We start from the raw sequence: 72,089 nt of genomic DNA, 5'->3' as shown, positions 1-72,089 counted from the left end.
AAATCGCTTTTTTTGACAGCTTTTGGTGCCTTCCCGCTCAACTAATATGAATATAATAGCAAAGGTAAGTCGCTTTTAAATATAATGAAGCTGGAATTTGTTGTGAGAGATGATGTTACCATTGTCATCCTTATTAAAAGACTTTATGCTTGCCAGGAAATTATTTCAAGCTATGTGACTAACACAACTTACATTTTATAGCCTTTGGTTTGTTGAAATGAGTAAGTTACAAAAAGCTCTAGTTGTGTTTGTTTGTTAGGCTTTTATTAACACTGTATTAAAGCTTTATCAACTGTAAGGAAACAATGCATTTTACAGAAAGCTTTTTCCTTTTACATTGTGTACAACAGGGTACATCTGAGAGTTCATGTATCTCTGCTTTGAGAGATGAGGTTTCTGAAAAGTGTATGCTTTTTAATTCTGCTGTCAATGTTGTCAGAAACCGATCTACTTCTAGAAAGGTTTATATGGAGAAAACAGCATCATGCAGCCCTGTGGAAGTAATTTATACCAACTTATATGGGTTATACGTAGCATGAATCATTTTCTACAGTGTTGACTCATTTTATGTCTAATATTTACGTATCTTGATTTTATGTGAGTTGGAACTAGTTATAAACACATTTTATAGAGCGAAAAATATCTAAGGCTTATGAGAGTGACAAGAGTTCACAGCAATGCATGTCAGCAATGACTTTCAATATAGATAAATCAGTGTAACATTGCATTGCTTGTGTAAATGAGTGACTTTCCTGGAATAACGTGATAATGGTTCTCAAACAAATGCCTAGTGGCCACAATCGTTAGGACTGACATAATCAGGTCTTCACCGATAGATGAATCGTTGGGAATAAACGGTTTTTCTTCTTTGAAACATTTTCATATCTTGCAAGAAATTTAAGCTCTACTAAAAATGCAGTTAGAATTACGCCAAACTGCCACAGAAGCACATTTTTGTAATAGTTCATCATTCTGAAATATTAAACATATGTGACAGTGGCCGTGATTTTCGGACTTCGCGGTAGATCTGTATATGTTCAGTATAGAGCCGTGAAGTTGAATCTTCGGTCGTATGCTGCGCTAATGGATATTTGATTATGTCATTCCATTGATCAATTGCGACCTGCTCTTTCACATCGTGACCTCTGTTTTATTATCAGTCCACCGCATCAATTGGAAAATTCTGTTTTTTCCGTAGTCAAGCGATCCATATCCGGTTCAAAATGGCGGACCGTGTAGGAAAGTATGTAAACGCAGATGATCCAGAAGAGTACTTTTACACCAAACAAGGCGCAGTAAGTGATGATTCAAGCATTGAAATACTTCTATTTTTATTGTAACATACCTGGACACGTGTAAGTTCCAAACCCATTGAATGTGTGCATGTTATATTTGACAGAAAGACATAGCAATCAAAGGCGAATGATTATCGTAACAGCTAGGTCGCAACCTGTTTTTAAATTTAATTAAAACTATTTAATCATTTTCATCAATATTGACTGATTTTGTTTTATTGAGATAGCAATGATGGTCATTTATATCAATTTTGGGGTGTTTGTATGAGTAATACTCATACAATCTTTATTTTCAAGTATCATACTGTAAATTTTATACCATTATAACACTGTAAAAATCTGTACAGGAACAATTACACTGTAGATTGTATTTATACACTTTCAAATATTAACCTTTCATTTTGGCCCGCAAAAAGGAATATATATTTTTGTTTTTGTATTATTTTTAATCAATAAAGAGTTCACCATCATCATGGTGTATTTGCTATTGTGCAAGTAACACAGGCTATACATAGAGAATAGAGTTTGACTTAGCCGCACTAAAGGTCAAGGTCAATACTAAGGTCATGACCTTAGAGAATCCATCGATCAGGTTCGCAGCGTCAAGTTTAGTCTGCGCTCAAATTTTCATTCCGAATGATGCGGTTGATGATGCCGTTGCTAGGGACCAAACAAAAAAGTCAGCGCTTTGTTGACTCTCCAGATTTAAACTCTTTTATTCTCAGAACAATGGATTATGTATTCCACTGACATTTGCTGTCAGGAAACACAGCTGACAAGGGTAGGATGGCCGGATTTTAAAAATTTAAATTGATTCTGAATCTTCACAGAATTCTACATCTGATTACTTATTATACTCAAAAACTCCTTATTCACCTCAAAGTCTGAAAATGACAGACCCTGTCACATATAAACTTTAACTAGTGACTGAAAGCATTGTTTCCAGTTATGCCCATGTAGTATACACAAAAAATTATGTGCAGTACAATATAAAGGTAAATATTTGATATAACATACATCACTTATGGATGGTGTCACACAAAGCATTGAACAAAATGAGAAACAACAAAAATAGCAACTGTGCCAACATAAATAAGCATTATATATAATCAACCCATCACAATAGTTAACAGACTGTGACCAACTTTTTTATGGATCGTTGTCCCAAAGGTAAAACTTTCAAATGTGTGTGCTTATAAATTTTTCAAGCATGAGTGGGCAACTCCAGCAAACAATTATATTCAAGATTATACAAAGAGACAATGCAAGAATTCCCACTGGGACTACCATATACATGTCATTAACTATAGTGATAAATGGACTAACATATTAATTGAGATGATGTGAGCACTTGTTGGTACTCTTCACTTTTTCAGCTTACGATGTGTTGTGCTCTTAATTCATCAGAAATTTGGAAATGCTCTGTATTGTTGCAAATTTTATGTTTACTACATTTGCTCATGAAAATTTATACAAAAGACTATTTCATTTAACAGGAAAACTGACCTGTACATAACTTTGGCTTCCAATGATTTCTGAATGGAATGCTACATATTAATTCACTAACATTGTGCGTTGCTGTCTGGATGAAAGTGCTGCATTTAAAAGGCAGCAAAACAAAAGTTTCGATCACGAAAAAATCTTTTTTTCTCAAACTTAACGCAATGTTAGTTGTGAAAAACAGCACTCTGATGAGATTCTGAAAGTATGCAAGAAGCAATTAATATACCCATCCACTTTTTCAATACCTCATGCCAATTCATTGGCTGGAGGTATTAAAAGAAACATTTAATATACCAATTAAACCATACACTCACTGAAAGTTAGCACAAAATTAGGTTTTACCAGTAAGTAAACAAATAAGATTACAGACTTATATGTTTCAGTGAAAGTTCACTTGCCTAAAAGCTCTTATTTTTATCTATCATGACAAACAGTCTATATATTAATCATGCATTACATATGAACATTGCATATCAGAATAATTTAAAGATTTTGTATAATAGTCAGTAGATAGGAAATTTCAATTTTTTTGTTAATAACTCATCTATGCGTAAAAGCATTGTTCGCTGATTTAAATATGGTTATTTAATTTATGTTCATCAGCAACCTGGTATTCTAGGTTGTGTAAAGGATTGTCAACATCAGCGACTAGATATCTACAATCATTTGATGTAACCAGTGAGCAGTGGAGTAGTACAGTTGTTTGAGTGTCTGTCTTCTTTGTGATTGTAAGTAGTGAGCTGCTAGCCATATTATTTTTGTTTCATCAATCGAGATTTTGGACGTAAGTAGGCCAGTACTATACAAATAGTAAATAATGAGAAGACTTTCATAAGCGTGTTTCTTGTGTTAGTTTTTAGCAAAACTAATTAAACTTCACAGCATGAAGTTGCGTTACTTGCCAAGTTTTCTATAATGTCTTGATTGCTACTTATCAATATAGTGAGAGCGAACAAAGAGTAAAGCTGTATGTATCATCTAGTACAGTGAAAGCTACAACATTATATTTAGGGGTATTATTTAATATAATACTATATTATAATATTATTACCTTTTAATGAGAATGTAATGTAATATATTATATAAAAAACATATTCATATTATTATATAACATAAATAATCATATCCATATTATATAAAATATATTCATATGTTATACAATATGAATGTATAGTATAATATGCATGTATAACCATATTATATGCATCCATCTATTTGTAGGTATGGAAATATGTTAAGCGTGAAAGATAAAGCAAATATGAAGTGCAAACAGAAAAAACAAGTTATCAATAGTGAATGTTACTAAACAAACTACTTAGAAAAAGACATGGAACAAAAGATAGGTTATTCAACTCCTAATGTTCGCACGTCGAATATTTACTAAATCAAAATGGAAAAAAGAGTTGTAAGAATGTATATGTGTATATGTGAACACATCCATTGGTTAGAATATTGAGTTTAAACATTGAGTGCCAATTATTATAATAATAATCATTAGTTGGACTTCATTCTATTACAGAAAGTAAAGACGTCAATCATTTGCTAATGGAACTGAATCACTAAAAACAAGCAAGGAATCATTATAGATCTTGTTTTATCATTATATTAAAATTTACATGAAATTACTTAACGTATTTTTATTTATTTATTTATTTAAACAAGAGTATTTTACCAAACTTTACACAACCCGTGCTATAAATAATAGAGTGAGTCAGTTCAGACTTAAGCAAAAATAAGTTTTTGTCTAGGTTATTACTAACCTAAAAGCTTGCTTCTCAAATTATGAGGTTGAAAAATGGTAGCTGACACTAGAGATCAAAAACATATAAAACTCTTGTGTAAAACTTCCCCTTTTTGAATTTACTGTTAATAGGTATAACTTGACAGCTTGTTTAAAGTAATATAATTGTTGAAGAAAAAAAACTGATCAATGAATGGAATAAATGGTAAATTATTAAGCAATTGTTAATTTATAACACAAATTTAAAAAATCTGGCGCAGTAAAACAATTATTTGATTTTATGATGTAAAAATATTATTGCATATACTTTTACCGTTCAAAAGCAGATAGGAGTGAAAACACTCTCTGAAGTTTTATGTTTGTAAATTCGTACAACTTGCAAAACTTGAAGACTCGGGGCATGCTGTTCAAACTAAATGAACTTTTAAATATTTCTCCATTTCAGTATTCAAATGAGTGAAAATTACATTCTTTTACAAACAGACTGCCAAAATGCATTTGAAATAGGAGAGAGAAATTCTGACACAATGCATTTCTCTTATTCTGATTCTGCATGAAGAGTGGTGAAGGCTATCTGTGAGTTTGACAATGCGTCTGGTTAGACAATCAAACAGAGAAGTATAGGAAGTAGCATAGACTTCTTTAGAGTCATGAGTAACTAGCATTACCTACTAGCTTACACAAAAATCTTTTTAAATCTTTAGCACTATTTGGTACATCAACTAATCTAAATTATAGAGGTAGTGAAATGTTTTTCAAGCAAGGTCTATTAAATATTTAATTCAATTATTCCAAATTGTATCTTGTACATACATGTAGGATTGAACATTAAAAATATATATCACAAATTTGATGAACTTTTACACCTTTTGGCATTAAATTTAACAACAATTATTTTGGTAGATGCAGATATCATTCATCTAAATGTTTACTATATTAAGACTCATGTACATCCGTCTGAAGTGATATTTGGAGGTTGGAAAAAGATGACACCAAACAGGATTTGACTTTGTGACAATAGGCTTTACCGCCCACAACAAACAGACGCCTACAGTAGGCGTCTGTTTGTTACTATGCTATAGTAACTATGGTTTAGCATTGTTGTGTGGAGACGCAATATTGGTGTTTTACTGGCATATCTGAAAAACTCTCACAGTGCACTAAATTTCTAAGAGAGTAGTACTTATAAAACTCTTTTTTGAATTTTGCTTGATGGGGGAAAAACTGGTGAAATAACATAGGAGGTGAAAGTGTGCGATAAAATCTTTTTATATAGGCCTATAGCAATATTTTCAAGCTTGCTGTGTATGTAGCAATATTATAAAGCTGGCTATATATAGTATCATTATAAAGCTTGTTAAATATACATTTATAGTAATACTATAAAGCTTGCTATCTATAGCAAGATTATAAAGCTTACAATATATAACAAAGTTATAAAGTTTACTACATTTATACCATTATTATGAAGCTTGCTATGTATAGCAAGATTATAAAGCTTGCTATACATATGGCAAAATTTGAAGTTTGCTTTAATTCTATATTTGGTTTTGAATAGTGAAACTCTACCAACTGTCACTCTAAGCAAGACTGGATTCTAATGACAATCTTAGAACTTTTTTTTTCCTAAAAATTTGCCACATCTGATTAGAAAATCAAAAAGAAACATTCTCATGTATTCAAGACAATTTCTCTCCACAATTGTGTTTATTGAGCAGTGTTGTAATTTGTGTTTAAATGCAAGAACTCTCAAGCAATGCTGAACTTATTGATAGTAGTTATTAAATGTGACCAGGTCGAGTGTCTCTTTTGTGTAATATGTTAATACGGAATATTCAATACTGGTATATATTACTACTAGCTAGTGTAATGGATTTCTTTAGAATCTGTCTGATATGTTTATGAATATTCATGTCAGAGGCAGATGGGAATTAGTTAATGGGCTGCTTTATTGGCCTTTAGAAATGGCTGACCGATTTTAGTCCAACTGATTTATTATTAATATTGCATTTTCCGATATAAAACTAACCTTTCAATTACCCTAATTGTCATATCACAATACAAAAATCTATAACACGCTATCAAATAAATATAGATATTTTATCAACACTTTCAGTAGCACAGTCAGCATCCATCATGAAAAGAAGTTGTATATTTTTTAAGGTAATCCTTACTGTCACACTGTATTTTACTGCAAATGCAGGAAATACACAGAAATACGCGGTAACAAGAAATGTGGTCGATGTTGATGGAAAGAATAATGTATCTGCATTTGATAACAAAGGTAAATATAACTTTACATTACAAGTAAAGCTGGATTACGTTGTGAGAGATGATATTAGAATTTTCTTCTGTATTGAAAGACTTGAAAGGAATTTATTTCAAACTATGTGACTAACACAGCTTACAAGTAATTTATAGTCTCTGCTCTATTGAAATGAATAAAAGTTACGAAAAACTTTAGCTGTGTTGATTGCTTAAGAATTTATCTTTATTAAATTGAGGAAAAACATGTTATTATTAAATAAGACTGTATAAGTTAGTTCAATTTACTTTCAACGAACTGTTGATAAATCTCACTACCAGAAACACAATAGCTAACCAATATTAGTTTTACATTTTTTTGATAGAAGCTACTAACTTTACATTTTGCAGTCATAACTATAGGGCCTTTATTTATTTTACAGAAAGCTTTTCTCTTTCACACTGTGTACAACAGTGTACATCTGAAGGTTCATGTTTCTCTGCATTGAGAGATGAGGTCTCTAAAGAGTGTATGCTTTTCAATTCTGCTTTGGATGTAGTCACAGATGGATCCACTTCTAAAAAGGTTTATATGGAAAAAACTGGATTATACAAACCTGTGGAAGTAAGTTATACAAACTTATAATGGTTATATATAGCACAACTCATTATCTACAGTGTTGACTCATTTTCTGTTTAATCTTTTATTATATTGATTTTATTGGAATTTGAACTAATTATCCATACATTTTACAAAGTGAAAAATATTTAATACTTATGGGAATGATAATAGTCATCAAAATAACTAATCAAACATTTGACAAAAGTATATTAGCACTAATAACAAGCATGTATTTTTCAATAACATATTAATTTTAATAACAATTATATTTAGAAATAAATTACAAATATTATTAATAAATATAGCTCAAAATAATATACTGCATTTTATTATTGTATGGTAGATGTGATACATTATAACTATATCTAAATTTATATCAATTTATCAAATTATGTTCTATTAATAATATTACACAACTAAAATAAGCACTAGGTAAAACTCTGCAAGTACAAGCATTCATACAACATTTGTGATACAACATTTTTTAGATTTTTTACTTTTATGAAAAGCCAGATGTCAGTTTCTGTACATAGGTTTATTAATGCTTTGATCAGAAGTTATTGGTACTAAGATGGATAGACACTAGATTATCGGTCACTTTATAAATAACAAAATATGAAAATAATAAAATGACAAAAGAACCTTTATTTACAGGCAGTTTTCTCAGTAAGAACAGTAAGTACAATTACTATATTTTATGATTAGAATTTGAGTCATGCTATTGATACATGTGTAAGCAGTATTAAACTAGGGAAAAACAACCCTACATTGTTTTCTTGGTGTTTCCATCAAACTGCTTTTAGACAACCATATATCAGTGTTGTATTAATTTTGGTATGGCATCAGATATATTCTATTTGAGTAACTAGGTAAAGTAAACTACATTATGACACATGTAGTTGTTTGAAATACCAACTGACTTGAAGGTCTAAACTTGTAGGCTTGCTGTATTGTACCTGGAAACTACAGCTGTACCAACTTTACACTCCCAGTGTATCAAGGTATGACATACACTGTGAACATGGTTAAACTGTTTAACTGAGGGTCTAACAGCATAGTTTTTTTTTCTGATTTTTCTCGTCCAAGGGTATGAGCACAAATTTCACTGTATTTTATTGTATTACAGTGATTATAATGTCTAGATAAAATATCTATATAAGCACCTATATAAAATTTATAAAAACTAGGTTCAAACAGAACCCTAAATTCTTTGAATTGAGTATTAATGAGTAGGGGTCACAATGTAGCTTGGTTGCAGTCATACCCCTGCTGTGATGTCATGATGTAGTTTTGTTGCACTAAATGCTCTGTTGTTTTTGCCTGCTATTTTTGTATCTTGCATTTTACCTGCCCATTAGGCTTGCTGAATGCAGCAAGGGCAGTTTATCTTTAGCAATCAAAGCGTTCTGTTGAATAAAGATATGAATACTGCCAAAGACACAAATCTTTGACTTCATAAAAGTAGGAACGTTACTCGCAAAACATCAGTGGGATACAAACGTTTAGAAACTCTAAACATTCTGGAAATGTTTCACAGAATGTTACTTTAACAAATTGTGTTCAACCATAACAGGATATATCAAATATAATCTTCTCACATTTCTTCCTAAAGTCATACTGTTTATAAATGCACAGAAGCTAACATGATCCAATAGCAGAGATTTATATGAAACACAATCAAATTATAGCTATAAAATCACTCGTGAAGTGTTTAGTACAGTCATGCGCTATAACAAATGCTATAACCAAACTGGAAAGTCATAAAAAAAGGCAAGGCAACACTCTGCAACTAGCAAGCAATGCAACTTTTGCCTTGCTGAGAAACATGTTATAATTTGCAACAACTATCTTGGCATTCTAATACCACAAATGCGCTGATCAGTGTTTGCAGACACAAAGGAAAACATTTATTGTGTATCAACACATACATCATTTCATTAAACATTAGGCTTGACTTTTGGCAGCTGATATGTACAGCTGCATTAACTTAGCATGGTTTTAGCACCTGACAAGCGTGGTTTTTTCACATTTAAAGCTGTGCTTTTGATTTTACTGTAAACCAAATGAAAAAATATTGTAGTGCAATAACTTTTAGTCACTCTATAACTTGTTTTAGTTTTGCTCTTTTTTATGTGGAGCACTTTATACACGAAATCACCACAAATAAACTAAATTTGTATATATATATATATATATATATATATATATATATATATATATATATATACATATATATATATATATATATATATATATATATATATATATATATGTAAGAACAACTGTAAGAACAACTGTAATCCCAGTAGTTATTGGGGCACTGGGCGCAATAACACCGGCGCATAAAATGTGGCTTGCCCAAATACCAATAGCAATCAACTCAGGTGAGTTGAAGAAAAGTGCGCTATTGGGAACAGCTAAGATCTTGAGGCGAGTGCTCAAACTCCCAGGTCTCTGGTAGGAGACCCGAGTTAGAGCAGAATTTACCACCCATACGGGGTATCCAGGGTGAGGAAACCGTTTATATATATATATATATTTATATATATATATATATATATACATATATATGCAGATTTGCTCATTGTGGTTCTGAGGCTGGTTCATAAAATAGCCTGGGTACCAGAATTTGTAGAGCTTTTTGTAACTGAATATTTTAAAGAGTAAAAATATAATTTATTTACCAACAGATTGCCAAGATGCATTTGACAAGGGAGAGAGGAATTCTGGAGCAATATATTTTCTTTGTCCTAATTCCGCTTGGAGAGTGATAAAGGCTATCTGTGAGTTTGACAATGTTTCTGGTTGTACTATCATACAGAGGAGAATAGATGGTAGCATAGACTTCTATAAAGGATGGGAGGAGTATGTTCATGGATTTGGACATCTCAAATCAGAATACTGGATAGGTACCAACTGTTAAATCATTCAAAAACGTTCGATCTTTGCTCCATTTTATTTTTATTAAACTGCAATTGAACCGATGTTGCTTTTTATCTAAATGGTGGTGGATTCCCATTTGAATTTCAATGATAATATTTTACAAATCTGTCAAATATTATCTTTGCTTCCAATCAGTTTTATATACAGTTTTTTGTTATGATGGTTCGGCTTGGTAACATTAACTGAATAAAAACACTGAATGACTTGTATGACACTAATGTGTAAAAATCGACTAAAAATTACCTTGAGTTACTACTTAGTTTCTGCACATCCAACAATGTTAAAATGTTAAACTTTTTAGATTTGCTTTACTATACGACAACAAATAAATGTAACTTACAGCATACTAAAATAATACCAACAAGCTTTTTGATTAAACTAAATAGGAAACAATAAAAAATGTGTCCCCTATTTTCCGTGTACAAACATTTTGAGATGAACTGATTTTCTAAGCTGGCTAAAAACCCATACTAACAAATATGTTTTGAAAATTTGTTTAGGTTTATTTTGTTATTAAAAGTTTTCTAAAAGGTGTACTACTTAGTGTACAAAACATATTTTAAAAAAGGAGCTGCCTGAATAAAGGATCTTGACTATTTTATACTATTTGTTTATGTTTAATATAGAGAGGTGTTTATTTGTTTCTGATAGGTTTAGACTCAATTTATCATCTGACTCAAAAAAACCAGAAGCTGAGTGTTTATATACAAGCACATGATGGTGAATCAAGGACTGCCAATTACTCAGAGTTTTACATTGATGATGCGGAAGAGGATTACAAACTTCATGTAAGCGTCTTTGACAAAATACAGCATCTTCTTCATCATTACCAGTTTCTTGGCCGTTATTGTATAAAATATAATAAGCAATACGCTCATATGCTACTAAATCTTATTATAAACAAATAATATTCTGCGAGTTACTATAGTATAAGATAAGGTAAAAATATGTCATGTTCTGCCATATTTCTTGATAAAACAAACAACATGTTATGCGCCGCTATATTTTATGTTAAACAAACAATATGCCTTGTGTCGCTATAGTGTGTCATGAACAAACAATATGTTTTGTTTGGCTATAGTTTATCATAAACAATTAATATCTTGTGTGTAGACAAAAATAGTATGTTCTGTATAAATATATAGACTATTTGTAAGTTCATATCAAATCAAATTGCAAATACCTTACCTTATTTTGCCATGTTTTAGTTGGCTTCAATGAGTAGTATAATGGGTGAACTTACTTTGCATATGAAATGTGTACTTTACTAATGACTTTTGTATGTGTTTTAAAATGTGAATATTTTTTTAACACGTAAATGTTAGTTTGCATAAAAATGGCTAGCTTTTTTATAGTAAATCGTGGTCAAATATAGTTTACAAAGAAAGTTATTTAAACTAAGTCGAGATTACTATAAATATAATTATTAATTTCAGTAAATGAACGATGTATCCGTTTCATCCCTACTGACGTAAACTAAGACTCAGATTTCAAAACAATGCATTATGAATGCATGAACAGCACATTGACACTGCATTGGCCATGACAAAAGGGCAATCAATGCGGACAGTTATGCCATTATGGTAATGATAGTTCTAAGAGATACGCATTCATTGATCTTCCTATTCTTTTTTCTCTAAAACCTCTGAAAACTGTTGAGTTCTAAAAAAGCCGTGAGTGGTTTTCTTATGAAATTTTTTGTTGTTTTGTATAATCAGAAAAAGTCTTAGGTGAAGGGTTTGTATGCATCAAAGTTTATATCTTTTGATTATAAATTAAAGAAATACAACTTCGCTTATTTTAGATATAGTCTAATGACCTATAAATTTTGTATGCGACTGATTTTCTGTCAACCACATTACTTTCTGCCTAATGTAGCCTATAATCTTTTAATTTTACCTAATTAAATATATTATTTGACTGAGTTGTATTTTAAAAAAGAATGAAAATAGTGTTTTAATCTGTGAAGCCTTAGTAATTTGCTTGCTGTGTTTTAATCAAGTCTCATTTCATGAAAACTAGGGAACCATTGTAGTTAGTATTCAAAGCTTTTACGGCATTCGTATAATTAGAGCGTTTGTTATGTGATAAACCAACAGCTGGTATTTTGCTCAAACTGTTCAAACAAATCTGTATTTGTCTTGCAGGTAAATGGTTATACCGGAAATGCTGGTGACTCGCTGATTGAACCGCATGATGGGGAGAAATTTTCCACATTTGATAATGACAATGACTCTAGAGATATCAACTGCGCCTCTAAATGTTATGGTGAGAATAGTTTGTACATCTAATATCTTGTACTCACATTAGGATTTAAGAATTTATTAGTCAACCAAAACTTGGCCCTAGGTTTACATAGCTATCAAAGGAATAAAGTTTACATAAAGCGTATATTACTTAAGCAGTCTTTTTAACTCAGTTAGATTAACAAGCTACAGAGAGCGCCGCAAAACTACTATGTTTAACCTAACTATTACTCTATTTAATGCTAAGACGTAAATATAATTAACATTGTTCTACTTAGTGTAGCAAAGCTTTTTGAACTTACAAAGTTTGAGGGCGCAATACAAAACATAAAGTGAAACAAACGAAAAATTTTTTACAATGATTAAATCTTACACTCTAATTTAGATATTTTGTTCAAACATTTTTATAACATCTGCAATATATATTGCCAATCCTGAATATCTATAAGTCATTAGAATTTAGATTCAGCCATGAGAAATCGTCCAAAGAATTTTATATAAAGACGATACGATATGATCTACCAAACCTACTGGTAGTAGAAGTTAGGTTTTAAAGTTTGTAATTACTTCATAGTTACGCTTGAAACTTACACTCTCTAACCAAATACCATTTTTGCAGGAGCTTGGTGGTACGAGAAATGCCTTAATTCAAACCCTAATGGAAAATGGGTAGATGGAGGCAATGCAGCGTCTTGTAAAGGCATTGTTTGGGGAACATGGAAAGGTTCTGAATATTCCTTCAAAGCAATTTCTCTAAAATTAGGGCATTAGTGTACAAAAAAGTTGCCAACACGGTCGATATTGCACAGTGACAACCAGGTCAAGATTTTTTTGTAATATGTTTAATGATATTTCGCAAAGTAGAACTGTTACCTGATTGTGTGTTAAATTTGTACTGCAATTTAGTGTTGTTATTTATTTTCTCTATTTAACGCTATTTTGTAATAATAACATTAGATAAACATTTTCCTTTTATGTATTTTGACTAATTCAGGGTTATCTGAGATAGCCACTTACTTCACCACATGATGAACTTATTTAATCGTACATGTTTATTATATTAACATAAGTAATAATAAACTTGCTTGATAATAATCTTTAGCAACTACAATTATTGTAAATTGTTGACTAGCTGGCTATTCCAATTGTGTTAAGCTATTAAAAGCAAAATTTCAAATATGGCTCTTTTTTGCATATTTTGACTTTTTCACTGTTACCTGACATGGATAATTGTTTTATATCGCTATGACTCTTTTTATAGTAGGTGTTTATTATGATAATATAAGTGATAGTGAATATGGTGATGATGTTTTTCAGTCATTAGTATTTTTGCATCTCTTTTATATAGCTTAGTTTTGCTCAATTCCCTGTTGTGATGTCATGATGTGGCCTAGTTGCACTAAATGCCCTGCTTTTTTGCCTGCTATTTTTGTATTTTGCATCTTACATGTTCAGTAGCCTTGCTGAATCCAATTTTGGGCAGTTTATCGTTAGCAATCATAGAGGTCAGTTTAATAAACAGATGAAAAATTCCAAAGACACAAACCTAGAGTTTATAACAATAGTACCGTTACGCGCACAACATCAGTGGGATGTAATTGATTAGACAATTTCCATCATTCTGATAATGCATGTCACAGAATGTTTTTTTAACGAATTATGCTCAACTATACTATAATGTATCAAGCATAACCTACCCACATTATTTCTTCTTCAAGTTATGTCGTCTATAAATGCAGAGAAACTAACATGATGCGATAGCAAACATAATATGGAATGCAATTAAATTGTTGTTATAAAAATCATATGTGGAGTGCTTATCACTATCAGAAATTATAACAAAAGATTTCTAATTGCAAACAAGTTCTAATAGAACTTTTTGCGCTATTTCTAATCAACCACAAAATTTGGAATTCGAAATGATTTTAATTTTTCTTGGCATAAACTGTTTAAAGTTTGAAGAAATGTGTCAACATTACTTTGCGTGCTTCTAGATTTGTAATAGTTATAATTAAAACTTTTATTTTGCTTCATTCCTTCTATTTTATCCAAATTTTATTATCAAAGGGTGACAACTTCAACCAAATATATCATGCATTTTTGGTAAAAGTAGTAGGCCTAAAGCGAAAGTTAACTTTTTTCTTAAAGACTTGGTGTCAGTGTATTTATTAAGCTATTGAGAAAAGTTGTTAAATAGCCAGCTAACTGGCAAGAGTAAAATTTTGCAATAAAGATATTTTCAACCAACATTAAAAAAAACATTGTCAGAACATTGTTGTGATATTCATTTGAGAGTAGAAATGATGTTACACCATAATTTTTTCTTGAAATTGCTGGTCAATGTTACATTAATGTTTAAATTCACATAACTTTGACTTTGTTCTTTCTCCTAAACTGCAGTTAAACTGATGTTGCTTTTTATCTAACTGGTGGTATATTCTCAAATGCATTTAATGAAGATGTTTTCCAAATATTTAAATTAACTCTGCTTCAAATCAGCTTCACGTAAAGGTTTTTTATAGGGTTTTGTATAGTGCGTTATTGCAACGGTGCTATTCTAAGGGGGGCTTTTCTTAGTAGCCCAATATTGTATTGATTTGCCGATTTAGTAATGTGAGACGAGGTTAAAATTCACAAGTTCTATTTGCTATAAAATCACACGCAGATGAAGCAAGTAGAGAAACTGACTATTCAACAAAGGATGAAATTTGTTTTTATATAATCGCGCAACGCAAAGCTATTTTTACATGAGCCAAACACAAGATACAAAAAGAAACACAAGAATATTACAACACTAGTTTTGTTTCAGACACACAGAGACAGAGGCAACAAGCAAGCAAAGATAAATGTCCTTTTGAATAAACAGGTTTCGCTATTACAGCTAACATGGTATGATTTCAAATCTCATATTGGCATTAAATGTATATTTAGTGTACGTCAATGTTCTTCTTTGAATTCTAAGATGATATTGTTTGTTTCACCATCGAATGTTATTTGTATATTAGATAAAATGAAATTCGTTAGAATTAATGTAAGTTGAAGCGACTGTCATTTAGCTTTGACGTGAGAACGGAAGAATGCTGGTGTGTAAAGGAACTAGTTAGGTAAAGAAGTTTAGAGCCATGAACCCATGATTGTCGTCGAGATATACTTATCTCACAGGTTTGACTTGGTAACATTAACTAAATAAAATCACTGAATGATTTGTATGTCACTACTGTGTAAAAATCCATTCAGAATTACTTAGATTTACCGGTTAGTTTCTTCACTTCAAACATTGTTGGTTTTTTTAATTTTTAAATTTATTGAATTATACAAACGTAAAAAAACTTACGGTGTACTAAAGTAATTTTAATAAGCTTGTTAATTCAACAATATAAGAAAGTATTAAGAATCTGTCTCCTCTTTTTCAATTAGAAAAGTAATAAGAACTGATTAGCTAAGCTGGTTATGAGCCCATACCAACTAATAAATTCCAAAAACTCATTTAAATTTATTTTATTAACAAAAACCTTTTTACAAAGTGTAGCCCTCATTTTACAATATTTAGGAGAAAAGTTAACGACTGAATCAAATGTGACCTCTGATGTGAAAATCAACAAAAATGAAGGATTTGCATATTTTGAGTTAATAACACAGCCAGATGAAATATTTTGTGGAGAATTTAAAACATTTTGAATTTTTGAGATAGCTCAAGTAGTTCATGAGATATTGCAAATGTTTAGAAGGCACGTCAGCCAAAACTCTCAAAATTTGAAACGGAGAAAATCGTGAATAAAGACGCGACGCACAGAAATAGGTTGTTTACGTTAGGTTCTCTTTGGAGATGGCCATTTGTATTTCACTGACTGAGGTGAAAGGGTCTCTAAGGTAAGTAAGCATGCTGAAATGCTGGTGTACACCATTTTAAGGTCAGGACAACAGAAGACTGGTAAACCCTGCTCTCAAATTAAAAAAAAAATTGGACATTTTTATGCATCCGTACTTTACACTAATCGCACATTAGGAATATGATGAGAAGCTCCTAGGTATATCACCACTAACTGATAGGCTTCTGGATTTAACATCACGTCTAAAATCCATACTAAGGTTTATTTTTCAAAAAAGTGAGGGTAAAATACACAAGGGGCATCAGACCCAAAACCACAATTACATTCCTACTCACACCTGACTCAGAAAAAAGCTAAAATTCATGCTATGGTCACATTTTACGTCTTTTACCATGAGGCTTAGGGCAAACTAAATCCTCAGTGCCAAGACGGCAAAATTCTCAAATGTTAGTATGCAAGTATTCTTGTCGGTCATAGTCTAAACCTTCAGGTTATATCACATTAGGCAGTTCATTGATACCTTCGAGTCTTACATCATACATCATGGCAGGGGAGTCTGGGTACGTCTGAACTTTTACTTTTCCTAAACAAAAACTTGGCTGTGCATTAAATAGATCCTGGTAGCATGGTTAGCAAACAGTACACACAACAATCTATGAGAATAACCTGTCATTGTACTGGGGTAAGCTTGGATGAATGAAAACTTGTGAAAGCTCTTAATTCCTTGAATGTAGAACTGAATCCTTAAATTCCTTTAAATTAAAAATAAACCCACAAGCATTGGCACATTGAATAAGTCATGTGGCAACTGGCAATCAAATATGAGTGAAAACACACCCAACTCAGGCCAGTGAGTACGACTGATCACTGAGTCATGTATTGTACGATGTAACTTTATGTGACTCAGGGAGGCATACACTGGGCCAGCAACTAGTAGGCTACTACACCCATACTATTACTACCAAAAATAAACAGTGTAGATCAGAAAACATTCAATAAGACTCATCATGATATTTAAAGTTGCATCTTGACCTTTTTCTGATCTTTTCCTTATGCTTGAAGGGTTTTGTGGTGTTCCCATCATCCACACAAATAGAAATTCGGCCCATGATAACCAAATCTAACTCTGTCTTTGAAATTCCTTTATTGTAAGTCAGCTGACTGAAAATCAGAGTTCTATCAAATTTGTTGATGCAGTCACACTTGCAACTGAAGCTAATAGGTTCATCAGACACCATAGGATGAGCTGGTAAGCTGGCAGCAGGTGATTCTGAGTCATTAACCGGAGTACTATACGAGTGAATAACGGTTAATCCTTCGGTAGGTTCAACATCGTCTTCTTCATAGCCAATAATTTTGGGCGTCCGAGCTTGCAGGTCATCAGTAACATGAAATTCTGGATCTCTAGACAAAGTTTTCTTATAATCAGCATCAATTTCATTGAGCAACATGACAAGTTCCTCAGTTCATCAGATTTAAAAAGTTTTTCGAAGTTTTAGAACCTTCACGAGTCGCCATTTTGATGACGTCACAATTGCATAGCAATGACTTTGATTGCAAAATTTTGGCATAAGGCACCAATGAAATTACTTTTTGATTTCAGAAATGAATTCCTCACACTCTGATTGGTCTAGGGTGAAATAATAAACAAAATAGCCTTGTGCTCCCCAATAAAACTAATACAAACTTCGAAGCTCCATTACTAACGATAGCGAATGCCAACTTTTGGTCAAATTTTACGCGAGAGGTCACAAATGTATAGACTATTTTATACCATATGTTTGTTTTTAGTAAAGAGATTTCTGGTAGGTTTAGCCTCAATTTATTATCTGATTCAAAGAAACCAAAAGTTGAGTGTTTATATTGAAGCCCGTTATGGCGAATCAAGGACTGCCAATTACTCAGAGTTTATAAATAGAAAATGATAACAAATATCATGTGATTGTCTTTAACATAATACTGCTTAATTTCCTTCATCAATACCAGTTTGTCGGCTGTCATTGTATAAAATATCATAAACAATACACATGTATGCTATCAGAATTTATTATAAGCAAACAATATGGTGTGATTTATCGTAATTTATGATGAGCAAAAATCATGTTGAGTCCTACCATAGTTTATGATAAAACAAACAATATGTTATGCGCTGCTATATTTTATGATGAACAAACAGTATTTTATGTGGCACTATAGTGTGCCATAAACAAACAGCATGTTTGGTTTTGCTGTAGTTTATCATAAACAATGGATATTTTGCAATTAGATAAGAACGGTAGGTGTTGTTTAAATATACTTACTATTTGTAAGTTTATATCAAACGAAGTTGCGTATACCTGACCTAACTTTGCAATGCTTTAATTGGCTGTGATGAGTAATATCTTGGGTGAACTTACTTTGCACATGACCGACCTGTGCACTTTTACTAATGATGTTCGCATGTGTTTTGAAATGGAAATATTTGGTTTTCACCTGAACGTTAGTGTGCATAAAAAATAGTTGCTTTTGCGTTTTATAGTAAATCACAGTCAAAATCTTTTTACCAAAAAAATTAATTAAACTACATGTAATTCAAGATCATTATAAATATAATTATTAATTTCAGTGAATGAACGATGCATTTGTTTATCCCTAACGATTTTGACTAGCATTTAGATTTCAAAGCAAAGCATCTGCAATGCATCAACAGCATGTTCACCACACATTATTCATGACAAAAGGGCAGTCAATCAATTCAAAGAGGCATGCCATTTTGTTTATGGTATTCCTACAGTAAGACATACACAATTATTAATCCTCCTAATCTTTGCTGTCTCAAACTTCTAGAAATTGTTCAATTCTGAAGAATTCATGAGGCTGTATTTTATGACTAAATTCTGTTTTGTCAAGGCACATCAATTACATAAGTACTTTTATTATATATTTCAGTACATCAAAGTTTTAACTTTTGAATGAGCCTATATTCAATACACAAAGAATAATAGAACTATAAAAAACAGGGTGTCAAAGGTATGTCCCGCAATAAAAAAACACTTGGTTGTGGTTTCTAATGTGATGTCATAATTGTCATTTAGCCTTAGGTCGTCGATTCCTTTCTCTGCCATTGAGGCTGCGTTTTTTGTGACAATTTGTGCTTTCAAACCCAAAGGGCACTAATAATAAACTAACATTCTACATTGTCAACAATGCCCGGGGATCGTGCTAACCTCTGACCAATACTAACAAACCCAAGTTCTGAGTTAATAGATTACAGGTAATTGTTAGTTTACTTTTTTCATCCTTTCATTTGTTTCAAACATTTATAGTAATTATTATTGCATTGTTTTATATGATGGCACTGTTTGTCCCATACAGAAATGATTAATAACTTGATTAATAACTAATTAGTAGTTAAATGTCAGAAAGAAAAAAATTTAAATGTTTATACCATATTAAGTTTGAAAAAATTACAGTACACGTATATGGAAAATAGAAAACAGGTGTATTGGGAAATTGAATTAATCACTCTGTGTATAATACTAGCTTATAGATCGATTAAGTTATTTACAATAGGATTCTCTACTTTGAACATTCCCAGAGGGCAGGGAGTCAACCCGAACAACTAATTCAATTCAATTGACTTCTACCAAAAAATTTAACAAAAGCAGAAATGACTAAAAACAACATAACTGGTTGTTGACCACCCAAGGTGGTAAAGGAAATGAAATCACATCAATTAAATTGTGACCCGCAGTGGCCTAGCTCTAGAACTATATGTAGATTGCACAATTGCGCGATCAAGCAGCGCTTGAAATTAATTAACCCCAGTCGTGCCCCTCAACATCACAAAAAAAAGAGAGGGCTAGTGCATAATATCATCAAAAAATAGTATGGTGCTTGGAATCTGAGTTTTCTATCCTAAAAATAAGTTGTACATGGAAAGTTAATGACACTGAGTTCTTTGTCATCTTCATTGGTTTTTTGAAGTTATCCTACCTTCGCCTGCCACTAGCGTCATTTTCGTAGTTGGTAAATATAAGTGGTAAGCGATAAAAGAGCACAACACCGAATATGAAATTTGTGACGACACAATTTTCGAGCCTATACCATTGATGTTATTTGCGGTAGAGCCCTGGGGAAACTCTATAAACACCAATCAATGTCTGTCTCACCATGTCAAACAATAGTTCGTCTGAAAGCCAAGATATTGAAGAATCTGAATACGCTGAAACAGTACTTATGTAATTGATGAGCTTTACGTACAATCAGGACAGGGATTTCGTGAAGTGTTTTCATTTATGAAAACTAATGTATTGCTTTATTTCAAGTTAAAGAAAAACAACTTCGTTTACTTTGAATAAAATATAATAACCTATAACTTTTGGGTGCCACTGATTTGCTGCCAACTGCATTACTTACTGATTTGTTCTTTAATTTTAAAACTTGTTTAATCGAATCATTTTGACTTAGTACCAAGTGAAAATGACGATATAATTTTAATCTGTAAAACTGTAATTATTTGCTTGCTATGCTTTACTGAAACATCTATTTAGAAAAAACTAGAGAAATATTGTAGTTAGTATAAGATAGCTTTTCCAACATTAGTATAATCAAAGTGTTTGTTTTATAAAAAGCGAGCAGTTCATATTTTGGCACCAAATATTTAAACAAGTATGTATTCTTTCTGCAGGTAAATGGTTATGCCGAAAATGCAGGTGCCTCTTTGATTGTACCACATGATGGTGAGAAATTTCCCACACTTTATAACGACAATGACTCTAAAGGTACCAGCTAGGCACCTGAATTTCATGGTGAGAGTAATTTGTACATCTGATATCTTGTATTAATATTATTATACAAAAAAATCTTGGTTAGTCAAAACTTAAAACTAGGTTCAAATAACTATCACAAGGATAATGTCTGCCTACAATATATATTACCAAAACAGTATTTTCAAGTCAGTTAGATTAACAAGCTAAAGAGAACATTAAAACTACTATGTTTAACCCAATTATTATTTTATCTGATGCTGAGATGTACATCTAATTATTATAGTTATACATATTCTCCTGTTACCTTCAGCATGTAAACTTTGGTGAGTAGATGTGTAGCAAAGCTCTTTAAACTTACAATGTTTGAGAGTGCAGTAAGTGTGATAAACCAAAGATTGTTCACAATGATTACATTTAAAACACTCATTTAGTGACTTTGGTTCAAACATTTGTATGAGATCTGCAATTAGTTGAAACAATCATGTTTATTCATGGGGAATTGAAGTTTTTCTTCAACCATGAGAAATCATTCAAACAATTTTATATAAAGATAATCTTCTAATCCTACTGCTGATAGCAGTTGGTTTTTATTGTTTTAATCGCATGATTTTTAAGATCAAATTGTAGTCTTCTTACCCAAATTTATTAAAAAAATAAGTTTTAAAGATTTGTAACATTAGATTACATGTAAGATGTAATCTAATACATATCTAATAGATAACGTGTTATCTTACATGTTATCTAATAGATAACATGTAAGATTTTTAACAACAGTAATTTTGATCAAAACAATTTGCTTGTATTTTAACATGTGTGCATGCTTTAGAATGTTGATTCAACAAAAACATAGATACTATCATCAAAAGTGGTTTATAAAATAATAATTTAGATACAAAGACAAACACTTTTGTAAAAGTGACTAAAAATCTGTCTTTTGTTATGAACTTCTTTGAGTGACCATTGACTCAGATACATTAAACAGCACATTAAAATTAAATGCAAGTATGTGGAATCGCTCATGAAGTGCTTTTATATCTACATATATCGTTTCAGAAACCTTTTTCCAGCAATGAGTGTTTTCGACTTGAAATATAATTTGTTTCTTAGTAACATTAGTTACACTTAGAGAACATTGTATTTATTTAAAAAATAACACTAAGAAAACAGGTTTATTAATACTAAGAAAGAACCATAGATCAGTGACAAAGTTGCTACTCTACATGCATATTTTATTCAGCCAACAAGGTACTGACAAGGAAACTTTTGTAGAAGTTTAGAGAACATAGCACTGTTCTTACAAAAGTAAACCTTTACAGAGATTTACAGATGTTTGCCATAAACATAGCTAACCAGCAACATCTGACTTCAATGTAGTGCTGAATATGTTCCAGGTGCAATGAGTTGAAAGTTAACTTTCTGTTGTGTCATCTGGTTAATCTGGTTATCATTTTAACTAAAGCTACCATTTTACCTTATCACAAAAGCGAAAGGCTCCGGATGCTTGTGGTAGCAAATTATTACAGGTAAATAGCTATAAAGTTATGAGCATAGCTAAAAACTGTGTTCTTTCAAGTGTAAGATACCAAGCTAAATTTTGTCTACTCACTTATAAAAAAGAGTTGATAACTCCTACCATACAGAAAAACCGAGTTCTCAATATCAAAAGTTCGTATGTTTGCAACACTTGGTTTTAAAGAATACACACCAAGTAGTGCTTCTACTATATTGCTGCTATAGAAATAAACACTGCTTATGTGTGTGTAGATTTTATCCACCGCAATATTTTGATTATTATTTGATTGATTTCGTCATAATGAAAAAATATGCGGCCATTTATTTAAATTTGGAAGTGCAATACGGTTTTCCTGAACGCAATATTTTTATTATGAACTATTTCATAATTTTAATTGAGTAGCTTTAGAAAGCTCAATTATTAAACAGATAAACCAAACAAAACAGAATAATTTTCATTGGTGAGTTCAAACCTTCACAAATAACATGATAAATGTCATTGGTGAGTTCAAACCTTCACAAATAACATGATAAATGTCATTGGTGAGTTCAAACCTTCACAAATAACATGATAAATGTCATTGGTGAGTTCAAACCTTCACAAATAACATGATAAATGTCATTGGTGAGTTCAAACCTTCACAAATAACATGATAAATGTCATTGGTGAGTTCAAACCTTCACAAATAACATGATGCTGGTGTTGCGATTGAAGTGTATAAGAGGTTGCAAAGAGCATCTGAGAATTTATTATTACAAACCACACTAACATACAGTTTCTACATCAAACATTTGTTATATTTGCTAATTAACTGATGATAATGAGATGCGATAATCAAAGAACAAATAATAGACATATCCAAATACTATTTCACACAAGTTTTTACATTCACTTTGAGTAATATTGCTGACAAATGTGTGTCAAAGTGGTTTATAATCTGCTTCTCTCCAGCAGCTTATAGCTTTTAACGACATAGAAAAAACACAGAACATTTCACATCTAGAAAACCGAAACATAGTTTATTAGTTCCGTCGAGCTAGAAGGAATGTTCTGATTACAATGACTGTTCAACTGGATGCACCTTTGAAGTACAGATGCATGTCATTAGATTCTTAACTCTCAACAAATAGCCAGGGTTTAAGTAAGCATAAAATACAATACTAGCTACTCCATAGAGTGTTTGTAGAGCAGCTGCAAATTGCAGACTCACATACAGTAAGATTTCATGTTTAGCAGAAGCAAAGAAGTACATAAGAAAATACACCAAAAGAGGAACAGCTGTAGCATAAAACATGGTAAAAGTGAAAATAATATAGTTTGATGCTGTTATCAAAACTTTATCTTTTTTGCAAACATCTCTTTTCCATGTTCTTGATTTTTCTAAACACTGCAGTGAGCCTTATTTTAGTTAACACTAGTGGTACCAGTAGATGTATGGTGAACAAACCTACGAACAGAATTCCTTGAACTTCAGAAATATCTGGACGAAGCTGACCATTCAAGAAGCATGGTAAATCTTCAAACACAACTGATATGATCATTGAACTACAAACATGTATGAGCCAGATAACAACTATAACTTTCACAAAGTGATTAATAACAAAATTATTTTTTTACTAAAAAGGCTTGCAAACTGCATAGTATCATTCATAACTAGCTAAAGCAAAAAAACTATAGCGACCAGATGCAGCAGTTAACGCTACTCCATGAATGACGGTGCTTGCAGTATAGTAGTTTTGTTGCAATAAACCTGATGGTTGTGGACTGTACATTGCTATATATGGACAACTAGCTACTATGTCTGCTACTGTCAAGTTAAGTAGAAGCAAGAAATAGTTCCGTTTGTTTTCTTGGCGCAGTGTTTTGGTAGTGCTGAGTAGATAGAAATGCAGAGAATTGGCGAGCACGCATATTACACTGACAGAAATGGTGACACCTAAAAGTGCAGTAGCATTTTCTCCTGTACACCACATTAATATACTGTTAGAAGCATTTATGGTCCACCTTTTAATTCAATCCAGGGATTCTCAGATCACATTCCTGCCAAAAAAGTTCTAAACTGATATATATTGTAACAACTATAATTCATAAGAAGATTCATAGGAACATTCAATAAAGTTAACAACTGCTACATTTATAAGATTTAACTTACTGAAATAAAGAAAGCCTTAGAACAAGTAGCTTACTAATTTGAGAAACAAAGTATCTAAAACCAGGAACTTACATATACATGCAATCAACAATATGGGAAATTTATGTTTTGCATATTTTTAGGAAAAGTTATTTGTCCATTTCATTATTACATTACAGTATGTTGTCAAACCTATTTTTCTGTTTTATTTTTGCTTTACAAAATAACTGGTACTAACCCCAAATAATCTTCGTTGAACATAAAAGCAAGTTTAGGTGATTAGTGATTTATTTAGTTACTCACTTTATAATTTAGTTACTAGTTTTTACTCTTATTCACATAGGTTAGTGATAACTTGACTTGTGATTTAACTACTCCCTGATGTCAGAAGCTGTCAGCTGGCTAAACTTCTATGTGGTGCCATTGTTTTCACTCAACTTGTACATATTCTTTTTGCTAAGGTCCTTTCACATCAATATTAGTTCTTTGTCTGCTCAAAAGAACTTTGAGCAAGGATAAGAAATGATTACTTTGGGTCATCCATGAATGTTGGTAAACCTTTTAAGAGCTATGAGAAAAGACTCTGTTTCATAGAAAAATTATGGCTTGATGTGCAGAGCTCTTGAGGTAGTATCTGTAACGACTATGCCATACACTTTCCGAAGTGTTCACTTTTGCACCTTTCTACGTACGAAATATGGGCCAAACATATCAATCATAGTTTGATTGAATGGTGAACTTGCTGTCAGTCTTTCAGTTAACAATGCACCCATCTCCTTGAAAAAGAGTTTGGGGTCGCAGATTCTACACCACTAGCAAAAGGTGTAGAATAGTTTGGTGGTACAACAGCCTGATTGGCTAATTTTGATCTCTGTATTATCCAGTACCTAAACTGAAACTGAGTCAAAAATTTAATATTAACTTCTGTGTCTTCTAGATATGTAGGAATCTGTCATGAGTAACATGTAGAATGTTTTGCTAGATGTAAAAGTATCTGCAAGTTTTGCCAGCACAGAGTCATTGCATTACTGGGGGCCAGCAGCTTCTTTAAACATCGGATTTTGGCCACATTTTGAAAAAAAAAGATTTTAGTTATTACCTGTTTTGGCAGTGATATCTTTAAGAATAGAACTTTCAGTTTCCTTGATAATATCTTTTTTGGCAGAGTAAAGAAGTTGAGGTAAAATCATCTCGATTCCAGCGGCCTTAAACAAACTACTACAGAGTTTACTAAGAACTTTTGCATAAGTCTAAGTGGTGTGGTGGCCAAACTTGATGTTAGAGTTGTCAATTTAGTGAGTTTTTTTATCCTGTTTTTGTGATGCTAGGAGAGCAGCTCACCTCCTCGACACCTTGGACATGTGACTTTGTATCCAAATCAGTGACATCCTTTTACAGGAAAGCAGGTTCTGACCACCACTCAGAATTAGGACCTAGCTAAACAGATTTATTTTTTTCTGGTGAGCCAGTCCAAAGTATTCTACTTGTCCTTGACCTGGTATCAATCATCTAGAGAGCCGTAAGTTCAATCTTGGCTATCATAACATTTTTAAAGATTTTGAAACATAATGAGGTTTTATTGATGGATCACAAAATAGTTGCCGTTTCCACCAGCTGGTTTCCGCTTCCACCAGATCATACAAGTCCATAGTCTGCTCCAAAACTATACAGTAAGTTAAAGTACGAGGCAGGGCAGATGGTACTTGTCCAGAAATTAAATCAGGTTCAGAGTAAACTTTTTTCTGGCAGAAAAGTTCAGCCTAACTGTCTTATCTGGAAATGGTTTCCAATGAATGCGAAGTTTTTAGATCCTATAGTTAGGACTTAATGATGATGGTGGCTCATCATCAGGAAAGATTCTGAGTGTCAACTCTCTACTGAAAACCAGTGCTTGAGAGGGAAGCCTACAAAGTTAAATAGACAAGTTGTGTTCCTGGCCAAATCAATGATTTTCTCCTTTTAGGCAATAGAGTGAACAGTATCATCAACATAGGTGGATTGTTTCAGCAGATTGGATATATCAGAATATTAATCTTTTATCATTTTTGCTTTTTGTAGATTGGTTCAGCACCTATTGCATTGGCTGATCGATTCCCCATACTTACTGTGGTGATGATATAAATATCTGGTTGCTTGTTATCCAGATTTTGTCAGAGGAAATGTTGTTTAGCTTTTCATATTTGCTCTCAAGTGTGTTGATGACAATACTTAAAAATATACAGTAATTTACTATTAGTGAGTAAAACAACTGACAGCATTAATTCAATATATATATTTCTAATGTTAGTTGATTAAATTTATGTAGCAATTAAAGGAATATGAATTAAAATGAAACTGTTTAATTTAAAAGGCTATGTTGATATTCTAGCACTTACAACTGTATTTCGCGAGGTAAGCAATTTTTTTTTAAGATATAAGAAAAATTATTGTGTCAAGTTAACGCAAAAATGAGGCTGAGTAGTTCACACATTCATAACTGCATCTACTTAGATTTACTGTTGTTAAACATTGTTATTGGAAAGTTGATCCAGAAAACACCTAACAAAACTATGTAGTACAATAAAATTTGATATCTGTTAGAGAAGACTAGTTCTCAGACAGTCTGAGACTCAGCCCTGTTGGAAACTAGACACATAGACACTAACGATGGTACAATACAATTTGAACATCTTTTAGGAGCGCCTGTGAAGGTTTTGCAAAGGTTATCGCACAGAATATTACACGAGTAAACTTGTCGCAAATGCTGCTACTGTGTCCATCACAGGTGGGCTGCGCCATTATACAACGGTTCTCTTTTAGTAGGCTTCGACATTTACTGTTTTTTTCAACTGTTCCATGTCTTGCTAGGTGATGTACTCAAAGGCACATTCGTTGGGTTGAGTTTGACTAGTCCAACTGGATAGCTTGGCAAATACATAGATTTTAATTGCTAATTTGCATTCCCTACCAGCTCGTACTTGTTCAGCACAGCTGTAAGAACAATTTTTGTCTTCAAGTTCAACGTCTCCCAGCCAAGTAACAATTCACTTAGGCAAATTATATACCCTGCACCAATACATTTGCGTGTTTGAATTAAACTATGGCACATGAATGTGATGCAAAACACAGCTTTAATGTTAATAAAAGAATTATTTATGTCTCGTGTAATATATGATGAAACTAGAAGAATGTCGGTGTTGCACGGCTAGATGTCACATATTCATTCAAGATTTAACACACCCTTGTGTCTCAGGTAACGTGTTTTTGGTATCACTTTGTTGATCCCGTTGAGTAGTATCAATATATGACTTAACAGTTAATACTGATAATCAGTATATTTGGATTTGTCATAGAATGAAGAAAAAGCTAAACGATTGCATCATGTTTTTTTCTGTCAAATTTAAAGTATGGATTGGTTATTGTTACCATTTCCCTACTTTTTATTTTCTATATAATTGTAGCTGTAAATATGAAATACGATAATGAGTTACATGTATATGCAATCTGGCAAAGGCAGAGGCGGAGGCGGAGGCGGAGGCGGAGGCGGAGGCGGACGCAGAGGCGGAGGCAGAGGCTATTTTTGACATTTTACCATATCAGGATGCCAAATTTTTGCTAACACAAAAAATAAAAAAAAATAGACACAATGATGAACTTGAACACTTTCACTTGAGCCTAAACAAGGAGCATCAAGTGCTATTATAATAATTCTTACTGGAACCCTATTCTACTACAGAAAATAAAAAAATCAAGCACTTGCTAAAAAAACTCAATCACTAAACACAAGCAAGGAGTTATTACAGATTTATAGGGATGTTTTACGAATCCCACTCAACCGGTGCTATAAATAGATTGAGTCAGCCCAAACTTATGCTAAAACAAGTTTGTGTCAAAGTTTTTACTAACCTAAAAACTTTCTCCTCGATGTAAAGAGATTTAAACAAAAAACTTAAATCATTAGCCAGTAATGGCTAAATATAGTTTGTTTTGCTGCGATTAAATGAAAATAAACATAGTACTTTATTGGCAATAGTTTCATTTTAAGAATAGAAATGTATTTCAAATTATGTCATACAACAGTAGTAAAATAAAAACAAAACAAACAAAAAAGGCAATAGCTAGCAATTAATTTGAATAAATAGTTTGACAAATAGTGTTTAAAATGCCTTTCTCTACTAACAGAACAGATATTAGGTAAAAAATTATTAAAGCAGCAGGCAATGATATTTTCAAAATACTTGTTAGTGGTTTTATGCAAATTTTTCATATCACTTAAGTTGAAATGAGTTGAAAATGCATGTAAATGTAAGCTTCAAGTATGTGCATTCAGTATATGGTACATGATAAAAGCTTGGAATAATTAGCTTTGTATAGTTCAGTGATGAAGTGCGTAGTTTGACACTTGTAGTTGCAATCTCTGTCGGTCAAATATAGCAATGTACAAAATTTTAATTCCAAGATTTTAATAGCTACAACAGGACATACCAAAAACACAGACCAAATTTGAGATATATTCATTTAATTTACTTTTAAACACAAAAAGTACATAATAAGTATACAGAAGTATCAGTATTAGTATATGTCAGATTTTGGTATCTCTACAGTATGGGTTTGCGTTTATGTGGAGATAACGAGGTTTAATGAATATTTCATTAGGAAGTTTATAACACCTTCGTATACTCACAACCTCTGTGCACTTTTGTAGTTTCTGGCATTAAATTTTGCAAGAATATTTTGTTGTAAAAATATATATATTATTCATCAAAATATTTACTATAATAAGAGTAATGTCAGCCTGTTTGAAGCCAGATTTTGAGGTTAGGAAAACGATAACATCAAACAGGATTTCACTAGCCAACATTTTATTATGTGACACTAAGTTTGACCACCCACACCGATCAAACAGTTACCAAGGTTTAGTATTATTGTGTTTAGACGTAATCTCGGTGCTTTATTGGCACACCTGAAAAACTCTCACAGTTCACTAGATCTTCCAAGAGACTAGTACTTATAAGACTCTGGTTTTAAATTTTGTTTGAAACAGAAAAAGCAGATGAAATAACACATATGTTAATAAAAGTACATCGTAAAATCTTGCTATATATACAGTCAAACATGGATAACTCGTCCACGGATAGCTCGAAAAAATGGTTAATTCGAACATTTCCTTTGGTCCGTTCCCACGTAATGATAAATTGCTATAGATAACTCGAATTCAACACTGTTAATTCGAACTGTTTTTTTGCCCAACAGCTACCGAAACTGTTGTTTTCGCTTTAGAAAATCACTTTATTCAAAGCCATAGAGGTAAACTTCATCTTTTCGTAATTCATAAGCGTCGTTATTACCACCATCGGCAAAATATTTTTGTCAACGACTTTTCTAAAAGTTTGGTGAAATTTGATTTATACAGCGATACGATGAATAGCACGGGCTAACCGGGTCACGCGCAAGAATTTTCGCCACGCACATACAAGACAAAAATCGCATGTTGTTTTGTATGTGCGTGGCGAAAATCCTTGAGTGCGTGACTCGGCTAGCCCGTGATGAATAGTTTTCCGACGTTGATTCCGTGTTGAATTAACGTCGGAATGTTGAATGTTTAAAACGTCTTAAAAAATGTTGTAATTAAACGTATACGTTGTCTGAGCTACAAAAAACTATTCATCGTTTGACCTAAACACAGAATACGTGTGTACATTCAATAAGTATCTATTAAAAAAGCGTGAGTGATATAGAATGTACCGTAAAACCTCGTAAAACTTCTAATTGAACTGCCTCGGAGTGTTGCTCTTAACGAATCCCAGGTAAAGTAAAGTAATCTGCATAAACTTCAAGAAAAAACAGCAAAATTGATCGTGGGTAAAACGCCAAAAGAAAAAAATGTCTTTTCTTTTGAACATTTCAACAACGATCAAGTTTTGCCAATGTCAATCTGAAAAACGTCCTGGCAATAACATCACCTCAAACAACAAACCAATCTCAAGTGATAGAAAAATCTCTATACTTTTTCATGAAAACGTTTTAAACTTTACATTAGAAGCATTTAATTTGAAACAAGCCATTTGTGCTTTTGATTTATATTATAGTTTGTATATGTACATGTATCTACTAATAAATAAGTAAATATATGGACTTGTGACAGTGCTCTGATAACTTGAATGCTCTGATAATTCGAACACTTTTGCTCGGTCCCTTGAAGTTCGAGTTATCCATTTTTGACTGTATTACAAAATTATAAATTTGATATATAGCCATATTAATCATTATGTTAAAATTACTTTATAAAGAAAGATTAAAAAGATTGCTATTTAAGACTGATAAGAAACTCAAAAATGAACATTCCCATATATTAAGGACAATTTACCGCAACAAACGCGTTCATTGAGCAGTATAGTAGTTTTTGTTAAAATGCAAGAGTTCTTGTGCAATGTTATGGATTACAGGCTCATTCACAACATGTGTAATATTTCTGTAGAAATTTGGGCAGAGTGTTAGTCTAAAGCTAAGTTGGTAACTTTGCATTTTATTCACTTAGTCCAGTGTCGCTTGGTAGACCAATCCAGGCTTGCTAGAGTTTTGCCTACAAGCTAGGGGCTATATTCTGCCCAGTATACTTGTTACCAGATGGGCTACAAATCTTGCGTGCAAATTTTATATTGCAACTGATTTTTTGCCAACTGCCTTACTTACTACTTTAATGTTTGACTTTTAAAACTATTTAATCCAATATTTTATTTCTAATATATTACATTACAAGAAATAATGACAATAGTCTTTCGATACGTAAAACCTTAATGCTTTGCTTACTGTGTTTTACTGAAATGCTCATTTAGTGAAAACTTGAGAACCATTGTAGTTAGTATTAAATAAACTTTATCACATTAGTATATTAAGATTGTGTGTGATAAACCAACAGCTTGCATTTCCTCTTCAATCAATAAAACAAATTAGTAATCTTCCCGCTGGTGAATGGCTATGCCGGAAATGCTGGTGACTCTCTGATTATACTGCAAAATGGTGAAACATTTTTACATTTACTAATGAAAAATACTCTTGAGATATCAACTGCACCGCTCAATTTTACAGTGAGTAATTTTTACACCTGATATCTTGTATTTACATTAGTATTTAACAAATTCTTAGTTAATTAGAACCTGGCCCTAGGTTCACATAACTATTGCAGATATAAAATCTATGTATAATGTATATTACCTAAACAGTATTTTCCAGTCAGTGAGATTAACAAGCTATAGAAAGCATTATAAAACTTATATGTTTAACCTTGTTTTCTAGTTGTGAGTGCTTTCAAGTTAAAACATAAATTGTTTCTTTTTAACAATAGTAACACTTAGAACTAACTAGAACTATTTTTTACCTTATCACAGAAGCAAAAGGCTTCAGATGCTTGGAGTAGCAAGTTATTACAGCTAAGTAGTAATTATGTTTTGAGCATACCTACAAACCGTGCTCTATTAGGTGCGAAAATATTAAGCTAAGACTTGTCTACTATCATCTAAACAGGGTTGATAACTCCTAACAAACAAAAAAATGAGTACTCAATGTCAAAAGCGTGTATGTTCGTAATACTTGGTTTTAAGGAACACACACTAAGTAGTTCTCCTATAATGCGGCTATAGATGTGATCACTGTGGATGTGTGTGTTGCTTACTGTTTCTTACTGTTGCTGCAGAGGCTATCTAACTAGAGTGCTTTTACCTTTTCAAGGTCGAATCTAATGATGAGATATCAAATTAAATACCTCATTGCAAAACATGAAGGTACTGTGTCTGCTCAAACTGAGAAAGAAAGTAGATGTAACTCCTACACAAAAATGCCTATGCAAGCATATTTTTGCTTTAAAATCTTTAGCAAATACCATGCGCAATGACTGCAAAATGAAGATTGATATTGAGTTATTACCGTTGCACTGTAATGGAACACTAGAAACTGAAACAGAACAATAAAAACTTACAAATGAAGAAAATGAATAATGGGTATTGAAATAGCATTTAAAAAAGTTTCAAAGCAAGATATTGATAATAATAGTTCATAATAAAAATTACATTTTCAGATTCAATCGCAATAGGGATACAATATATCAGCTAAAAAGAACAACTCAGTCTTGTCGTTAGTTGGACTTGCTTGCATGCTACCAGTTATACAGATTCACACTTGCAGATACATATAATTTTGTCTCAGATCTGCAATAACCTATATAAGTAGAATAGATCATTCTAAATCTGAGAGTTAAAATTAAAATAGCCTGGTTAGCGAAAAGTTTGAATGTTTTTCTATTATTATTTCACAGGAAAAAAAACTTTTTGCAAACATATTGCAGAGATGCAATTGACAAAGGAGAGAAGAATTATAGAGCAATATATCTTTCTTTGCCCTGCTTTCGAATAAAAAGTGACAACGGCTACCTGTGATTTTGACATTGTCTCTTGTTGGTTTATCATATTATAGAATGGAATAAATGGTAACATAGACTTCTATAGAGGATGAAATGAGTATATTCATAAATTTGAATATCTCATATCTGAATACTGAACCGGTAACAACTGTTTAATCATTCAAAAACATTTGATCCTTGCTTCATGTTTATTTATTTAATCTGCAGATAAATTGATTTTGTTTATTGTCTAACCAGTGATAACTCTTATTTCTAATTCATTAATATTATTTTACAAATATGTCAAAGATTATTTTAGCTTTAAATCAGTTTTACATACAGTGTTTCTCTATGGTGTGTTTGCTTGGTAACATCAGATAAATAACATTATTGAATAAAGATTATGCTACTAATGTTTAACAATCAACACAAACTTACATACATTTGCCTTTTTGTTTCCACATTTTGAAGTTCATTTAACTTTTCAAATTTTACCATACTAATGCGAACAACTTACAGCAGACTAAAATAATATTAATGAGTCTGTTAAGGAAACTACATAGAAATGGATAGCAAATATGTCTCTTCTCTTCTATGTTTACAAATATTCAAAGAGGAAGTGGCTCATTAAACTTAATTGCAACTAACAAAAACTGCCAATTTTATGTCAATACATTCAGTAAAAAGATTTAATTAGCAGAAACCTTTTAAAAAGGGGTTCCAAGTATTGCACAATATTTATTAAATAAATTAAATCATCAAATCAAATGTATAGGCTATTCTGTATCATATGTTTGTGCTCAGTACAAATATGTGTTTATTTGTTTCGAACAGGTTAAGAGTCAAATTTATCATATGACTCAAAGAAATCAAAAGTCGGTTGTTTATATAGAAACATATGATGGTGAGTCAAGGACTACCAATTACTCAGAGTTTTACATAGATAACACAGAAAGTTTTTTCAAGCTACATTTAAGTGCCTTTAATAAAAATACTGCAGTTCCTTTTTCAATACCTATTTGTTGACTGTTATTGTATAAAATAGTATAAACAATAAACCCAAACGCTACTAAAATTTATTATGAATTAATAATATGCTGTGAGTTGCTCTGCCTTATATGATTAACAAAAGATATGTTGAGCAAAATACATGTAAGTGTATTTGACTAGACACTGCATTAATTTCTTTCCTCAATACCAGTTTGTTGGCTGCTTTTGTATAGAATATTATAAACATTATGCTCTTATGCTACTAGAGTTTAGTATATCAAATAGTATATATTGTAAGTTACTATAGTTCATAATGAAAAAGAAATGTTGCGTCGTGCTACAGTTCTTAATAAAGCCAACAATATGTTATGAGCGAATGTAAATTTACGATAAACAAACAATATGCTATGTGTCATTATAGTGTGCCATAAACAAACCACATGTTTCGTTTTGCTATAGTTTATAATAAAGAATTAACATTTTGCATGCAGATAAAAAAGTATTTACTGTACAAATATACAGACCATTTATAAGCCCGCATCAAATAAAGCCACTTGTATTTGACTTAACTTGCCCTTGCTTTAATTTGGTTGTAAGGAGTAAAGTCTTGGGTAAACTTACTTTGCATGTGACCACTGTAGCTTTACTAATGACTTTTGCATGTGTTTAAAAATAGGAATGTTTTTATCCTGTAAATTTTGGTCTGCAAGAAAAATGGTTGTCCTTGTTTTTCATAGTAAATCATGGTCAAAAGTAGTTTGCGAAGAAAATTAGTTAGACTATGTCAAGATCATTATAAATATAATTGGTAGTTTCAGAAATTGAACAATGTATCTGGTTTATTCCTACTGTGTAGGGCAGCGTTGATAATATAAAACAATACTTCGGCAATGCATTAACAGCACTTTGACTAGCCCTGGCCATTACAAAAGTGCAACCAATCCATGTGAAAAATTATGCCATTTTGTTGACGATATTTCTCAGACATGCACTTACTGATTTTTGTAATCTTTGCTGTCTCAAACGTCTAGAAATTGTGGAGTGCTGAAAAAGTCATGAGACAGTTTCATTATGCTTAAATTCTGTTCTGTTCAGTATAATCAAGACAAAACTTAAGTGAAGCGTTTGCGTATATCAAAATCTAAATATATTTGCATCACAAGTTATAGAGATAGAACTTTGCTTATTTTCAATAGAGTCCAATGACATATAAACTTTTTGTGCAACTGATTTTCTGCTAACTGCATTACTTACTACTTTAATGGTTGCTCTGTAAAATTTGAGTTACAATCCAAGAAACAATGACAATAATAATTCAATGCGTAAAACCATAACGATTTGCTTGCTGTTTTACTAAAATTCCCATTTAGTGAAAACTAGAGAGCCATTGTAGTTAGTGTTAAAAGTAATTTCTAGCATTACTATAATCAGAGCGTTTGAGGTTGAAAAGAGGTCAAAAAGAGTGTATGAGATTTTATTATTACAAACTACACTAATATAAACTTACAACCTCAAACATTTATTACATTTACTAAGTATCTCATGAATCTGAGCTGACATAACCAAAGAACAAATAATAAACATTATAAACTACCATTTCACACAAATTGTCACATTCACTCTCAGTATTGTTGCTGACAAATGTCGGAGAAAATAGTTTATAGCCTGCTTCTTTTAGCAGCCAGTACTTTTAATATAATAGAAAAAGACACAAAAGATTTATTTGTAACACAAAAGTACAGTTTAATAGTTCATTTGAGTCCGCGATATTTGTTCTGATTACGGTGTCTGTCCAACTGGATGCACCTTAGAAGTAGAGATGCGCGTCAATAGATTTTTAATTTTAACTATATATTCAAGGTTTAAGTAAGCATAGAGAATGATATTAGCTCCACCATAGAGTGTTTGTAGAACCCCAGCAAACTGTACACTGACATACAATATAATTTCTTGTTCAGCAGAAGCACGGAAATATATGACTAGGTGCACCAAAAGAGGAACAACAGTAACATAAAACATGGCGATAGTACCAGTGATATAGTGTGAGGTTGTTATCAAAACTTTATCTTCTTCTTGCAAAGATCTCTTTTTCATTTTCTTGATTTCTCATACAGTTATGAACCAAATAACAACTACACATTTACCAAAGTGATTCAGAACAAAACCATTTTTGTACTGCAAAGGCTTGCAAACTGCATAGTATCGTTCATAACTCGCTAAAGCAAGAAAACTATATCGACCACATGCAGCAGTCAATGCTACTCCTTGCATGAAAATTCTTGCATTATAGTAGTGCTTTTGCAATAAACTAGATGGTTGTGGGCTGTAAATTGCTATATATCCACAACTAGCTATAACATCTGCTAGTATTAAGTTAATTAGAAGCAAGAAATAGTTTCGTTTGCTCTCTTGGCGAAGTGTTTTAGTAGTGCTGATTAGATACAAATGCAGAACATTTGCTAGAACGCGTGTTAAGCTAACCGAGGTGATGACACCAAAAAGTGCAGTATCATTGTCTCCTGTACATAATGTTAATGAACTGTCAGATGCATTTATGGTGTACCTTGTAATCTCATAAAGGATTCCCAGGTCCCATTCCTACAAAAAACAAGTTAGCTTAATTGATATAATTATTTAAAAAAAACTATAGTTAATAAGAAGATCAAATAAAGGTAATAGCTGCTAAATTCTAAGGATTCAGCTAACTGAAATAAATATATCTGTCAAATAACTAGCCTAATTTTTCGAGAACTAAAAAGATTAACTAAAACTAGTAACTTACATATACACATTATGTACAAATTATTTGGTTTATCTGTTATTACGTTACAGCTTGTTGTCCAATCTTTCATTTGATTATATTGTTGATTTACATAATAACAGGTGGTAAACTCAAAAATTCTTCTTTGGCCGTAGAAAAATTTGTGTTGGTAATTCATATTGCTTTCCGTCGGTATTTAACGAATTATGACAATATGACTATCAATAGAAAGTTCAGAACTTACTGAATAAGCATATTATGTAAAAAAACTAGTATTTGCTTTGTGAGTGTGAGTTTAATACGATGTGCCATTTTCAACGTAAAGTGGTCAAAAATTAGAAAACAATTTTTTTTTAATTTGTGAAAAACGCAAGTTTAATTGACATAATTTTGGAAAGATCATTTGGTGGTGTTTTTAAGCTACTTAAAAGTATTTTAGCATAATAGTATTTGATATGACACCATTAGCCTAGATTGACCTGATAGGCTACAATGGGTGCACATTAAACATATTTTATCACTAGAGTGTAGCATTGGAAGCATACAGAATGTCTAGAAAGTTTGTATTTCAAATATGCATAATATGTATGGTTTGAGGTTATAAGGAAAGTGAGTATATGCCATAAATAAAAACGATGGCTATGAAATTACCAAGTTGTCCAATTATAATGAACACGTATATGTGTTAGAGAATATGATCCATTTTATTTACTTTGTTTAGACTTTCTCGTTTGTCTAGATTTGATGAACTCAGCTTTATCACAAGATTAATCTTTTGTAGTTGTAGGAATTGTTTCATTTCATTTGTTTCGTTTCAATGTTTGGTGGTTGGCCTCTCCCTTGATGTTTTAGGATGCAATATTTCTTAAATGAGTGTACAATAATTGAAACATTGTTATTACTGTTAGCTGAGTATTTGTGACTGGCAAGAAATGAACACGATGATGAATGTACACACAAATTGAAAAATTTTATTCCTATAAGTGCAGGCTAGCCAGTGTTGTCAGAAATTATAATTGCACTTTATTTGGCATGATGACATGCCATAACAGATCATTTGTTTAGCAATGACAAAATTTCTATTGCAGCTCAACTGAAAACCAGTTTGATATTTGTCAAATAAAAAGCTTTTTTCTTCATTATAAACAGAGATATAATTGAATGAGTAAAAAGTTTCACTATTAGTATACTGTGTAAAGTTTAGAGAAATTTTTGATATCTTTTAAACTTCCTACATTTTCATTGTGTCATAAGAAAACATATTATATATTTAAAACTTTAAAAATCTTCGAACTGTAAAAATATGTTGGTTAATCATATTTCCATGATTTTGCAATGTATTGTCGAGATGTAGGCCCATGCAACAAAATGACAATTATTGGTCTGATAGTTGACCGCCAATGATGGACAAAATCTATTAGTCCATCATTCTTTGAAACTTTTGTAATTTCTCAATAAGATGTAAGCACATGCAATAAAATGACAACATGATAGTCATCAGAAAGTGAATAACCTTGGTTGAACAGCATAAGATGCCACCATGTGTTTACTGGCTTGCAGGAAATGTATTGCATTATTCTGGGGTACATGTAAATACTTCATATCTCCTAGCTGGTCTCTCTTCTGTTGGATTTTATTAATAATCACAACACCACTGACTGTTGCTTTAGATGTTTTGTTTCCAAGCTTTGTATATTTTTTTTACTAATTTTAATTTGAACTACAAGTACCTCGTGGTTGATATAAAGAAGGATACATTCATTATATAATATAAGTTAATTTACATTTCAGGATCCATTGTACTTGTTTAGTAAGGAACTATAACAATCGTACCACATGTTGAAACTTCTTAAAGTTGAGATCAATGTATGTATGTGTATGTATGGGTATGTATGTGTATGTATGTGTATGTATGTGTATTTATGTGTATGTATGTGTATGTATGTGTATGTGTATGTGTATGTATGTGTATGTATGTGTATGTATATGTATGTATGTGTATGTATGTGTATGTATGGGTATGTATGTGTATGTATGTGTATGTATGTGTATGTATGTGTATGTATGTGTATGTATGTGTATGTATGTGTATGTATGTGTATGTATGTGTATGTATGTGTATGTATGTGTATGTATGTGTATGTATGTGTATGTATGTGTATGTATGTGTATGTATATGTATGTATGTATATGTGTATGTGATGTGTGTGTGTGTGATGTGTGTGTGCGCGCGCGCAAGTTGTGCAAGTATTTGTGTGGGATATATGGATTGAAACAAATGTAGATATGCTTTAGACAGCTTATCTGCTAAGGCTTTTTAGTAATTCTCTCTGTCAGGCAAACCAGAACAACCACGCATACAAACTCAAAGGGTGTACACAAACATTGAAAAAATATACAAGATGATTAGTGGAAAAATGGGAAAATGGTTTCATTGAATTGAACTTAAAGTATAATATTAAAACTTGTAACAGTTAAGAGATATTCTCCAGACACTACTAAGTATGTAATGTGCCTCGGTTAAAGCAAGTAAAGTGTAAAAAAAACTGGCTGTTGTGTGTGGATCAACTTGCCAGTAAAGATTGCATCCTGGAAGTAAACAGTTAAGTACCTTTTAAAAAATTAGTAAAAAGATATCGATAAAAGTCCAAAGTTACATAATGAACATGTTCCAAAAAACATTTAGTAAAATTATTGAACAATGAACTTACTTTAAAATCAGAATTTATTTATGATGTGTGTAAAAAAAAGTTGAATAAATACCACAATGCCAATCATTCTTTTGAAATGGCCCGGCTAACTAACTAGTGAAAAGAGTTAAAAGCTAACGTCATTATAATTATGAAAAATAAAAGTGGTTGTAGCGAACTTAAAAACTTGAAGTTGTTAGTATAATGACAGGCAGTGGCACTGCTTCTAGCAAATCTGAAACACCGGCGGGATGGATTTGGCCAAACTTAAAAAGATTTCTGACATCATCTGATAGATAACATGACACAATTCTGATTACCTAACTAAAAATAATTATGGGTAACCCATTCTTTCACCGCTATTTAAAATCCTGAAAAGGTCAGCTTTTCATTAAGGTAGCATGCCAATATAAAATTGATAATATCTGTAAGACGTGGGTGCAAATGAGAAAATACAAATAAAATGATGGTGATATGGAATAATAAAGTTGGTTACTAAAACTTGTAGGAGTGCAAAACCTGTAATTAATTGTGAGCATGCACCCATGTACCATGGGTACTCATCAAACAGGCCTAACAGAGCTACATTGTAGTTTTTAAACACTTGAAAAAATTAGGAAATGTTTGCACCCTTGTACTGATGGACTTTTTCCCAACTCTAAAATTGTCTTGTCTTAAAGCTCGCTTGCATGTACAACCATTTTTCCCAGAAATACTTTTGGTGGTTGGGCTGTGTTGTATGTATCTGCCAAACAACGTGTTTGAGTCAGCAACTGCAAAAACAAGACCTGTTTGATGTTTCACAATGAAATGTCTCACTTACCTTGTTTTACCCTGATTGGGGCATATTTTTTTCAACATCAAGCCCATAATTCACTAAAGATTCTTTCTAGTAGACAAGGTCAATGCATTGTACTGTGCTATGCGCACAGCTCTTGAGATTATTTCTGTAAATATTATGCTATGCACGTTTCCAGATGCTTACTTTTGTTTTATTATTTAGTATTAACATCTTTCTTAAGATAATATTTAATGATAGAACTTTAAGCTTCCCTAATGAGATGTCTCTTGCGGAGTGAACAAATTTTTGTGTCATCATCTTGGCTCTGTCAGCCTTGAACAAACAATTCCTAAGTATACAAAGAACTCTGGCATACATGTAAGTCCAAGTGGCATGATGGGTAGACTTGAAGTTAGAGTGGCAAGTGTAGAGAATTTTTCGCTTTTGTGTAGTGATGGTAGCAGAGGAGCTCACGTTCTTAACACATTGGGTGTGTCATTTTATATACACCCAAAATTATGATCGAGCTCAGCGGGTCGCTTTTTTCTAGTGAGCCAGTTCACAGCATCTTACCTATTATTGACCAAGGCAATTTTAATTTCCTTAAAGATTTTGAATCGTAATTAAGTTTTGTTGATGGATCACAAAATATTCTCAGTGCCAACCAGTCAATACACTTTTAAAAATTGAAAAAACACTCAGTTTCAATAATACTTTTCCCATGTTTTGATAAAACAATTTCACAGAGTGCTAGCTAAAGGCTCAGCTTTTATATAAGCGACTTTTTGCTTTGCTATTATTAGTGTGCACTAATACTGACTGTCACTAAAAATCCGTCTGTTTTAGGCCGCAAACCCAAAAACCTAGGTGCTCACATCAAATTGAATTATCAGATTGGTGTCTTGTGTACCATCAGGTAGAACCAGGCTTCGATCAGAATTCAACAGATTGACTTCAAATAGCTCAAAGAAGTAGCATGTCAAAAGTTGTCTGAGAACACTTAGTGAAAGGGTATCCTAATCTAGATTTCGAATTTTGGTTTCAGAAACCCAGATTAGGAGTTAAGGTTTTCTGAAGAAGGATCTTTGCTCAAAGGGAATTTTAGTTTTAGATGCATAAAATATCATACAACTTCATAGTTTTGTTCAAGATCATATGGAGAGTTAGAGTACTAGGCAGGTTAGATGGTCACTGACCGGAAGTTAAATTAGGTTCAGCGTAAATTTTATTCTGGCAGAACGGTTTAGACTGACCAACATGAGCATCTCAACTGCAAAGGGTTTCTAATAAATGCCGACTACTTAGATCCTATAGTTAGGATTTAAAGATGACAATTGCTCATCGTCCAAAGATGCTGGGAGAACTGACTACTGAAGTGCCAGTGATTGAGAGGGATGTGTAAAGAGCTAAGTACACAAGTCGTGTCTCTGGCCAAGTCAATGGCTTCTTCCTTTGAGTCAAAATGGTAAGCAGTATCATCAACATAGTTGGATTGTTTCAGCAGAATGAATATATCAGGATGTCAATTCTCTACTATTTCTGCTGTATTGTAGATTGCCTCAAGATGTATTGAGGCATCTGGTCAATTCCTCAGATTTGCTCTGGTAATAATATGAATATCTGTTTGCCTATTATTCTGGTATCACAATATAAAACAACTGCAGTGTGGCCCAGCCTATCCAACATCTATGAATTTTGACATCTTGAAAATAACTGCTGCCGTAGCAAATAATCTCTGGTGCAAACGAAAGAGAATGTATGGTAAGAATGTGTTAATATAATTATCAGGATGCTTTGCTAGGAATGAGATTTGCAGCACTCTTTGTACAATCTGACTTGAGTCAAATACAATTTAAACAAGCGTCAATGTGGATTAAGTATTATGTATGACTAAATGGCTAATGTAAAAAAGAGGTCGATTCTAATTTGTAAGCTCTTCAATTGTGAGGGCCTTTGCCACCTTGCGATTCATCATGTCCCGTATTTTCCCCAAGTGGACGTCAGCTTACAGAGGGTATATCTATGGTTGTTTACATGTTTTAAAAATTAGTAAGGGTATTATTGCAGCTGTCAGGAAAGTCATTTAGATCTTTGAGCCAGGGCTATAAATTTTTCAAGCACTGAAATCATGCCATCATACCGAAGATTTTGCATAATCATCTGCAAAACATGCCAGCCTTTAAGTGAATATGTATTTCCTGTAGTAGGGCCCTCGCCGCCTTTGAAAACACCACACCTGTTGATCAACTTAGTACCCATGCTTTGACTTTAAATAAACTGACTGATGTGTGACTATTGCAGTTTGTTGAAGTGCACATAGGGGAAACAAAAGTTTAGGTATTTGAACCAGGGAAAATCACAGGCAATGGGTAATACTTGAAAACTAAGGAAAGTTAGATGACAAGAAATACTGAGTCTTGCATATTTTCTTGTACACGTCAGCACATTGTTATCAACCATAACCAGTTAATTTATAGAAAGCAACCCATTGTACTCACAACTAAGAAGAATATTCACACACTCATTCGTGACCAGTATGCTGACCACCTCTATAAAAAGAGTTTCATCAGCATCCCCTCATCCAGCTCACTTATCGTACCCACGATTTTATTAGATACTTAAGCTAAAACTTTAGTAAGCATACAATTAGTAGTTTGAAGAATGACCTCATAGACATAGGTTTTGTGTTGCTTTTTAATAATGCATGTAATTTTAAAGTCAAGTTTGAGGAAGTGAACCCTCTGAGCGTAAATGCACTTGGCAGCTACATGAGTAATCAAAGAAGCATTAAAGCCGCTGTCATAAAAAACAGTCAGATACATTGAGTTGATGCACAGCTACACATTTTTGATGCGTATAATGGGTTAGCTAGCCAGGCAGTGGCTGCTCTTAACAGCTGGCACCTCATCCTGATAAAGATGTGAGTGATAACTGTCTGAAGGCATCTTTTCAATTTTTCAACAGAGCTATGTATGGTGATTATTCTTCTTCCATCTTGAACACTTGACACCTTTACATTTGGTTTTGACATGCCACTGAGGCTCAAGAGAAGCACATAATTCTCTTTTAGAAGTTTGTACCTATCATCAGCTGTGAGACTTCTAAACATTTAAAATTTATTTTTGGCATGCTTGCCCTCCAAGTTCAGGTTGCAGGTAAGCTGCTGTGCAACTGACTACTCAGTCTTCACTTACATTCACATCAGTGCGGGCTGGGTCGGCTTTTGTGGGCTTGGTTGTTGAAGAACTACATAAATCAAAACCTGAAGACTCTGTCGGTCTTGGAACTGTTGCTCTTTTACCCTCCAAAAATGTATAAATGAAAAGAATAATTCAATTTTAGATGCAGATTTTCTCTATCCAATGCCAAGTGAATGATGCAAGAAGCAGTCTACACAATTCTTCTATCTGACCGATGTTTATGCTGCTGATGTGCTTGATTTCCTCCAACTTTGTATGCAAGATCTTTACCTGGGTAACAAATATAGCAAGAATATGCATATATTTTTTCACAAAGCGTTGTAAGGAAGCCTAATTTTGAATAAACTTCTTTAACCTTTAGACACACAATACTGTAGAGGTCATTAAAGGGTTTCTACATTACCGTTTGAGCTGGAGATGAGCCCTATTGAAATACTCAACACACTCCTAATAATTATCTTTCAAACAACGTTTTAATTCTCAGGTTTGCTTTTGATCAAAAAAATAATTCCCAAGCCGCAAACATGCGCAAATTTGATTTAAACTTGCCATATCATATACGAACCAGGTAAAGGTAGGTACTGGTGTTTGTTAAATTTGGACTGCAAAATTATGTAAGAATGGTTTCATGCCCTGATTCAGATTCAGCTGTGTTCTCGTGAATTGACCTGGGATAGAGGCTTCCATATCTAGTTGGTATAAACAAATCACATTTTTCAAGGGTAGCAAAGAATGCTAGAGGTGTAGAATACAATTTACTGTCTCTTGGTACTAGTCCAACCCTTTATTTGCTACTGCTAACTTGCATATGACTAATCCTTTCCTTAGGCAAAATTACTTAATTGTTATGAGGTGGGCTCGTGTTGTGAATAAGAGATAGATTCTAAAACATCATTGAAAAATGAGGCAGACTGAAACTGCATCCTGCGCTGCACAGCTTGAGCTAAAGTTTGGGTGGACTGGACACGCATCAGCTGTGGGTGTAATATAACTTTCTCTACAATTGACACAAAAATACCTGAATGATGCAAAGAGTATTTCTCAAAATGTTTGTACAAATATTTTAGAGTGCAATATGAGTAGATGCCCAATTAAAAAAGTCCGACTTATCAAACTGGAGTTCTGATTTCCTAATTGCAATCCTCATGTTACATGAATCGGAAGTAAATGTCAGTTTTTGTACAGTGTTATTGAGTCATTATAGATCTGATTGCGTCAAAAAGGTCAATTTAATTAAATTAAGAACAATAAAAAGTTAAAATATCAACTACAATTTGATTTCATTTTTGTCTTTGTTGACTAACCCTGTCGGGAGATATACGCATTTAAATGAGGCCACTTTATTAAAAAGCCTAGATTCAAGCAGGTGCTTCATTCATGACGTAACGAGTTATACATCTGAAAAGAGTCCACGAGCAATAAATATGAGATCTTTTCATTAGTCAATTATCAGCACAAAAATTCCATATTTGTCCTATTAAATATTATGGCTGGTAAAAAGTGCTTATTTTGTTTAGTAGCTAGTTTCCGGTGTAAGCAGTAACTGAGAACTTAGCCTCTGCAAAGGCCGCGATGAAATCGGTTAACTTGACAACTTAATTACCGAAGACCAGCAGAATCGTAGCCGGTACTCAGATGGTTACACAGCATTTAGAGGAAGCTAATATGACAAGTTTTTTCCTCCTCATTTGAGAAATTTGCAACATTCACAATAATGTCTGTGTAGCTAGATTCAAAATTTTATTGTAGCCAACATGAGCAAATATAAAATAAAATATATGCCAATAGAGCTGCGTAAGACTAGATGTTTATCACAATAGCCAATGTGAATACGAGAGATAGAGACAAGTTGTAGCATGCGTAACATCATTTTGGGCAAGTCTGGGCATGTTTTATTGACCTGAGTGTTTTTAGTGCCATCAATTATTTTTCGATTTGAATATTTAAATATCTTGACCATTAGATCACCTAGCACAACAAAAAAGCCTATCAACTGATAGACAAAAAGAATACTTTCTTTTAAAATCAACTCAAATTTGATGCAACCACATCTCTGAACAGTTACTGTTCAGAGATGTGGTTGCATCAAATTATTCAGGTTTTGGTGAACTACTGTAGTTCACCAAAACCTGAATAATCCTTAAGCAAGATTTCAGAAACAGTTTGATGAGCAATGAACTGTTAATTTAATAAGATAGCATCAGTTTATCTACTGTGCAGGCCAGTTAGCTGATTGTAGATCTTCACTAGTTGTTCTTGCTGTTCTCTACAAGTAGTTTGATAAAATAATGTTTTTATTTTTTCACTTCTTCGATGTCGAAGTGACTACTGATCGAGGTTTGCTACACCTGCCCTATAATTCAATGATTGCATTCTCATCCATTGTCAAAGAAGAGGTGGTGGCTGTATTTTGTTTATCTTTATTTATTGATACTGCACACTAGTATCTAATTAAGATATATAGTTGGCAACAAAAAATACACATTTTGGTCAGTTGATTTGTTTAGTTTGTTTAATTGTGCCCTATATACAGCAAACCTGAATAGCCATGCACATAAGCACACAAAAATATGCCCAGATACTGACAACATATAACAGGTGATTAGTAGAAAACTGGCAAATGCATCGATTGAATCAAATACATGGTATGCTATTAAAACTTACAGTAGTTAGGTGGTAAACTGTAAACCCTAGAAACACTGCAATGTGCCACAGTTAAGATAAGTCAAATATAATAAAAATGGCTGTTGTGTGTGGCTCATATAGCCAGTTAATGATGCGTCTTAGAATAAAACAATCAAGCCCCTTTTAATACATGTATTAGGAGACTCTGATAAAGTGGGAATTACAGTGTGAATACAGTGTGAAGACTGTGTAAATTACATAATAAACATGCCCCAAACACATGTGATAACATTAAGAAGACACAAACTTACAGTAAAGTCAGGTTGTTCTTATGACGTGTGTAGATAAGAGGTTGAAAAGCTGGCACTATTAAAATAGTTCTTTAAGGTAGCCTTGCAGACCAACTATTGACGAAAGTTTGAAACTAATCATTACAATGATGAATAATAGCAATGCTTGTAATGAACCTGAAAAGCAGAAGTCATTAGTATAGTGATGGATAATAGCAACGCTTGTAGCAAATCTGGAAAATTGGTGGTCGTTCAAAGATAACCTTTGAATAACAAAAGATACATATCGATTAGCACAAATACAAAGGCAAGCTAATCATACACATCAATACATAATTTCATTATGCTGATTAGCTTTACAGATTGCTGTAATTGGAATGTATTAGATTCAGGTGATTATACTGTATTTGGCACTTCTAACAAAATTCAGGAGAAAAGAACTATGAATATTGAAAGGATGACTAAGAATAAGTCTACCGAAAGTTTATTCACAACTCAAATCAAAGAGCAACACACATTTTCAGATAAAAGGTTCTGTTTTTTTCTTACTAATCATTAATAAGAATACATGAAATTTAGTCCAATAATTGCAATGGGCTAAAACAGTAAGGTAGACCATTGTAACTTCGAGACTGGCATTTAAAATATCCTGGTTAAAAAAAACAAAAAATAATTTTTTTTATTCCAGTGTTTTACTTGATAACATTATATATTTGCAAACATATTGCAAATGTGTATTTGATTAGCGAGAGAAGAATTCTGAAGCAATATACATGTATTTCATTTGTTTTTATTTTCTATGGATACTGATAAAAGCTATTTGTGAGTTTGACAATGTTTATGGTCAAACTATCATACAGAGAAGAATAGATGGTAGCATAGAAATCTATAGAGAATGGAAAGAGTATATGTTCACAGGGATATGAAAAGACATTAGGACATTTCAAATCTGGATAATGGATATGTAACAACTATTGCTGTTAAATCATCCAAAACATTTGATATTTGCTCCATGTTTTTCCAAACTCCATTTACACTGCTGCTGCTTACTGTCTAACCGGCAGTAAACTACTATTTATATTTTAATAATCATATTTTGCAAATAAGTAAAATATTATTTTTGCTTCAAAACCGTTTTACATACAGTTTTTCTCTATGGCGGTTTGGCTTGGTAGCATAAGCTAAAAACTATCACTAAACAAAATGTGTACTATTAATGTTTGGTGATCAAATCAAGATTACATAGATTTCAGTTTTAGTTTCTACTCTTCCAAAACTGTTTAACTTTTTAATTTTGCTGTACGAAAAGCGTTTACGGCAGAATAAGTTAATAATGATGAGCTCGTTAATTAAACTAGATAGAAAAAGATAATTATTATGTGTCTCATCTTTTTTGTTTATGAATGTTTTAAAAAATAATTCATGTGATAAGCTTTTTACTAACCCAAACTAACAAACAATTGTCAAAATTTCCTTTAAACCTAATCAAAAACCAGGAACCTTCTAAAAATGGTACCACTGATTGTACGATATCTATTGACTAAAGTAATATTTTAAATTCAAATTTATGGACTATTTTGTTCATCTGTTTATGTTTAGTAAAGATAATTGTTTAGCTGTTTCTGATAGGTTTAGAGTCAATTTATAATCTGACTCAAAGAAAGCAAAACTGGATTGTTTATATAGAAGCATATGATGGTGTGTCAAGGACTGCCAATTACTCAAAGTTTTACATAGATAACACAGCAAGGTTTTTCATACTACTTGTAAGTGTCTTTGAGAAAAAAACTGCATTTCCTTTTTCAATACCTGTTTGTTGTCTGTTATCTTATAATATGTTATAAACGAAAAGCCCAAATGTTACTAGAGTTTATTATAAACTAATAATATGCTGTGAGTCGCTCTAGTTTATAATGAACAAAAACTTTGTTGTGCAGCACTGTAATTTATTATTACCAAAGCAAGTGTTATGCTATGATATAATTTATCATATAAAAATTTAAAAATTTTGTGTGGAGTGCCAATGCATATAGTGCATGCACAGGCATGCCGTTAATGTATGCCTGTGTATGCGTACAATGAGTCGGCAATGCATTAACGGCACTTTGAGAAGTCCTGGCCATGACAAAGGTAAAACCAATCAATGAAAACAAGCACACCATTATTTTGATGGTAGTTCTGAGAAATACACACTTATTGATCCGTTTAATCCTTGCTGTCTCCAAAGTTTAGAAATAGTTGAATTCTAAAAAAGTCAAGAGGTGGTTTCCTTATGTTTAAATTCTCTTTTGTTAAATACCATTAAGGCAGGGCTTCAATGAAGTGTCTGCATACATCAAAATGTATATATACTTTTATTATAAGGTAAACAGAAACAACTTTGCTTATTCTGAAAGAAGTCAAATGACCTATAAATGTTGTGTGCGACTGATTTTCTGCCAACTGCATTACTTGCAGTTTCAATGTTTAATCATTAGAACTGATGAAATCCAATATATCATTTCTACTCAGTTAGTTACCAAGTGAGAACAAAAACTGTTTTATTCTGTAAAACACTAATGACTTTTTTGCTGTGCTATACTGAAGTGCTCATTTAGAAAAAGCTAGAAAAAATTATTGTAGTTAGCATTAAATAGCTTTTTTTTCCACTAGTATAATTGAAGCGTTTTTTATGTGATAAATGAATGGTTTGCATTTCTGCTCCAAAAGTTTGAACAAGTCTGTATTCTACCTGCAGGTAAGTGGTTATACCGGAAATGCTGGTGGCTATTTGATTGTACCACATAATGGTGAGAAATTTGTTCACATTTGATAATGAGAATGACCATAAACGTACCCCAGTTATCCAAGTTTACCCAATTTACCCTACATGATAAAAATGTTCGATGGATATAAAAATTCACGATTTCGTGAACAGTCCATTCTAGGAATTAGTAAAATCCACGAATAATTAGTTCTATTTTCAATCACAAAAAAGAATAACTACTGCTTCAAATGAGAAACTAGCCTCTAGGCATAAATACGAAACGTAGCTGAGTTCCAAACCTTTTCAAAATCATTGCCGAGGGCTACAAGTTAACCCAATTGCCAATGCATACCAATTTTTTACAAAGTTATTCAAAGTTGTCACAAGATATGCCGAATGGGGTCATCGCAAAAATAGAGCCACTAGGCATAACTACTAAACGTAGCTGAGTTCCAAAACTTTTTTTAAATCCTTGCCGATGCTTTGAGTTAACCCCATCGCCAATGCATCAAACTTCTTTACAAAATTATTCAAGGTTTTCACAAGTTATTCAGTATGGCTTAGTCATTACAAAATTTTCTCTTAGTCGTTTTACATTGAAATCAACTCCATCAACCTCTAATACCTAATTTGAGGAAAATAATGATTCTGATCTAGACATTATGGTATGTATTTGATTTGCAGTGCAGATACGTTTTTCCATAATTAACTGCCTTTGTTAAGAATTTTGTTTGAAAAAACTGATAGCTTTCATTAAATACTTCAGCTATTGTTTTTGTACTTCCTTAACACTTACTAATATTTTTTTTTGTGTTTACTGCAGATTGAGAATGAAATATAGCCTATTCCAATTACGAAAACTAGAGACATGTAGTAATAATCACTAAGGCAGGAATATTGGCAGAGAAGCAACCAGTCAACCTACACCCCTTCATCATCAACAACTCTTTGATATCGCTGCAACAAACAGGATTATATTATATATTATATTACATGTATAGATATATTATAATCTATTACAAACTTGAGTGCACAAACAAAATATTTCAAATACCTGTAAAGTTTTTCAGACGATTAATGGAGTAAATAAAAACAGTTTAGCCCATATGGCGGTTGTCTAGCAATAAAGTTAAACTGATACTTTTGATAAGTAAATACAGCATGTAATAGTGCTCTCTGACTAACTATTTTGGTAATAACAACCATATACCGTTTTTACTGTCTTGGATAGATGATAAAGGCAATTCTCTAACTAATACATGGCTGGTAAGGGAGTTATCATCAGAACTTTCCTTGTGGCTTACTATCGCAAAGTTCTGCCAGTTGGCCTAAAATTTGTGCTCGTAAAGGCGTTTTTGTTCCCTTTTAAAAACATATATATTCTCTTTGTTAGCAGCTGCGATCACTTCTACCTAAATTTTAAGACCTCCCTGCGTGATCCTATAGAAATGACCTCTACCACCTTTGCAGTCATTGTGCCTCTGCTTAGGATGAAAATTCTCTCTCTCCCTCTAAAACAAATTACGAAACGATAGGGATGGAAGAAAGAAATATTATGTTTTACCGAAGAAACAAAGTAAAGTTCAGTTAGTAATTTAGTAAATGATTTTGAAAAAAATTCATTACTTACCACAAGTTGTTGGTTCATCAAAGGCCTCCAAATCAATTAATATTTGTGAAAACCTCTGAACGCAGCAAAAACCTATAGCTTAGGACGATCGACTCGTAGTTGTAAGCTTAATAGAAACCAAAACATGTGGTGTGCGCATAAGAAAGGTTAACTCTATTGCTAGCCGCAATAAAGTTAACTCTTCACAGAGAGTGATTGTGTTCACCCGCAAATAAATTAGTTATCTAAGGTATTACTCCATCCAATGTTGAGACTTGCATCTAATTAATAAAGTTATGTTTATTCGACTGTTACCTTTAACATAAAAACCTTAATGAGTAAATGTGTAGCAGAGATCTCTGAGCTTACAAAGTTAGAAAGTGGTCATGGAGTGTGCCAAACAAACACATGCTTAGAGTGATTACATTTAAACCTTCATTTGCAGATTTTTGTTCATACTTTTGTATAAGATCTGCAATAAGTTAAACCAATCCTGTGGATCCATAAGTAATAAGAATATTGATTCGGCCATGAGAAATCATTACATTATTAAACTTATGAAAGCACTATTAAACTACTATTTTTAACCTAGTTATCACTCTATCTAATGTTGAGACGTGCATCTTATTAATATAGTCATACTTATTCAACTGTTACTTTTAGCATAAAAACCTTGATGAGCAAATCTGTAGCAGAGCTCTCTGAGCTTACAAAGTTTGAAAGTACAATCTAAAACATAAAGTGTGTTAAACAAAAAATTGTTTACAACACTTACATTTTACACCCTAATTCGCAAAGTTTAGTTCAAAGGTTTGTACAAAGTCTGCAATATATTAGGCCAATCCCGTTAATTCATAAGTAATTCAAAGTTTGATTTAGACATGGGAAATCATTCAAAGAATTTTATGTAAAGATATGTAAAGCTAGTAAACATATCGGTAGCAGCATCTAGGTTTTAAAGTTTGTAATTACAACACTGTTGCGCTTAAATTTGGACTTATTAATCAAATGCTACTTTTAAAGGTACTTGGTGGTATGATAAATGCCAGGCTTCAAACTATAATGGACAATGGGTAGATGGAGTCAATGCAACATATGGTGCAGGTATCATTTAGGAAATATGGAAAAGGCTAGAATGTTAACTTAAAGTGATTACTCTCAAACTAGGGCACTAGCAAGCAAAGAAGTCATAGTCATGTCAACATAGTCAATATTGCACAGTAACAACAAGGTCAGGGTTTTTGTAATATCAATGATGATATTCTGCAAAGTGGAACTGTTACATGTACCTGATTGCATGGTAATTTCTAACTACAGTTTAGTGTCGTTATATATTGTCTTTATTTAGTGCTGTTTGTTGATAATAACATTAGAAAAACATTTTCCTTTTTTATGTATTTCAACTACTTCATTGTTATCTCTAATGGCTATTCATTTCCCAGCACAATTTACCTTTTAATTAAAACCAGGTTGTTTTAACTTTTTAATCAAGTCAAGCTTATTATAAATGTAATTATTAATTTCAGTGTAGAACAATACATTTGTTTTATTTTTACTGATGTAGGATAAGATTTAAAAACAATACTCTTGCAATGCACACACAACTCGTTGATACAACATTAGCCATGACAAAATTGGAATCAATCGATGCAGCAATTCACAACAAACAAAAAAGTTGCCAACATAGTCAATATGACACAGTGACAATAAGGTCATTTTTTATGTATTATCTTTAATGGTGTTCTGCAAAGTTGAATCGGTGCCTGATTGAGCGTTAACTTTGAACTACAGTTTAGTGTTGTTATTTAATGTCTCTTTTTAATGCTGTTTATGATAATAACATTAGATAAACATTTTCCTCCTAGTTATTTTGCCATATTCATTGTTATCCGTGATAGCTTTTCATTTCACAGCACTATAAACTTTTTCAACAGTAGAAGTTTATTGTATCAATTTAAGCGATAATAGACTTGTTTGATGATGATTATTTGCCAATAATTTTATTCTAACTAACTCACTATTTGGTTTTGGCAATTGTGTTAAACTAATAGAGGCAAAATTTCAAATTTTAAAACATGGTTCTTTTGTGCATATCTTGACTTTTTCACCGTTACCTGACATGAATACTTTTCATAGCGCAATAACTCTTTCTATAGTGCATGTTTATTATAACAATATAAGTGGTGGTGAATATCGTGGTGGTGTTTTTCAGTCAGTAGTTTCTTTGTATATTGCAGACCAGAATAAGCACTTGATTGTGATAAATGATAGCAATCTAGCTACCGACAAATAGTTTGCTACAATTGAAGCAGCGTCTATTTAATAATGTGAGATTCATACAGCAATAATGGCAATTCGAAATATTTGGGCTATTGGAAACAAAGTTTTAAATATTGGTAACAACGGTAATGTTAATCAACACAGATCACTTGTATTTTTAGATGTATGAATGCTTTAAAAGTTTTGGTGTAGAAAACATGAATTCTTTTGCCAAGCTGTTTATAAATACAATAACACTAGTACTATCTGCTCCGATTTCTAGAGACTGTTGTAATTCTAGAGAATTTTGGAGAGCTCTTTTGTTTTAGTATTACGTTACTGTATTAGTTTGTAATATTATAATATAGCGCTATTTGTAATTATATATTTATATATATATATATCTATATATATATATATATATATCTATCTATATATATATATATATCTATATGTATATATATATATATATATATATATATATATATATATATATATATATATATATATATATATATATATATATATATATATATATATATGTATATATATACAGAGATATTTAGAGTAGCTGTGCCCCATGGCGTTGTCCGGGTATTAAAAATCAGCTTATAAACAATGAGAAGTGATGAGATTTGCTTACCACTTGCTGGCAATCAACTCTCCAGCAAGTGGCAGGCAATTGCTAAGTGGCCTGGCACATTGCCAATTGAAAATTCCACCAGCCTAGTTAGTAAGCTTCAAATGCCGGTAGGCAATGACATTGCGTCAGCATTTTTTCCTAGCTAGGCTATTCTAATAATAGCTATAGCCGGAATGCAGACAGTCATACGACACACGGAAATACTTTGAAAAAAATATATAACTAGATAGACAGAAATAAAAATACTTACATGTACCTAAAAGTCATTAAAAATCTATTTTCTGTTTTCAAGTTTTTTGAGTGACCATTGAACCAGACATATTTACCAGAACATAAAATTCACAGCAAGTACAAGACAGAGCTCATGAAGTAATTTTGTACCTACAGATATTGTTTAAAAAAATTTATTTTTTTCAATTTATAGTGGTTTTAAACTACAGTACAATTTCTTTCTCATTAGCAATAGTTCAACTTGGAGAAAATAGTTTTTGTTAGAAAATTTGAAGGTAGAACAGCCGGTTTATCAATGCAAAGAAAGAACCATGGAGCTCTAAAAAAGTTGCTACTCTTCATACCTATTCTGTTCAGCGAGCTAGGTACTGAAATAAAAACTTATGTATGAACTTATAGATGAAAGCTGTGTTTTTGTTGGAAGCACCAACTGAAAAATATTTAGCCACAATTAGCATATGTTGCCGTTTAGGAAATTATGAATAGGAAAGTTTAGGCATGTTCTGAAAAGCATTTCTGTGCACTTAGATTAAGTGTTAGCCATTGCACAAAACATTAAGCTCCCTACACCATCTCTTTAGAAACTTTTACAGAGATTTGCAGATGTTTGCTATAAACACAAACAGACCAGCAACATCTGCCTTTAATGTAGTGCTAAATATTTTGCATGTGCAGTGCTTGGTTCACCTGTTTACTAGTTGAGCTTTCCAACTCTATGTATTCTGCAAATACACAAAGTTCAAAGTTTGTGTAATAATGTGTCGTCTCCTTAGTCAGCTATCATTAACACTGGAGCTAAATTTCTACCTTATCGCAAAAGTAAAATACGTGTGTAGGAGCAAATTATCACAGCTAAGTGGTAATCGGAGTAAGTTATGAGCATAGCTACAAACTGGGCTCTATTGAGTGTAAAAATATCAAGTTAAGGGTTGTCTACCATCTTATAAAATGGTCAATAACTTTTACCACAAAAAAACGAGTTCTCAATGTCAAAAATGTGTATGTTTTTAATACTTGGATTCAAGGAATACACACCAAGTAGAGTTTTTACTATAATGGAGTTATAATCATAAACTCTGCATATATGTATGTACGGTTCATGAACCCAAAGTTTTTGATTGTTGTTTGATCGGTTGCGTCATAATGACATAACTTGCTGCCATTAATTCAAATTGTGAAACTTGGTACTGTTTTTGCTAAATGTTTTTATTTACCACAGAACTACAATGTATATTATTATTTTAATTACTGTAACTTGCTTTAGAAGGCTCAACTATTAAACAGGTGAACCAAACAAAATAAAATAATTTCCTTTCTGAGTTTAAAATTTTACAGGAAATTGATGCTGGGGTTGCAATAAAATTAATTCAGAGGTTGTAAAGAGGGTACAAGAATTTATTATTACAAACTACGCTAATGTAAACTTATAACACCAAACAATGTTTAGAATCACTTAGTATCTTCTGAATATGAGATGAGATAACCAAAGAAAAAATATAAACATTTGAAACTACCATTTCACACAAATTGTCACATTCACTTTTAGCATTTTTGCTGACAAATGTCTGCCAATTTGGTTTATACATGTAGCTGGCTTCTTTCTAGCGGCTTAAAGTTTTAACAACATTGAAAAAACAAACAAATTTTTATTCAGAATATACAAACACAGTTTAATAGTTTAGTTGAGCAAGGAAGAATATTCAGATTACGATGACTCTTCAACAGGATGCACCTTAGAAGTACAGATGCATGTTATTAGATTCTTAACTCTCAATAGATACCCAGGATTTAAGTAAGCATAGAAAACAATATTAGCTACTCCATAAAGAGTTTGTAGAGCAGCGGCAAACTGTTGACTTATATACATTAGAGCTTTTTGTTCAGCGGAAGCAAAGAAGTAAATCACTAGAGACATCATAACAGGAAAAGCAGTAGCGTAAAACATAACAATAGTGCCAATTATATAGTGGGATGATGTTATCAAAACTTTATCTTCCTCTTGCAAACATCTTTTTTTCATTTTTTTAATTTCCTGAAACACTGCAGTGAGCCATATTGTAGTTAGCACTAGTGGTACAAGTACAAATATAGTCGAAAAAACTACAAACAGTACTCCTTGAACATTAGGAATGTCTGGACGAAGCTGACCATTCAAGAAACAAGATACATCTTCAAACACAACTGACATGATCATTGAACTACAAATATTTATGAACCAGATAACAAATGTAATTTTCTGAAAGTGATTAAGAACAAAACCGTCTTTGTACTGAAAAGGTTTGCAAACTGCATAGTATCATTCATAACTCGCTAAAGCAAGAAAACTATAGCGACCATAAGCAGCAGTTAGCGCTACTCCCTGTATGAAAATACTCGCAGTATGGTAGTGTTGTTGCGATGAATTTAATGGTCGTGGGCTGTATATTGCTATATATGCGCAACTAGCAACTATATCTGCTAGTGTTAAGTTAAGTAGAAGCAAGAAATAGTTTCGTTTGTTCTCTTGACGCAGTGTCTTAGTAGTGCTGAGCACATACAACAGCAAGACATTTGCGAGCACACATATCACACTGAGCGATATGGTGACTTTTAAATATGCAGTAAAATCTCTAATACACCACATTGATGAACTGTTGGAATCATTCATAGTGCACCTTTTATTTTAATCCAGTGAATCTTAGGTCACATTTCTGAAAAAGAAACAAAATTTCTTAACTGAATGCATAAGATAATTATAAAGTACAAGAAGACCAAATGTTGTTAATAATGGCTACACTGCCACAATCTTATTAACTGAAATAGGGAAAACCTTGAAATACGTAACTTACTATTTTGAGAAAATTTATTACTGAAACCAAGAACACAGATGTACAATAGACAAGCCGATGTTTAAATTAATAATTTTATTTTTCAAAGAAAATTTTTTCATAATTTTGTTTTTATGTTGCATCATGCTGTCAAATACTATCATTTATTTCATTCAAATAGTTTTTCTGGTCTCGGGGGGCATGTTTAGCTCAAATTAAATAAACATATATGCTAAAAATATGATCAGTTTTATTAACTGTGTTCAAATTTTGCCCTTCTATCAGCAATTCAAATTTCGATAAGGTGAACTTTGTCAAAAAACTAGTATTTTGTAACAGTGGAAATTATTTCATTTACTTAGTATTGTTTGGTGGTTGTCTTTTTACAGGCACATGCAGTAATATGACGCAAAAACTTTTCAATTCAGTATACAATAATTGAAACTTCAATACTAGTATTTTTAGCTGATTGTTTTGACTGCAAAAAAATAAAGACACTAACCATTACAATACACAGCTTAATAATATAAGGCTCAAAAGTATGAAATTTTTTACTGCATTCAATTGCAAGCCAACTTATCGGGTGCCAGTAAATATAATTCCATTCTATCTGGAACTATTAAATACGATGACTTCTTTTTTAAAGTAACAAAGTTGCTATTGTGGTTCTACAAAATTTTCTTAATCTTCACTCAATAAAGAAAAAAAGTTGAAGAAAAAAAACTTTAAAATATTTTGACAAATTACTAGATTTCTATTCTTTTTGCTATTGCACTTCGCTTTCAACCTTGCATATCTATTTTTTTCAAATCACTGCTTTAAACAATAATCTGGTTCAAGTGCATTAGTTCTAATGTAATATTTGGTTTACTTTGCAAAATTAGCAGGTAAGATAAAGTTAATAACAATGCCTGAAAACAGGATGATTATATATGCATCAATAGAAATAATTGTCAACAAAAACAAAAAAAAGAGAAAGCAAATTAAAGACACAAGATGAAAGAAAAGAAAGATAGAATAACCCATAGAGGAGTTGTCAAACAATAGAATTCAAAGTAAAAAATAAATGAAGCAGAAAAGAGAAAAAGAAACTGGCAACTAGAAGACCGATACCTGAAGAAGCAACTGGAAAACCGATAAATCGCAAAAGAGCAAAATAAAGTGATAGATGAGCAAATGACAAAAAATCAACTTAGCGATATAATCAGCAAGTGAAAGAAAAGAAATTAAGACCAAGTGAAATAGAGAAAAAGAGGAAAGGAGAGAGAAAGTGAGAGAAAAAAAAGAACACAAATGAGTATATAAGCGAGAGGCCATAGAAGCAAATGCACACATAAGCAAAGATTAAGAGAGAAAACCAACAATAGTGGTGTAAAAATTGAAGACATGAAAGCATAATGAGACAAAAACAAAAAAAGCAAAAACCCACAGAACCAAAAGAACAACAGATCAATAGGGCAAGAGTAAAAAAAATGAGCTACAGTAAAATTAGCAACGGTAAAAAATAGCAACAGTACAAATGAGCATAAAAGTGAAGTTTCAAAAGAGCAAATTTAAGAAACATCAGAAGAGTCAAAAAGTCAAGCATCTTAGACAATTTAAAATAGATGGAGCAAAGGAGTGACCAAGCCTATTGCCAATTAATTGAATGAGAGACGAACTTCATGACTGATTGCAAAAAGATATAGAACAGAGTAAAAAGGCAAAAAAAAACAGTGAAAACAACACACCAAAAAGGAATGAATTGACAAGAAGATGAGAGGTTGCTAAATCATTAGAACAATAAAACATTGAAGCAAGAGAGAAAATGATTGATACAAACAAAAAGTGTGAGACTGAAAACTTGGAAAAGCAAGAGATGGAGAAGGCAAAATAAGCAAAAATTAAATAAATGAACAAATGAACAAAATAAGAAAGTGTGAAAAAACATAATTATTAAAAAGCAAAAATAAAAAAATGCAAAATAAAACCAAACACAGCGGAATGTGAAAGGAAAAATAATTAAAGTCACAAAATAAATAAAGATCGAAAACGTCAAACATTGAAACAATAAGACAATGGGAGTGGACAAGAGGTAGGTGTGAAAAAAGCAAATGAACAATAGCCCACAATCAGATCAGTAAACTAGCAAATGAACCAACATACATGGAAAGTTAAAAAACTAACAAAAATCAAAAGAATGTTTGCATGAAGAAGAGCTGTAGAGCATAGTAGCAAATTAAAGAGACATAAAAAACAAAAAAAAGAGAAAGAGGAGTAAACAAAAACACAAAAAGAGAGCAGAAAGCAGAAATATAAAATCATATTGGAAGTCAAGAGCGGCAGATGGAAAAACTCAGAGAAAGAAAGGGCAACAGAGCTAAAGACCAGAATGGCAAAAAGCAAATAAATAAAAAGGTTGATGAAGACCATATAAAGCTTATAAACTACTGAGCTGAAAAAGGAGTAAAATATTGAAAAAAAGACTGAAAAAGAGAGAAAAAGTAAGAAAACCAAAAAATTTGAAAAAACAAGCTTGGATAGCCAGAAACCAATGAACAAAATGAAAATGAGCAAAGAAGAACGCAGCCAAATTAGTAAATGAGCAAACCGATGAAAAATTGAGCGAGTGAGAGAACATAGGTGCAAAAAAGGAAAGAAAGAGAAGCATAAAAACACAAGGAAAAAACCTACTATGAAGAAGTAAGCAGCAAAAGAGCAAAATGATGAAAATGCAAAATAGTGAAAACGTAATATGCAAAAGAGAAAGAGTGAAGTAAAAAAATAAAGAGAGAGAAATAAGCCAAAGGCTAACAAAAAACCAGTTAAGCAAAATCACTTGCAAAAGCGAGATCTTAAAATTGAAATGCCAAAAAAAGCAAAAAAATAATACAAAAAAGGTAAAAAACCAATAGCTGAAGAGACAATTGAAGTGTTAAAAAACCAACAAAGAAAAATAATTAAATAGAGACGGAAACAGAAGGAGAAGACAGAGAGAGAGAGAGACAGAGTGAGATAGCGTGAGGATAGAGAAAGATAAACCAAGGCGGAGAAAAACAAAGAGATGTATATAGGAAAATAGAGTAAAAAAGGGGAAATATAAATAGAGGGAGAATCCGAAAGAGAAAAAGAGAGGAGAGGAGGAGAGAAAGGGAAAGATGGAGGAAGAGGGAAGGAAAAAGGGAATTAGCGAGAAAAGGAGAGAGAGTGAGATCGAAGGGGAAGAGAAAAGAGAGGGTGAGGGGCAGAGACGGAAAAAGGGAAAGAAAGAGAGAGAGAGAGAGAGAGAGAGAGAGAGAGAGAGAGAGAGAGAGAGAGAGAGAGAGAGAAAGAGAGAGAAAGGAAGAATGGGAGAGTTGGAGAGAGGGAGAGATGGAGAGAGGGAGAAAGGGAGAGCAGGAGAGAGAGAGAGAGAGAGAGAGAGAGAGAGAGAGAGAGAGAGAGAGAGAGAGAGAGAGAGAGAGAGTAAAGAAGAGAAGGGAGAAAGGGAGATATGGATATAGGAAAAAGAAAGAAAGAGCAAAATAGGGAGAGAGAGTGAGTGAGGGACAGATATCGCGATAAAAAAAGGAGAGAGGGATCAAACAAGTGAGGGGAGAAGGAGAGAGGAAAAGAGGGATAGGGAAAGGAGGGATAGAGGGAAAAAGGGAAAGAGGGAGAGAGGGAAAGAGGGAGAGAGAGAGCAGCAAGAGAGCAAGAGAGGGAGAGAGGGAAAGAATGAGAGAGGGAGAGAAGGAAAGAGAGAAGGAGGGAGAGAGAGAGAGGGAGAGAGGAAAATAAGGAGGGAGAGGAAGAGCGGAAGAGTGGGACAAAGGGAGAGAGCGCGAAAGCGAGATAGGGAAAGAAGAAGAGATAGAGCGATTGAGAAAGAAAGAGATAGAGAGAGAGAGAGAGAGAGAGAGAGAGAGAGAGAGAGAGAGTGAGACAGGGAGAGATAGTGTGAGAGGGAAAGAGGGAAAGAAAGAAGAATAAAAGAAGAGACGGAAAAAGGAAGAGATTGAAAGAATGAAAGAAATAAAAAGGAAGAAAGGGAGAGAGCAAGAGAGGAATAAAGGGACAAAAAGATAGAGGTAAAGATGGATTGAGGTATAAAAGAAAAGAGAAGGAGAGAGGGAGATAGAGAGAAGAATATAGAAAGAGTTGGAGAGATGGAGAGAGGAAGAGAGGGAGAGAGGGAAAGCGAAAGAGAGTGAGAAGGAGAGAGTGAAAGAGGGAAAAGGGGAAAGAAGAGAAAAAACCAGGGAAACAGACAGTGATGGTCAATAGAACAATGAATCACTAAAGCAACAGAGATTGCAAAAGAACAAGAGAGTAATGGAGAGTGTAAAGTAAAGAGTAAATAAAGTATAAAATAACAAAAGATAGAACAACCAGATGAAAGCACCCCAGTCTAATATGTGAAAGAGCAAGCAAAAAAGGATCATGAACGTGGTAAAGCCTGAAGGCGAATAGGCAAAAATGTGCACACAGGCATAAAAGCAAATCAGTAGACAACTAAGAGAGAATATAAAAAAATCGAAGAAATAACTTATACACGGTGCTCATCTTAAAAATTCAAGAGAGCAAAAACACAAGCAAACAGACCATAAAAGTAGAAATAATGGGAAGTGGGAGTAAGTGAGATAAAGATGAAGAAAGTGGAAAACTGAGAAAAAAGGCAATCGATAGAAGATCAGAAAGACAGAGATGCAGTAAGCGAAGAGCAAAGAGTATAAATATGGAGATTCAACAAGAGAAAAGGAGCATAAATACGTGTGGGCAAAAGAGCATCAAAAAAGTAAAGTGATGGTTGATAGAGTGATATTTCTATAAACAGAAGAGCAGGGAAGTAAAATATTTAATAAGCAAGGAAGCAAATTTTTGCACAAATGGAAGAGTGAAATAAAAAAATTAAGAAAGAGCGTAAAATATGGTGAGAGATGTAAACAACAAAAAAGTAGATTGTCAAAAAATACAATGAGCAAAACGGCAATTGAATGAGATATTTAATTAGCAAAATATTGAAACAGCTATTGAAAGAAGCCAGCAAAAGAGTCCAAAAGTAAAAAATGGTGAATGGGGGTAAAGGCACAATTGCAAAAAGGCAAAAGTTTGAAAGGGCAAAAGGGAAAAAGGACGAAAAGGCGATGACTATATATCACTAGTGTAAGATATAAATAGCGCTAGATAAAAAATAGCGTCCTTTGTATATCTACTGCAGAAAAACAAATTTCTGCCTTTTTACTTCCGTAAAATCAGCTGAACTTCAGCAGTTAAAGTACTTGCATTTGCTTAGTAAACGTTCATTTCATGATCCTGTAAATCATACATGGAAATGTTGTATGTTGTGATAATCACAGATCAGCAATGATAAAACGCTTCAGGCAAGTGTTTTTACTTACAGCTTAAAATAAGAAAATCACTATTATAAGCAATTACTATTTGCTTAATGGTTTTAAAAAATTTCAACACATGAAGACGATCATTTATTTAGGACACCAAAAGTTTAGATGGTACAAAATGCCGGAGCTTTCCTTTCAGCAAACAACATTTTAACTTATCGAATTGCTAACAAAGCTATTTACAACTAAATGACCTATATTTCAGCCCACCTTTCAGCTAGTTTATATATGCAAATTCGGGTTTGGTTTCTATGTGTTACAGGAAGAACTACATTTAGCTCAACATTTTTTTAATACGAAGCTGAAAAAAAGATTTATTATGCACAAATTCTTTCTTTGTATTAGAGGGCTGTGTCTAATAGGTCATTTGTTAAACTAAATAATGTTCCAACTCACTAACATACATGTATAACGACTAAAATGATTGGATTTGTATATTTGAAGAAATGCTCACCAAGGCAATAGTGATCTTTGTGGCGTGATTATGGAAGACTGCCCAAAGGTTCACCAGTGTCAGTTTGGTTTTTCTGTCGAAGTCATCAAAGCTTTATTTGTTGTATCTTCTTTGTTGGCTCCTTTTTCTCTGACCTGTATAAATTACAAAGTTACAAGCAGCCCAGTAACTGTGATGAAAAGCAGTTTCATGCTAAGCTAAGATAAGTTTCAATTTTAATTACTGAATCTGGTAAATATTGAAATATTATTTGTACCTTTTTTTCAAACATGTAGCAAAATATTTTGTGCCTGTTAAGTAAAATAATTTGGCTAATTGGTTAATATAATATAGTAGCTATTGTAATTATGAAGTTAATATAATCTTACCTCTATTTTAGGCTAAAAACTCAAAGCTCTGTAATCCTGAATAGAAAACCATTAGTATGTTGCTTTAATAATTTGCGACGTAAATCAATGTTTACATAACTTACATGAACCTTTTTTTAACTTATAAAATTAGCAAGCTCGTTGTTTCTGTAGGATACAAGTTAATCTATTTCAAAATTAGTTTCTCTATCATTTGAATGACACCAGCAAATTGTTCAAAAAGGTTAACGGAGAGTAACAAAAGTTCTGATTTGATCACACATAACTTCAACAAATAACTGAAACCTTTACATTTTTGCATGCACGTTTCTGAATTTCTGTATATTGAAGTTTTTATGCGATTCATAGTATATAAAGTTTTTTTTCTTTTCAAAATAGTATATTACACCCTATTGCCTACCTTTTAATGTCAGGCTACTCATTTGAAATAACTTTGCTTTCTAACGGCTGTGTCTTTAAAAATACATTTATATACAGATTGTTAGATTTGTACAAATTGATACAGATATTGATACAAAGTGATACTGTACAAATTGATAAAGCTTTGTACAGCGTATTGACTTTGCGAAAATGTACAGCACATTGACTTGGTAACAATTTACAGTATTTTGACGTGGCAACAATCAATAAAAACAACACTCAGTTATGGTGGAAATCATTATTAACTGGAGTTTTCAAGCAGTTTTTACCAACTTGCTATCATTAGATAGCCAATCAATTTTTCCAAACAATCATGGCTGAATGGAAAATTTAACATAGTTTTGGGTTTAATATGTCAAGTATAATCCTGGTGAAAATGATCAACCAGCTACTATGAACAAAAAAAGGTAGTTTTGACGCGTGTGAACATAAATCATTTATTTGGTATGTGTCTCTTTTTCATTCAATTGTTGAATCAACATCTTTGACAGCTGTCAGCTGACTTAATTTAATTAAAAACTAAAATTAGGAAAGGGAAGTGACGGTATCGACTTAGCACTAGTTTTAACACTCAGTAGGTAAAAGCTTTACTAGTACATGTTAACTTTAAACATTTTTAGTTTAAGATAAACAGAAACGTGTAATAGCAACCTCTGCTAACACGTTCAAAAGATAGAATGGTCTTTGAAGTTTTTTTTTTATACAAATGTTCCATTAGTCAGTCGTGAATCCTTCAACAATACGCAGTATCATGATTTTTCTAATTTCTCTTTGTTACAAAATAATGCAAAAATGCATTTGATATATAAATTTCAGTTGTTCTTTGTGTACACATTACGTTTAGTTATAGTGGTTAAAATGACAAGTCTGTATCACAGATGATTTGATCTCAGAACCAACTGGTCAAAAGGCGACAATTGAAGCTAGTAAGCTACCTGGAATACAACGATTTCATTGTATCTGGGTAGAAATGTCATTATTTGGGATGAAATAATAACATAGTAGGGCAGATGACTGAGCAGATAATAATTATCTGTTCAATGATCAATCGGTAGATAATCACTATCTGCCCTATGAATATTGGACGGAAAGTCATTATTTTGGTTAAAAACATCACTAAAGCTTGCTTTCAAGAATCTTAATAGAAATATCTGCAATATCTATACTCGCTTACTCGAGTTAGCCAATGGCAAGTGAATTACCTACTACTACTTAAGAGTTGTTTTTAATATCGGCGCAACTCTGGACAAGCGACAAGTAGTGAATTATTAGTGAGAGCAACAAACTAAAAATAACAGTAGATTTTCTTTTTTGTAAATAACTTGTAAAGTTGCATAACAATTAAGGCTGCATGACAGTAACACACAAATCTAGTGTTTTTGCTTCACGCATTTAAGTGGTGATAGGTTCACTCCGACTTATAATTTAATTCAGGAATGATCTAATGTATTTGATTGGTTAAACTCAAGGAACAAGTAAAATCATATTTTCAAGCTCTTTTATAAAATTTGTGTCTGTAAGACAATACACATAATATCTAACTATCATTATAAGTAATATCATCACTATATCTCTTGTTGTAATCTCATATAAAAAAGTTAAGTTGGCAGTAATAAAGCAGATAAGTACTGATATTTTGTCTAGTAAATAGTAGTAGGCCTACTAATTTACATAAGAGTGCTAGGTAGTTAAAAAGATCAAAATAAATTCAGCTAGTGGAAATATCAGGTACTGGATTTGCTAAGACACATCCACAGCATCATCAAATAATCAAGTTTCTGAGAGCCTGGACTCTTGCATTGCAGCGTCAGAAACAATGAAGCAAAAGATAGTACTCTAAACTGGATCTTTGTTGGCTTTTTATGTTATTATCCTTCAATTACTGCTAATGTTAACATATGCGTGTTACTGGGTGTTAAACCTGTCTAATAGAAAGAAGGACATTAGAAACTTGTTGGTGTCTGCCAACTCTGTTAAATACTGGCCACTATAAAAATTCTACATTTTATTTAACAAGCCGATTCTCTATCAATACAGCTGAACTTTGATAATATTAATTGGTCGGAAACTTTTCAGTTTGTTAATATTTTCATAAATCAAATTTCCATCAGATATATAATAATTATGTTATAATACTAATTGTGCTACCTGGCGTTGCACGGGGAATAACAACAACTCTGTAAAAAGGGTGTTGTTGCATTTAAAACATAACAAAATTTGCCATTCTAACTTTCAAACTACATATTGTGAAAAGTTTTTTGTGTAGTTGAAATAAACAAAACTATAAAATAAAAACAACTGTAAGGATTGTCAAATTTGGTCAAACTACTGTAATTTTCAAACTTCATATCAAGAGGAAAATGTTTGGTGCAGGTCAAATAAATTAAAATAGTTTAAATGTACATGATAAGTAATAATCAAGTAGTAGTTAAATTAAAACCGTTAACTACTGTTAAAATAAATTAAAACTGTTTTGCTGTGATTACAATAAAAATGATTCAGTAATAACACATATGATATGAACTGGATATAGACCGGAAATAAAAGTTCACAAAAATGCAAAACAGTGCCACGTTTCATAGAGCAAAAGAATTTATAAAGTTTCAGTTAATACATCATTTAGCATGTGCATATGTTATAAGGTATGTCTTTGATCAATAGACTTTGCATAGCTTAGTGGTAAAACATGTGGATGAGAAAACTTGAGGTTGCAGTCTCCTTGTGTTTGAATTTAACGTAACGCAGAACTTTAGTTCTAAGACTCTTATAGCTATATCTGGACATCCTGAAAAACTGACAGACAACAGACAAACAACAAACTCTGAGAAATAGATATTTAGATTGTTTAGGTATATGTTTAGTTGCTATATCTGATTGGTGCTTATCAAAATAGGATTTGAAAACTCATTTCAGAGAGTCCCAAATCTAGACAGGTTTCTCATTCTGCAAAAAGAACCATAATTGTATCATCAAAAAGTGGAAACTACTTACATATGCTAATGTACTTGCACATAATGATATCAGTGAATCGTCAATTACACAGATATTTCTTCAAAGTAAATTTACACTGACACCTTATTCATATGCGTTGTTTACCTTATTTCCAGCATCTTACCACATAAAAGCTTTTGTCAATAATATCTCCAAAAAAGGCTCCAAAAATAAGTAGCAAAAGATGGTAATAAAAAGCTTTATTTAAATAGCTTGAAATAGTTCTGACATTTGTTAAGTTTTTTAATAGATGTCTCTGATACATGATAAACCAACAATAAAACTATGTTTGGTTATGTTTATAATAAATGTCTTAGTTTGAGGTAAAATGAACAGATGTTCAAATACCTAATTTTACCGCTGGCTTTGACATTGTCGCACAAACAACTGTATTCATTAAATTAAGCACTCTAAATCAAGCGTTTCAGTTGTTCCTCTGTTGAATGGTTGATACTAAAGTCATTATTGGGCCGAGTTAATTGGAAAGTAATGTCAAATTTGCCAAGATCATTTATATAAATCAAAAACAGTGTTGGGCCTAAAATTAAACCTTGTGGAACCCCACAGGCTACGCGCTTTTCAACTGTCAAAAGTTTTCAATGTCAGAGTTACTTTTTTAAATTCATTCTTTTCTCATTGAAACTAGGCTAAACATAGACATTCTGATATTCTATCAGATACACCTATGTGATAAACTTATGATGAAAAACATACATGAGATGGAACACATATGTACAACCAACTCATGTATGAGTATTAAAATGCATATATGTTTTATTGTATGAGTATTAATACACTAGAATATTAGAATATGTATGCGTAAAAACAGTAAAAGTAATAGTGTATCAACACATGTAGTTATTAATACTAGTGATATTATTAGCATACGACTAATACAACAAACTAAATACGGCTAACATAATTATTTGGTATTTTAAACTTTTGGTAATACTTTTAATGAAGATTTTTATCAATCATTTATGATCAGAGCTGTATAAGTGACAGTGACAAGTGTAATGACATTAAAAAGCAAAATTGTGTTAGATTTACCTGTACACGTCATTTGGTGTTCAAGATTTCTATGGCACTCTATACACTACTTTTTATGGTAAAATGGGACGGTCTGGGTCAGAAGTCTTGGGCCAGATCTTTTTGGCCAAATGATTTATGGAGCAAAACTTTTTGGTCTAGAGAACCAGCTAAGAAATGTTTTAAGGTTTATAGTAACTTGTACCTCAACAAATTTCCAGTGAAAACAAATGAGAAAACCTAGCACATAACAGTTAAATTTACATATTTGCCAAGTTTGCGATGATATATCTACATGCATAAGCAAATCTTCAAAATGTAAACCAGAAATAAATGAGGTTATTTACAAACAAATAGCAGAAATAATTTTATGTATTTTAAAAATGTATGAATTTGTATTTGAAAAGTGTTATGTGCAATTTTGCATGACTAAGGTTATGACTTTGGCCTGTGCTTCCTGTTATTTATTTTTTGTTTATTCACTGTATATATAAATAATTTCATGTAATAATATCAGTCCTAAAAGTTTCGAGTACAAAATTCTCAGCCAAAACTTCCTTTAACCAAAAATTTAGTAGGAAGTCCTAGATGGCTGCCAAAGCACTCAGGGAGCATAAGTGCATTTCATTAATATAGATGCACATAAGAGTATGAGTGATGCAGTTGCTTTACGTGTTGGGTATGGGAATATTGCTGGCATAATGCTCCCCAAGTATACAAGCCTTGCTTTCATAATACTTAGTAACTATAAGATTAGTGCTGCCATATTATTCAATAAAGAAAATGGGTTATGGTGTCATGACACTCAGCAAGCATAGCTAAAGTGTTATCATTATACTTAGAATCCATAGGCATATTGTTGTCAAAATAAAATCATTAGAAGTAAGTCCCTGCTCATTCCCAAACATGACACCATGCATTTTATTCGGTTCATGTGGATCTGAGTATGTATCTACATTCTTGGTTTATTGCTAACAAGTACATGTAGCTGGAAAGTATTGTTAATATGTCGCAACAAAAACAAATATAACAACAGCATATATAACAGCATGCCTAAACTAATGCTAGGGAATATGCTTACACATAAATTTTGCAATGCAGCCATTAGTAACAATGTCTAACAATATACTACATATTTTAATTGATAGATTTTTTTGCTATAACTGGACACCACCAAAACCTGAAAAAGATAATCAAAAATAAAAATGCAAAAGTCACATGTATATAGATACATACATGTAATATATATTTTTTATACATATAAAATATATATAACATGATATATGCATTTTATTACATGTATATAATATAATTTATAATATATATATATTTTTATATATTATATATATAAATGTAATATATATATATATATTTACATATATATATATCTAGTGAAAATCTTCTGACTAAAAAAGTGCTCACTGCCGTAAAGGCAGTGCATATAAAATAATTTTAAAAAATATAAGAATTTTGACAATTGTAATAATCAAAGTTTCTATATTTTTGTAAACTATTCTATATATATATAGAATATATATATTCTCCTACCTCTCTGGTAGGAGACCCAAGTTAGAGCAGAACTTACCACCCAAATGAGTTAACCGGGGTGAGGAAACAATTTTATAAATGTACATATATATAAAATTGTGTTCTCACCCCGGTTAATTCATTTGGGTAGTAATTTATGCTCTACCTCGGGTCTCCTACCAGAGACGTGGGAGTTTGAGCACTCAACCATTGTGACCCAGTAGCCCATTTGTCACTGCCTTGTCCTGGTTCAGCTACAGGCAGACCTTGTTTGGTCAGGCAACATCCAAGCCCGTATGGTTTTGGTTATTGCACTCTTTATAGAGGTTGTAGACAATATACAGGCAAGGGTCTTGTGTAAGGACCTGCCAGAAGGATGCAGTTGTTGGGGTTTGAACCTAGGACCTAATGATCACTGTCCCAATACCTTACCAACTGCACCATCTGTCCTGTATATATATATATATATATATATATATATATATATATATATATATATATATATATATATATATATATATATATATATATATATATATATATATATATATATATATATATATATATATATATATATATATATATATATATATATATATATATATATATATATATCCTATGTTATATGTTCCTCACCCCGGATACTCTGTATGAGTGGTAAATGCTGCTCTAACTCGGGTCTCCTACCAGAGACCTGGCAGTTTGAGCACTCGCCTCAAGAACTTAGCTGTTCCCAATAGCGCACTTTTCTGCAACTCACCTGAGTTGATTGTTGTTGGTACATATTTGGGCAAGCCACATTTTATGCGCCGGTGTTATTGCGCCCAGGTGTTATCGCGTTATAAACAATAACGTAATTGTGTTATTGCGTTATTGTTTATACATATATATAATCATGTGTATATATCTATATATACACATGATATATATATATATATATATCTTACATGTGTATATATCTATATACATGTATATATATATATAAATATATATATATATATACATGTATATACATATATATACAGGTATATTTATATATAACAATTGCACCCTGCAGGGAGTCCTTAGACAAGACCCTTGCTAAATCTTGTCGAATAGCCAAAGTCATGTTGGCTCAGACGTCACCAGTCAAACAAGGTCAGCGCTGCCTGCATGTAGCTAAACCAGAACAAGGCAATGCAAAATGAGCTACTGGTTCAAAACGGATGAAATGGACTCGAACTGATAACATGGACCTGATGCAGTGCTACTTTATGAGTGAACCTCTAAAGTAGGGCTACATGGGAATGATTTGTCAACTAGGGATAAACATAAGCCTTATTTTGCCACTAACCGTGAAGCAGCTTGTAGCTCAGAGGAATAACATAATAAAGTGGTACCTCATATCGGAACTTGAGGTAGATAAAATTAGGGAACAGTTCAGCCAAGTAACCTTGACTTATGAGGAGTGCTCATCAACACACACACAGTCAAACATACACAACATTGTGTTAACTCACGGGTTGAAGAAGACATGCACTTTGACCGTGACCAAGGGTGAAAGAGCTTGCGGAAAAAGTCATCAACAAGATGCTAGCTGCTAATTATTATGAAAGCAGGATACCACTACAGAGAGTTAGCAGGGCCATACCTAAGAAGATGTTAGAAGAGATTAACTTGGCACTGGAATTGATCTCACCTGGATCAGTGGTGAAAGGGTGAAAGGGTGAAAGGGTGAAAGGGTGAAAGGGTGAAAGGGTGAAAGGGTGAAAGGGTGAAAGGGTGAAAGGGTGAAAGGGTGAAAGGGTGAAAGGGTAAAAGGGTAAAAGGGTAAAAGGGTAAAAGGGTAAAAGGGTAAAAGGGTAAAAGGGTAAAAGGGTAAAAGGGTAAAAGGGTAAAAGGGTAAAAGGGTAAAAGGGTAAAAGGGTAAAAGGGTAAAAGGGTAAAAGGGTAAAAGGGTAAAAGGGTAAAAGGGTAAAAGGGTAAAAGGGTAAAAGGGTAAAAGGGTAAAAGGGTAAAAGGGTAAAAGGGTAAAAGGGTAAAAGGGTAAAAGGGTAAAAGGGTAAAAGGGTAAAAGGGTAAAAGGGTAAAAGGGTAAAAGGGTAAAAGGGTAAAAGGGTAAAAGGGTAAAAGGGTAAAAGGGTAAAAGGGTAAAAGGGTAAAAGGGTAAAAGGGTAAAAGGGTAAAAGGGTAAAAGGGTAAAAGGGTAAAAGGGTAAAAGGGTGAAATGGTGAAAGGGTGAAAGATTGGAAGTATGAAAGTATGAAAGTGTGAAAGGGTAAAAGGGTGAAAGAGTGAAAGAGTGAACAAGCTACTGAATGAAAAGCAAAAATAGAAAACAGGAGAAAAAGTAATAGAGCAAAGAGCCAAAAGGCCAAAGACCGAAGCGCAAAATGGTGAAAGAGATAATGAGTGAGACAAGGACATAGATTCAGAGAGTGAGATAAAAGGATATCAACTTTGCAAGATACAAATAGAGCTAATAAAGCAAAAGTATCCTTTAAACATCTGGCAAAAACAAAATTCTGCCTTTTGCTGCCTTAAATTCAGTGTGAATGCAGTTGTTAAAGCACTTGCCTTTGTTTAGTAAGCTTTCACTCTATGATCTCCTTGATCATACAAAGAAAGGCTGAATGTGATAATAGTCACAGATCAGCAATTATGTAGCACTTCTGTCAAATGTGTGTCCCTAAAACCAAAAATAAAAAAACTGCTGTTTCAACCCAATACCATTTGCATATTGGTTTAACATTTTGTCAAAACGTGGAAAAGATCAATCATTATTATAAAAAATATTTTTGCAAGTGATAAATATCAAAAGGTTTCACTGCAATAAACCAAATTTTAGCTTTAAAGTTGTTGGAAATGATATATACATGTATGATCATCTAAGTTAGATTCCCTAGCTAACCTTTAGGCTCATTTATAAAGTGACACTTCCGGTTCAGTCTCTATGTTTATCATCAGCAAAAATTGTTAGCTCTAGATGAGTTTGGGTTTGATTTGTAAAAATACATGAGGGATGCACAAACTGTTTCTTGTATTTGCGAGTTGTGTGTAACTCATTTAACTAAGGAATTTTCTCCCCTGCCAATATATATTGCCTGAACAAAATATATTTGTATATTTAAATAAT

General features: G+C 32.4%; 1 protein-coding gene across 1 annotated transcript; it reads right to left on the bottom strand.

Moving 5' to 3' along the window:
- Positions 1 to 50,688: 50,688 nt before the first annotated feature.
- On the bottom strand, positions 50,689 to 70,358 carry LOC137398082 (guanine nucleotide exchange factor subunit RIC1-like). Its single transcript, XM_068084187.1, has 7 exons — positions 70,354 to 70,358; positions 69,894 to 70,025; positions 69,434 to 69,590; positions 60,057 to 60,305; positions 56,127 to 56,254; positions 53,610 to 53,715; positions 50,689 to 50,787 (listed from the first exon to the last, which is right to left on the bottom strand). The coding sequence occupies exons 1-7, from the start codon at positions 70,356 to 70,358 to the stop codon at positions 50,689 to 50,691; spliced, it is 876 nt and encodes a 291-aa protein (XP_067940288.1).
- Between the last annotated feature and the right edge of the window lie 1,731 nt (positions 70,359 to 72,089).

Source organism: Watersipora subatra, chromosome 6, assembly GCF_963576615.1.
Source record: "Watersipora subatra chromosome 6, tzWatSuba1.1, whole genome shotgun sequence".
Taxonomy (NCBI): Eukaryota; Metazoa; Bryozoa; class Gymnolaemata; order Cheilostomatida; family Watersiporidae; genus Watersipora; species Watersipora subatra.
This window is presented reverse-complemented; position numbering and strand designations above follow the sequence as displayed.

Coding starts and splice junctions, on each gene's coding strand:
- LOC137398082 (XM_068084187.1), bottom strand. Junction 69,591..69,893: donor TATATATATATATATATCAT/GTGTATATATAG, acceptor CATATAACATAG/GATATATATATATATATATA. Junction 60,306..69,433: donor ATATATATATATATATATAT/ATATATACAGGA, acceptor TTTCTTTTTCCT/ATATCCATATCTCCCTTTCT.